Source organism: Aquila chrysaetos, chromosome 1, assembly GCF_900496995.4.
Source record: "Aquila chrysaetos chrysaetos chromosome 1, bAquChr1.4, whole genome shotgun sequence".
NCBI classification, from domain to species: Eukaryota; Metazoa; Chordata; class Aves; order Accipitriformes; family Accipitridae; genus Aquila; species Aquila chrysaetos.
Window position 1 is genome coordinate 80,342,051 of NC_044004.1, and position 72,089 is coordinate 80,414,139.

Consider the following 72,089-nt stretch of genomic DNA (forward strand, 5'->3'; position numbering starts at 1 on the left):
TGGTTGTTATCATTATCTTGACTACAGGACATGCTGAGACAGTAAAACATGGAGTGCTTAGGGCACTGCACTAATACAGAAAACTGAAGGGTCCTCTTGAGTATGGACTACCCTGAATGCAACAGAGACACACTGAACTAGTTTGCTTTATAATGTTTAATTAAATTCAAGATTTCAAGTCCTCAGAAGTACTTTTCTGACTTTATGAAAACTGAATTTAAGAAGGCTGTCCAAATGGGTGGCTGGCAAGATGAAATATTCAAGGTCTAATTTTACTAACATTGGATTCCTTTCTTTTTTTTTTTTTTTTTTCTTTTATTCCACAAAATGTTTCTAGGGAAAGGAGGGAGGAGAAAAAAGGAAGTGTTCTGGCATTATTTTTTTTTTTTTTTTTTTGAAGGAAATAATTTTCTGTAAAAATTTAATTGTAGTATTGAACATTATACAAGGACTTGGAATTACTAGAAGAGAAATTGTGCCCTTTCAGGAAATGCAAGGCCTTTTACTCAGCACTGTGTTTAGATACGTAGTGAGGATAGGTAATTAAATAGCGAATAGGTGCTCATTTACCAACCATAGAACATACAGGTCTCACCACAGCATACACATGAAAATACTCATGCATTCAGATTGCCTTTAGTACGTACCTCTTCACATTCCATAGTTATGACATCTTTATGTGATGTTGTGTCATAACAAATGGGAAGGCAACCTCACTTTTCTGCCCGTTCATCTTTCTTTTCTTCACTCAGATTATTAAACAGAAAGTGACAAACACAGCAATTTTGGTGTTGGAGGAAACTGCCATTTTTTTTCACTCCATCTTTCTTTTAGGGTTATTTCTCAAGCTCCATTTTCTTTATCCATGTGAAAAGAATGCAAAACATAAACCCTCTGAATCATATTTTCTAAGCCATTTTTGTCATCTTTGTTGTTCTCATCTGCTTCGTTTTCGATTTGTCTTTTTAAAATGTCATGTCCCAAACTGAATCCAATCAGTCCTGCTGTTGAAGCTTGAGCATTGCTGAACAGAGCAGAAGGATTATTGTAGTGGTTTGACACACGCTGTTACTGTTAATGTAATCAAGTGCAGCATTTGTCCTTTTTCAGTATAAGCATCTTATATTTGATTCTCAAGCGATTTACGATTTAACATATACTAACCGTATCTGTCTTTGTAGGAATGTTCTTTGGCCCACATTTCTCGTAAATATTTGCCTTTGGTTCAACATTTGCTACCATTGCAATTTTTTGGACTGTAAAAAAATGTATTTAAAAAAAATACATATAAAATGCATTAGTCAATGGAAAACTAAGGCAAAAAGGGTCTCTGTGGCAGGGAATATGCAGAGAATATGTTACAGAATAAGAAAAAGTTTTAAAAAATGGTAAATGAAATACACTCTGAATGGCTTCATTCAGGTGTGATTCAAAGGTCCCCACCAGAGAGAACTGTTTATCCAAAGTACCAGAAGCAGTTTGGAATTACAAGGTGGTTGTAAAAGTTGATGCAGAAAACTGAAGAGCAGAGGATCAGATAAGAGTCTCCAGGAACAAAGGCGCAACTGGGTTAGGTCATGTAGTGAGTAAGTTGTGAGATAGTTAAGTTTAGGTGAAAAGACCCTCCATAGAAATAAGCTTAGTAAGTGCTTTTGACTGAAAAGAGAGCTCTGCCTGGGAAAGCTATGGCCTGGAATGCAAGTAACTGGATGCTAAATCCTTCGGCATAACGGAGGTAAATGCTTATTCGTTCACTTGTATATCTACAGAATTAGTGAGTCTCAGTTCATCAATCAGATACCTGATGTAGATCAGTTACAGTCTTTTTTTATGGCAGGTCAGCACTCCAAAGATAATTTTTTCATTGTTGCTTAATGAATCTGCAGTAACTTGATTGTCATGGAGAATACAGATGGCCTTGAGTGCTGGCATTTTACTCATTCTGACATACTGCAATAAAAGGCAATGCTATTGCTATTAATTCAGGAAAAATAAACACAGTAATGGTGACATTTGAAACAGAAGGGACAGTAGACACTTAATGGTGGAGTGCAAAAATTTGCTACTAAGATGTCTTAGCTACAGATACCACCTCCTGAGTATTGAAATTGATTTTGAAATCAATAGTTGAAATAAATTGAAACTATTACTCTAAATCACTTTACTTGTTCACTACCAAATGGACATGTAGCCATGCACTCTGCTGCAGATGTCAGTAATGTGATAGATTGACACTGCAGAGGGAGGGAAAAGGCTAAATTAACTTATTTTGCATATTAAATGCTATATGCCTGCCTGATGGTTGTTTCTTTTTTTATGTCAGGAGAAGCATTCTTAGGAAACCCGCTTAAGACACTACTATAACTTACATTGTGTTAGTACCTAGCTAACCCAACAGGTCAGACTCCTGCTGTGGCGTACACTGTACATACAAGTACTCTCTTGGATTCAACCTATGTAAATAAATAATAGTCCACATGTTTTAGTTCCTGTTAAATCTTCCAGTCAGTGATCTTTTCACCTTTATAATATACCAGGTGTTTTGCCTTCTTAATACATAGGTTCTAAGGATGCAATAGCTGTTTTCTGTTTTCTCCTGTGACCAGGCTGACCAACTTTCACATCTTCCCAGAAAACAAAAAAGAGTACAGCTCTTCAAGTTCCCGTTGCCTTTCAGAGCAGACTATATACAATTTAGTAGTTCCTCTGCAGATTAGCAGAAAAAGAAGAAAAACTTTTCTGAGATCTTCTGAGTTCAAAGTGGGAGATCAAGAGAATGTGCTAGGCAGGGGAAGGTAATAAAACAACCAAAGCTCACAGATTTTAAAAATATCAGGAAATCAGAAATATGAGATAACCAGTTGACTGTTATTAATGAAAATTGCCTAGTATTTGCTTTAACATGGTTAATCTCAAAGACAGACATTATATGGAATATAATTAATGCATGGATGCACCCATACGTGCAGCCTTGGATAATGTTTCTTGATTTTGTTTGCTTTTATCTATCTAAACTACTTCTACCATCTCTGCAATATTTACTTGTAAATGCTAAAATTAATTATTCTCATACCTTAAAAAAATAGAAAAGAGAATTCTTCGCTCCCTGAAACAGTCCTACTTTTAGGCAACTGGGATTTGAGTCAGATTTTGTTTACTTGTTGGAATAGCTTCCTTGGCATCCTTTTACCACTTCCGTGGGTAAAGCGAATGGTGTTTGAGATACAGCTGTAAAATGCACTGAGCAGCCCCAGTTCCTGTTGTGTGCAAAATTCTTATGCTTGTTTTTCAGAATAATCCAGAATGTCAATTCTACAGTAGCTCCCCTGTGGGGACTCTAATTCTGCAATCAGGAATACTTTTGTATGGACTAAATGGGGCCATGTTGGGGGTTAGTGGAGAACAGCTATTACACTTGAAATTCACTCCTTAATTTATCTCATAGTGGCTTCCATGTGCAAACAAGCCCATATAATTTCTTATTCCTCATTTGTGCAAACTCCTTCTGCAAGAGAAGTCAAGAGAAGTTTGCTTGAGTAAGAACAGGTTAAAATCTCAGAATGTAGATGATTTCTCTGAGAGTTGTGGGCACTTAGCACCTTGCAGGATTGAGCCTATAGGCACTTACTTTTTCTTCACATTCAGACAAGTTTTCAGTTCCTGAAATGAGACTGAATACCATATAAAAATGAATACTCAGTATTTCTGTTGCTGTAATTCTATTAGAGAAAGTGGCTGGCATATGAGGAAAGCCAAATGTTACATTAACACATTAACTAGTCCTAGCACTATCAAGCTCCCTTACTTTTCATTATAAAAGTAGTGAAGTCAGCTTTTTATGGCAGTTATCAGCATTATGGAATGAGGGAGAAGACATCTACTAAATTCTCTATTGGACCATTTTCTTTAGGTGAAATTTAGCATAATGATTTCAGCAGAGGAAGGGAATGCTTGAGAGCAAAAACTCCTCATAGCAGTGTATTCAGCTCGATTTTAGTGGGGAAGAAAGTGCATGTGGACTAGGAAAATGGGCAAGCATAGGGGATTGTAGAGCTGTCTTTTGTTTTGTTGTACACTGACGTGTAGCACGGTGGAGTTTTGATCCCTGAGGGGGCCTTCACTGCAATGGTATGGACTAGAGTAAAAGCAGTGAAAGTACTGAATTATAAAAATGCTTATTTCATGACTAGCTGGTACCTCCATGGTGAAAAAGCCTACCCGTGGGGCTGGGACAGGTTTTTTTTTCTCTAGAATCTTTCTTTGAATCCTTTACCCTGAAGAAGACCAAAGGAGGGCAGACGGACCCCGACTCTTTACCCTTCTATCTACACTAAGCTTCTCATTTTACTACAGAGCATATTGAGGTGCCGTTCTTTAGGTTGGCATTGTATGTTGTGGTACATGGCATTTGCCAAGGTGTGCTGTCGATGCCTTTCTCCGAGTCAATGCTTCCATGTGCTAACAACCACGCAAAAGTAGTGCAGTTTGCCTCTTTTGAATTATTCGCAGAACCAGACAAAAGCAAGTTTGTCCGATAACCCTAATCAAAATATGTATTTCTGTCTCATCTTTTAAGCCTTTGCCCTGTGGAAAATCTGTCTGAGGAAAGGCTAACAGTGAATCAAAGCTCCTGCACCTCCCATGCTGCGAACAAGGGATTTGCATATGAAGGGGTCCATTTCATAAAAAGGTGCCAGCAGAACAGTCAAGCACTCTGCTATGGCAAGAGAAACCTGGGGAAATCATGTAAAGTCAGGTGAATTATTTTGACATATATGCAGAAAAAATTATCGGTGTAATTTACGAAAAATACAAGCGAATCTGTACTGTATGCCCAACCACTGGATCACACGTGGCAGTGTCTATGGTCAGTAATGAGTGGGTAAACACTGTTGTGGGTGAAGGAGTAATAAATTTCCATCGGAATTTATTACAATTTTACTGTATACAAAAGCTCAAATTAAGTTTTTTATTATTTTAGGTTTTGTATGCCCAATCAAAATTCTGCCTTGTGATTACGCTGAAAGATAAAATTTTACGATAAGGAAAAGTAAGAAATCTATGTAAATCTATCTATTTTGATAAGAATGCAAATATTCCAATTTTGGTTATGTTAACCATTTAAACCTCCAGTTTTTAATGGAAATCTATGTAAAGTTAAAAAAACCCAAACCCCTCAATGGTGGTTAGGTTAAAAATCATGCTGAACCTGGACATACTGTCCAGTTGCTGTACTATTGCTTCGTATTATTCAAGAATAAGAATAAAGTGACTTAGTTGCATTCTGCCACTGTGAATTTCTGTTTTAGTCAGGTACAGGCTAAATGTGCTTTAACTACCCAATGCAAGCTGGAAACTGAGACTAACCTGCATTTTGCTCTCAGAGGGAAAAGCTGATACTTTCACGTGTACTTTTTGAAATACATGTGTTGTTATCGGATGTATTTTAAGTTATACTTATATTAGACATTATTATAAGTCTTTACCTGCAGAATACTCCCTGCGCACATTTTAAAATGAGGATATCATGAAATACACTATAAAATATATACATTTTTTCTGTCAGTAAAACTTGAGTTGCGTATAGTGTCAATTTGGGTTACAAACTATGAGTTGAATTTTTTTTTTCAATTGTGATTTAAATAAATCTTTCACCATTAAATTCAGAGTACTTTGAGGAGGGGTTATAAAGAAATGGGAGAGAGTTATAAGATAGAAATTGATAAAAGACTTATTCGGTGTTTGGGAGTCCTGTGCAAGCGGCTAAAAAAGTCTTTGGAACAGAACCAATCTTTCTGTGAAAGCTTTATTGATTACACAAAGTCCATTTTAAACACTTTCATAGCACTGTGTTGCCTGAGGAAGCAAAATCTATTACACTTAGATTATGAACTTTTTGTTTATGAACTCAGCTTAGTGGACAGCTGGAAGAAACTAGCATTATTATTTCTTTTGTCTATAAAGTAGAGTTATTAAAAAGCCTGTATGTGTTTCCCATGTGTGTACTGCTGCTGTTTTCAAAAATGTATGTAGCATGAAGTGGTTTGCCGTGTGCTCCTGCTGGACCCAGTGCATGCTGCTGGCTCCTAGAATGGTTTTTCAGGTCCGCACCCTTGGAACAACAGGTGTACCACACACCTCTAGCGGATAAGATCTGGGCTGTAGTCCCTGATTAGTGTTTTTGTAATTACTCCTGTTGCTTCAGGCATTTTTTTCTAGCTGTAGGTAATTTATTTGTGTTAGAAGAATGACTGAAATATATCTACAGTTAAATAAGCTACCCAAACAACTATCACTCATCAGTGCAAATACTTGCTTTATACAAAGAATTTCCGCTTCTCTTTGACCTAAGGAAATGTCTAAGCGAGAAAGATGAGGGAGAAGAGAGTTTCTTTTCCTTTACTTAAGATGGGCGAATGTTAGGCTGCAGTTGAGGATAGTCAGAATGTGGAAGGTGCCCTCCCTTGCAAGGGAAGGCTGCAAGAAATCTCCTCCTCATGGGGAGAATAATAGATGCTGGTGCTGGGTGGGGGTTAGGAAAAGTGTAGGGAAGTGTCTGGTGAGGCTCAGAAAGAGCACAGTGTCTCAGCTTAAACCAGCAGTGGCTGTGAAACCTGGGGGCAGTGCAGGTCATCTCTGCACGTGGTGTTTGTGGTTGGAACCATTGGGACTGAACTAATTGTTGGAGACCAGAGAAGGTGAATTGCACGTGTACTATGTGTTCACATATTTCTGCTTGTCTCCAGCGATGGGCCTGACATCTCATTGAGGGTGAAATGATGTGACCTGCTTGTTCTAGCACTGGGTCTTTTTTCAATTTGTGCTCATATGATCAATCCAGCTGAAGTTGGTACCTGTAAGTTCTTTAATTCCCAGGAACTGTGCAGTTGATTAAATTGACTCAGAAAGAGCATCTTCAAACACTTTTTTTTTTCTCCCTTCCCCAAAAGGCTCAAAGCATGTAGAGAAAAGGGTGAAAATGATAAAAAGGCTTACTTACTTTCACCTAAATCTTTCCTTGGAGCTTACAATTCTTTTCACTCCGTCTGACCCTCATTTCTGCCTGTGAGAAACAGACTGTGCTGTGCACAGCGTGTTTTCTCTGTCCTCTTGTAATACCTTGCCAGCCTTACAAGTTATAATGACTCCTCGGAAATTGTTTTAGCAACAAAATAGAAAAGGATGTGAGAAAGATTTCTTGCCTGTAATATCAGAACTTAAGAGTATGGTCATTTGTACAATAGCGCTAGATAGTTACTTTTTTACCAGAGATTTAAGTCTCATACAAGTTGTGGACAAACACATAGAAAGACTGGGAAAGTGCCTCAAAGCACTCACAGTTTATTCTCTTTTATTCAGCTGCTTGTTTCAATGTGACTCTGAATGGTAACTTTAGCAGTAGAATTCTGGCATATTATCCGGCGTTCAAATAGATTAAAGTTCTTTCTTAGGAAGCTTGTGGTTTTTTGTTTTGGTTTTTTTCTGAAACAAGAAGTTTGTAGGAAAGATTTACCGGGGAGTTAATAACACAATGAAATGATAGAATAGTTATAAAATTAACAAACTCCCTACATTTAAGGTCTAGGCATACCAACTTTCATGAGATTCTTGTTAGTTGTGGACTTGCATTTTCTGTGACAGCCTTACAGAAGTACATTTAAAACAGAAAGCTTTTAAAACATTCCAAAAGTAGCATTAGGATTATTTACAAGCACTAGTCAAAATTAATCCAAAAGTTTGCTCTTAATATGAACAATAAGGGTTTGTAAAAATGTCTGCAAGTGTAGCAAACTGTATGATTGGATGAGTGATAACTGGTTTTACCTCAAAATGAGCTTTTTATCTAGATGAGCTTCTTAACAGCAGAAGCTCAGTGATGAATGTGCACTGGTATCATCTTAAAGCAGTAGCCACAATTAAACGTCCAGGAGAATTTCCAGAATCTCTGTAGTGGGCAATGTGGCAATCATTGGTTTTAGGGAAAGATTACTCCTGATTTCAATTAACCAGCATTTTGAATGATAAAAAAAATAGAATTCTGTCTCACCAAATGGACTGTTTGTGTTTGCTTTCTAGTATAAGTGTATTTGGGTGAAACTGTTAATTTTATTAAGTGCTATGGCACAGAACCTGCAGCTCACAAGAGTGGGCTGACTCGGGTGTTTTGAAGATATCTTTGCACCCTTCTGATTTTGGTTTGCTTCTAGCTGTGAAGTACCCCGCACTGTAATTCAGATAGCTACCTTTACACAAGCATTATTGGATCAGTGTGAGACGAGTAATAGGGGGAAGCACTCCAGATAGACCCTGGCTGCTGCTGTCTTTAGGACATGTGTCCGTAAGAGACAGCCCCTCTAGACTGACTACCTTCTTTCTGCAGGAGAGTAATTCTCAGATGTGTTTTACTACTTTGAAAGAAAGAACTGAAACATAACAGGTAATATTATTCTTGAGTCCCTTTTGGAATCTAGCCCAACTGCTAGACAGTGAAATAATTATCACAATGGGCTTTGCAGCTTAAATTTGGAAAAAGAAATGATGTGAACCAGCTCTCTTTCTGTGGATATCCCATTGTTCTCATAGTATGATAGAAGCTGAATAAAGGTCCCAAATTCACTTTTTAGGAGATCTTCTTCTAGGTTCCTCTCTCATGTGGGTTCTTTTTTCATTTTTCTCATAGACCACAGAAGCAGTATTCTACTTTTGATCTAACAGCCCCTGAATTTAATGGAAAAGTACTCTCTGACTTTGGGTTTTGATTTGCACCCCTTATATTAAGCTATTTTGGAAAGCATTCTCAGTAGTGCTAGCCAGTAATCTGGGAGCGGTACTATATAGGAATAAAGTCAGTTCAGTTTGGAAGTACCTAAACACTCATATATTCTGAGCATTGCCATTTCTATAACTTTCATTCTGAATAAGAAAACACTGCAATGCCACCTTTTTGGGAGCCAACTTTAAATTCTGCTTTTTCTGCTTTTTTCCATTAACTATATCAGCTTCCACTACCTCATGTCATTTTGCAAAGCAGTCTAAGCTCCAAGAAATCCGTGTTTCCTTTAAAGGTGTTTTACCTCAATTTAGAACTTGCCAAGTACTTTATATCTGCTGAAACACTGCTCTGTGAGTAAATATGGGCCTCTAAAATTAAATAAATATTTGTGATCTTTAAACAATTTACCTTAATTCGAGGTTTCTGGCTGACAATGACACCTGATGTATCTGTGTTGTCTAAAACCACACTACCTGAAAGGATGAATGGTATTGACAAGCTTTAAATTGTGCTGTTTGGTTTTACTGAATTTTAATTAAAATAGAGTTGGAGTTCCCTGAAGTAGTCACTGGGAAGGAAGATTATATTAGTAAAAAATTGTGTGGGTAATTTACAAATACACCTACCAGCCAGACATCTTAAGTGCAAACTGGACTCTTCAGGTTACTTTAGTCGAATTTAACTTAATTGACCTTCATCTATCTTTTTGCATAATGTTAATCTTCTTTTTAGGCTTTAACAGACTTTAACAACCAGACCAGAAAATACGTGTTTCTGCACATAGGTATATGAACAGTTGCTATGGGCTAGCTACAGCTTTGAAAATGACAGAAAATGATAATTGCTCAAATTCCTCTTCTGAGCCTTTCCTGCTTCTGTGCTTACAGAGAGACAGCATATAGTTTTGAAAAAGAAGCAGCCCACTTCCTTCCCAATGCTTGGGATGTAGGAAATGCGCAAAAAGGGTTTTTTCCCATCGTCGCCTACTTTCTGCTCCTTGTAACTCAGTTGACTCATTCACAGAACAGCAGGCACTAATCACATGTTCTTGCCCCAAAAGTATGGGAGCAGAATGTGGTATCTCCTACAACTGCTCTGTGCAGCAGAACTGATTCAACTTCATATTCTGTGCAGATGTGAGCCTCAAATTTTGGTGATCTAGGGTCCAGTGTCTTTATGATTTTCTATGTCTTCTCTATATCAATTTTTATCAAGAAATGCTCCAAAGTAATTACTTTTAGATAGTATGTTTTGGTTCTATTTGTAATATTAAAACTTCAGGTTAGAGTTTGGTTTAGTACCTCTAAGTAAGCAATGACATACATGCTGTGATTAAAAAAAACATATTCAAGAGATGAAGAGCAGTAACGTAAAAGAAAAAATGGTTCTTGGTTTCTGTCTGAAAGTTTATGTAACTTTTTGTCTGGGCAGACTTTTGATAGATTGTAACCATGTAACTGTGAAAATAAAACTTACTTTTATCTGCATGTATTATTAGCAATGTGGTGGTAAAAGCTTGCTTGCCCCCCTCACCTACCGTATCACCATGCTAAATTATTTTCAACACATAGCAGCCTAGATCTTCCAGCTGAGTATAAATTTTATGTAGCCATGCCAATTTATGCAAACTCTTAAAAAATAATTTCAAAATTAAGTACACGCCTCATTAGTCTGATTTGCAGGAAATGGAGAACTAACAATTATAAATAGAATGCTTTAAATACAGCTTAATTAATTCCATGTATGAATGTATTAGCTAAATATGGTTCTGCTATTATAAAAATAATGCTTTAGATAAGCTAAATGTTTCAGCTTCCCTTTTAAATCAGCATCTCTTTACCTCATCTCTGCTATCTTTGAAGCTGGCCTTCTCTCGGCGTCTTCATTCATAGTGTCATTTCCCTGCTACCGGGTGTAAGGCAGTCTTTTAAAAACTGAGCCCACGATTTTTAGTTGTAGACTTGGGGGCGCATAGTTTCTCAGTTTGGCTAGATCTGGTGTCTTTTGTTATATTGGGCTTATCTGAGAAACCAGTCTCGTAGGAGTCCCTCCTCACCCACAAGAAGTAACATCCATCCCCTGGTGACCCAGGGTGTGCTTCCTCGGAGGTTGGGTCACAGCTGCAGCTCTAAGACTGGAGACTGTAGTATGTAGGGGACAACGTAGTGTTTGTATACAAAATACATAGAATGATCAAAAATATGCACCAAGTTCCCATTTGGGCAGCTGGGTTCAAGGAACAGAAAACTCTGAGGTCATTGGTTTTATTACAGAAGTTGTTTCAACTTCGGTGTTTACTGTAGGGATTAATGAGGACACTGGTGTCTTTGAGACACCTCCATCTCGTATAGTTTATTAATGTTTCAAAAGGTCTTCCTTGGGATCACAGGTAGCGTCAGCTGTGTGAGAAAAATCTGGACTTTGTATGAAGTTTGTTGTTTTCTCTGCTCTGAGTCAGTAACGCGTTTCCTCGGAACCAACAGCTTGGTTTCCGGATTTCAGCTTTGATGATTCATTTAGAACATCAAACCCAAACCCCTTGAATTAAAACAGAATTGACATCCCTGTGCAAACCTTTGGACAAACTGATTACAGGTGCCATTGGTTGGCTCTTTCGGCACTGAAAAAAGTTCTCCTGTCACTTGCTGATCCCTGGATGTTCATGCTGACAGTAATCAGTTCGCCAGCTGGCCTCACTCACAGGTTGAGTCAATTGGTACTTGGTAGGGAGGTAGGTTTAGCTTCCTTCAGTGTTTCCTCAGTCTGAGGGCATAAACTTGTTCAAGTCCGGTCACAAAATTCTGCTTGTGTTGAATACTTACATAAGCATGTGAAAATGTTCTTTGTGAAACGACTATTGTTTCATAGAAGTATTTCATCATTTTGATGGAAGCATAAGGGTCATGCAAGAATTCCCTTGTTATATGAAAAAGGAAGTATATTTACATAAAGGATGGTTGACAGGTTGCCATCGAATTCTGTTGGGCCCCAGAAACAGACCAGATAAGGATGGCTGCTGGAGAAGGATCTGTGTCACAGCCAATTTTTGTTGAGATTTTTACATTTGATTTTGCTGAAATGACACAAAAGCTTTCATGAATGTTTTTATGCTGCAGTGTTTACATTCAGATCTAAATGTGTGTTTCCATTTGGGAAGACGTCTAGGTAGGATATTCTTTCATGCTGTGGGAGTGCCATTGAAGTCTGACCTCGGACCAGATTTTTTTTATTTCTGATTGCCCTGAATCCCATGAAGCAGGGACTTGAACATAAGCCTTCCACAGCTGAGGCAGTTAACTTGGTCTTCTGATCAGTGAGCATGAAAAAAAGCAGGTGTAGGAGCCTGCTACCCCTTCTACGTAGTTACCCCTTCCGATTAGCCATTTCATAATCCAAATAAAAATAGAAGTTACAAAATTTTTTCATAAATGTGACTGAATGTTTCTTTGGTATTCATTTTTCTGTGATGTTTCTTTTGTTTCTCTGTTGAATAAAATGAATGCCTCTAGTTGTTAAAAGCATTTTGTACTTTTTGTTCATGGTTAGTCCTCTTCTGTAGTCTTCGATTACTTTAAAAAAATGCTGCTGAGCCAAACCCCAGTTCTATCCTTTATCCAAAAATAAAAAGAGAAATTGTCAGAACAATACTTCAGAAGATTTTTTTTTTTTTTTTGTGCCGTGTTTGAATTGTAGTCATGCTTGACATTTTCTTTGGTGTCTTAGATGTATACATCAGAGAGAAAATACATTGTCAAAATTTCAAATACTTCTGAATAATCAGTGAATTCTGAGCCAAACTTCAATTATCCTCTTAAGTAGTAAAATATTACAGTATTAAATTATTATATTTGGTTAGTTTTCCCAAGTTTCTGCTAGCCCTACTGCATTTTTGTAATTTTTTCTGGGTTTGTTTTATATATGTTTTAAACTATATATATTGCATATGTTAAGTTATTATAAATAGAATAATAATTTTATATAATATATTAAATATAATTGTACTTAATTGTTTTATTTATAGTTTGACATACACACAGCTAGATGTGATCTTAAGTAATATTTTGAATTAATCAGTGGATAAATCACCACACTTGTTTGGAATACAGAGTAGGTCAGTATTGTTGGTATAGAGGGAAGGTTTTATATGGTAATTAATTCAAATAGTAATTAGTTTCTCAATGTGAAAAAAATAATGTTTGCAACATGGTGGTTTCCAAACTGCAAAAAGTGTAAAATGGTATTTAAGATGATCAGTTGCAAAATAGGTAATAGTTTAGACAAGCAAAGGTCCAGAAAACAGTCCTACATTTTAAGATGTGATATTTAAAATGCAACTGCTTTCTGCTGTTTTAATAAGTGTCTCACAGATTGCTCTTAATGCGATGTTTCTGTTAGCAAATAAGAGAAATGGTGAAATTGCTTCAGAATTTTTTTCTGGAGTTTATTTAAAGCTCAAAAAGATGATAAAATAATGTAGGATGTAAAATAAGAATACTTTCAAGGCTTTTTTCAAAGTAGATCATACTTTCTAGACTTACCTATTCTCAGTGGTCTCTGGTTTCTCTCCAGCTGGCCTGTTACCTTTCTTGAAGGAATGCCCCTGATGAGACAGAACTGCACAGAGTAATAGTACTTCTGGCAGATGACACACTTATGAAAAAATTCTTCATAGGCTGAAAAGTAGTTCCTTTATTTATCTGCTCATCTAAAGCAAATTTAATTGGAATGATTTGGCTCCAGATACATACCTTTTTTTCTGTTATTAACTCAAGGGTTAAACTGAAGAAAAAACCCCAAACCCACAAAAAAACCTGTAATTCATTAACATGACTGTTTCACAGGACTGCTTTGAAAACAACTGACTACGAGCACCAAAATTTACATGTGGCTAAGTAGGGTAAAATGTGTTTTATTTGTGTGTTTGGAGGACTTACTTTTTGGAGTTGTGCTATGGACATTGTGAAGGCAAAGCAGTTTGTAGTTTGCGCAGGAAACAGCAGTTTGCAGTGCATCTTTGACACGCTGACTCGTGTGAAAAACACAAGCTGCCTCTGTTCCCAGGTTTATCTTATGTTGATTAATTCAAGAGCATGTGTTCCTTCTCCCCTTGTTCTTCCAGTGATCACCCAATCTTGCTGGGCTAAAGGTTCGATAGGGATTTTCAACATGCACCTAAAAGGACATGTCATATCCTTACCAGGTAAGTTCCTGTAAGTGTAACAGAAATGAGGTCTTAAACGGTGTTCACAACTTTGCAGGCACACAAAAACCAACCCACTAAACTGAAACTTTATTCCTTATACAGGTTGCTCCTAATAAAATATACAGCGTAGGATTCGGTCAACAAAATTCCCCCCTGACCTCTGTAAGTACATCAAGTTTAGCACATGCATGTTACTACTGTTGCTTTGCTTTTAGTATCTGAGCTGGCTGCTATGCAGCCAAATCATTTATATTGTACTGGTGTAGATACTGGTTTTCAAAATCCCATCCATGTAATTATTCACTTTTTTGTGTGGTTGGTTTGGGGTTGGTTTGGGGTTTTTTAATCTGTTTTGTTACAGTGCAGTAGGAGAACTTTTCCTGGTTTTCGCTTGTCTCTGGATGATGTTTATGGATTTATTTATAACAATCTTTAAGGTTTATCTATTCAAAAATGTTCAGAAGTCTCAAATAAGTAGCTGGCATATTAGAAAATTGTAAAGATGTGTAGTATCAGGATATTCCTTGTATTTATATTCATTTTTTTAAATACGAAAGAAGAACTGCCAACATGATCTTCCTGGAAGGATATAGCTAAGTTTACACGTGTTCATACATGTGTGTATACACAAATACACAGACAATGAATTGCAACTTACACTGATATACTGAAACTTTAAATCAGTGTTCCGGAATCAAGAATATATTTTTGATGCCTCTGTGTAGATCTATCCAAATTGAGCCAATTTATAAATCATCAGATATACATCTCATGTGAAAGAGGTGGAGGATCTGAGGGGGGTGAAACACTGGCACCGGTTGCCCAGAGAGGTTGTAGATGCCCCAGCCCTGGAAACACTCAAGGTCGGGTTGGAGGGGGCTCTGAGCAACCGCATTTAGTGGAAGATGTCCCTGCTCATTGCAGAGGGGTTGGACTAGATGACCTTTAACGGTCCCTGCCAACGCAAACCATTCTGTGATTCTAATATCTAAAAGAAAATGGCAGAATTCTGAAGGGATTTCAACAGAAAAAAAAAAAGTTTAATGATGGTACGGAAATCAGGAACAAAGATTATGAGAGTTTTGATGGTTTTAGTGAAGGTGGCATCCTAGCAGTATTACTTAGTCTATGACACTTTAAAATAATTGAGAAATAAGATCTCTGCTAAGTTTGCGATGACAGCAAGTCATCTATGTGCAGAAGCCAAAGATAGAGAAAATTATTTGGAGACATCTGTGGTTCAGAAGTAGATCTGGAAGTCTTGATGTAGAGATGTCAGTTCAATTTAGGTTGGTAGCTGAGAGTACCCAAACATAAGGTGTGAAGAAGAAAAAAAGTGCTCCATCGAAGATTGAGCCTAATGAGATGCTTTATTGAAAGCTAGAGGGGCAATGAGACAGGTTCTGCAAAGGATGAGTTAAAAGAACAGTCAAGGCCATAGACAGAAAACAAGTAAAAGGTGGGGTGAGAAAAGTCAGGCTAGTAAAAGAAAGAATGAAAAGAAGTAGAAATAAGGTAGAAAAATGTTAAGGGTGACTGACAGGTCAGAGGGTATGAAAATCGAGTAATGGATCAGAGACTGGAAAGGAGAAGGTCATTGCAGGCTGTCAAGAGGAGTTTCTATTAACAGCTGGATTTTGGCTGGTGTTGAGGGAAAGAGACCTCAGGCAGTTTCTGTAAACAATGAGCTTAGAGGTGAGAGGGAGAAGAGTGATATTTAGTCCATGAAGCGGGGTTGAGGTTGGGGCATTAGTATTTCCATCCAAAAAGGCCAGCTAAATCATACAGTGTCAGCAAGGAGGCTCAGGTTTTAGGAGAAAAGCTAATTCTAGTGTACTGGTTCATCTTCTAATTGCATTTTAGCCCAAACATAATAAGGAGTTTATAGCAACGTTACAAAATATGGTTGGACGAGTATAGAGGTGGAGTGCATTCACCAGTTTGCTGTAGTGTTCATGAGACCTCCACGTTACCAACTTCACTCCAGTACAATACGGAAGGGAAGAGGATGCATAGAACTTGCTTATTTCAAAGGAAGAGTTTGAGGCTGAAATGGCTGAGTCCTGTAATCCATGGACATACGTTTTCTGTAAGTGTTACGAATATATAAAATACGTTTAATGACTAAAATACTTTGACTCTAAAGGAATGGCTAGGATAACATGCCAATATTACTGTATGAAATATGTTTGTATCTTTCAAATTAATTTCTGAGCTACTGTGAAAACAAATTTTTTTTGTTTAAAAACTCTCTGTAGCCAGTCTGATGTTTCTACTTAGTCATATATGCTAGCTGTTAAAATGGTACTAAAAGTAAAGTGTGTTGATGATTGATTTTGATGTTTTCATGTTATGCTATTGAAAGGTTCAATTTCCATTGGGGGTCTGAAAGTAAAATAGAAAAATTCCCACTGAAGTACTGTGTGACCTGGAGCTAAGAATGTAAATGCTCAGTTGTTCGGTTTATCCATACATACACGCAAGTTGAGCAGTATTTGGTGTAAGTAGTTAAGGAGCTGGCAAAGTAGTATCCTCAAAATTGATCATGATACAACTGTTGTCAAAACTCTGAAATTAATTTCTTCTGTGCTCTTGTTTCTTAGTGATAGATTTTTTTTTTTTTTTCTAGATACACAACTAGACTTATAGAGAACTGTCATTATTCTCCTTCATTATCTTGACTTTTCAGTTAAGGGAGTAGGTGGTAAGGACACTCTATCATATCTGCACAGTAATTTTCTTTTCATTAATCTCTCAGGTTTTCTTTATATAATTTAATAACATGTGATTAGAGAAGTAAAATGCCAGAGCTATATTTGTCCTTTTAGAAGATACTAGATATTAAAGGAAAGCCCTCCTGTTAAATGAATTTTTATAATGTAAGCTGGGCATGAATTCAAAAACACTATTACACTTGGAACATAAATGTGTTAGACTGAAATAACAAAACTAGAGTGGACAATCAATAAAATTCTGGGGGTGCACTTTTACTGCTTTGGCAAAATGAATTCCTTATAGTCATGGAAATTATCACAATATCACTAATGGAAGAATTTTTCTTGGAAACAGACCAGACTGTCTGTCTCATTCCAGCAAATTCAGGCATTATCCATTAGAGTTCAGTCAGTGTCATTCCTTTATCTGTTGCAAATTGCCATATACAGTTGTTGTGATGAAAGCATTAGATAACAACAGCAAACCCCCAAGAGACACCTCCAGAGCAAAACCTTCTCAGTTTATTCATGCCACTGAAGAACGGCACTACACTTTTGAACAGATGGGTAGGATTTAATGTTAAAGTACAATAAAAAAAATCCTTAATCAAAGAACTGTACATTAAAAGAATTAGAAGAGGGTTAATATTGGTCACTTAATACATAGTAACAGCTTTTTTATTGAATTACATTGAAACAAATTTGACCTTTCTGCAGACTTCAGCATGCTGTATGGCAGAAAAAAGTTGTAGTTGAGTACAGGTCAAGAACAAGAGAGGCAGAAGTTAAAGGAAGAACTGATGTAAATAGAGATCCAAGCATAATTTCCTGATCAGTCTAAGATTTGGGTGTGGTGAAGTTCTGTTTGGTATTTAATTTCAGAGAGCTCTTAGTTAAAAGGATTCTCCCATATCTTTTGATACTTCTATTTGCAAAAGGGGATGCTTAAACTGATGTGATTCCTTTTGAAACCAGTGGAGCTTCCTGATGCCAGAAGGGTCATTTGCTACATTTGCTATTGTATATTGTTGCATCATCAGGGTCTATATGGATCCAAATTTTTGGCAAGTCTATTTGAGAAATGACAAAGACATTGGAATATGTATTTAAGTCTCTTATATCTGAACAACTGGTTTGCGAAACCAAGAGGGCATATGTGGGTGTAGATTAAAGAGGTGCATTTCCACTAAATTCCTGACACCTAATCTGAGTTTCTGTAATGTTCCTGCTAAATCATGTCAAGCAAAAAACTTCCTGAAATTTTTTCTCTTATTTCAGCACTAATCTATACCGTTTCAGTCCTACTATTGAAATAAAATGGTACTCTATTTTTAGATCCTGCATCCAAACATCTCCTATTTCTTATTTTCAGGATTTGGATGCTCATGGCAAAACATTAGAAATAGCAGTCCTTCAAAATGAATTTATTCTCATTTTGTATTTTGTTTATGACTTTTATACTGCATTATGTAGGGAAAAAAAAAAGTCCTCTTCCCTTGTCTGTATTTCAAAACAGCTTTGACTTAGTGCATGCAGTAAAGTGCTAGCTATTTGGACTTGTCTGTGGGATATATGAACCCCCATTGCTTGTTTTTAATGCTTTTCAAGTGTATAGAGCATGCCTAACATCTGATTAATCTATGTCTGCATTAGTATTTTCATTAAAGCTATGTCATAGTTCAGCATGTTATCTCACAGATCTGTAAAAGTGTGGTCGCAGAAATGATATATTGATGATTTTGATGATTGTAGTATGTGCAGTTCAAAGAACTCTGGAAAAAAAAGTAATGTGCTAAGTTGTCTTAGATACTGCCTCCACTCAGAATTGATTCTTCATTGCCAAAAGCCATGCATGTTCCTCTTGAATGGTCTCACTTTCAACATTTGGAGGAATTGCAGTTTCTGTGAGGCAAGACATTAAGTCTCATAGTACTACAGCTTCCTTTTAGAACCTAGTCTTTTTAATTAGTGACCACAGTAGGAAAAAGGTACTTAAATCCAGGAGTTTGGGTAGGACAATTTTGGTTTGGGTTTTTGATGTGCGAGAGAAGTGCATTTTAAGATATCCCTTAATTGGGCTTATCTGAGTTAACTGTGGCCAGACATTTTCTTGAAATTTCCCTGGAGACTACGTATACAAAGCTTCTTGTAAAATTTAATTTTAATAGCTATATAATCCTAATAATATTGGTTAGGAGAAATGTTGTATAATGTCCCACAGAGATTCTTTCTGTAAATTGTTTAAGAATGATTGTAGACATACACACAGCTAATTAACTGTGCCTATTTGAACTGCAGGAAATAGATCAGGATGTATGTATCTGATTGTTTCCCATCCCTTTCCCTTGTTTTCAGAAATAATAGGCAAAATACTATTAGTGATGTCCACTGATCATAAATTGCTGTATTTTGCAGCTAAAAATGGAAATCTGGAGAACTAATTTCAATTGCTATATTTCGTGTATTATTCACTCTGTAGGGCTCTTTGCATCTGTACCTGATTCTGAGGACTGCATTTGTACTAAGTCTCATTGATAATGACTGTGCTAGCAGGGTTTCCATAGCACTCTTGTTTATTTCCCCCCATGTTGGCATCTGTGAGCTTTCAAATACATTAAAAAAAAACCCCAAAACCAAACAAAAACCGCAACAAAAAGAAACCCCCAAAAGCCAAACAGCAAACCCACAAAAAAAACCCAACAACAACCACCACCAACAAAAAAAATTAAGTTCAGAATCCATAATTCTATTAATTCCTCTCTTATGTTCATTATTTCACTATCTGATCTATGCAAAATCTCCTAGACTGGAATCAAGCTCTGAAGTCCTGTCTAGGTGCTAGCAACAAACTCTGTCTACTTTGCAGAATCTGACTTTTGGCTCTGTAGTCTTTGTTGAGTTGCAATTTGTACTAGAATGCTGTTGAGCTGCATGTGTTGCCAGTGGGGTTTTTTTTTATAATCACCTGCTTTATCTGGGATTAGGATGGTCAGAAATTGATTAATAACATACACAGTATATAATCTCTGAGTCTGTGTGAAGTAATCCCCACCAGCTACATTTTAGAGTGCGAGCTGGTATTGTTAGATTCTGTTTGAAATTAAGACCCTCCAACTAATCTGCAAGCCTACCCAAAATAGATGCCACTTCAGTTGAAATAAACTGTGTAAGTGTCCAGGGGCAACTGACATAGCTGTGCTACTCCAGAAATTACAAATGTTACATGCAGCTACTTAAAAACTGTGAAATGTGCTGATTCTGACTTTAAAAGGGTATAAAGTTAAGCACATTTCATGATAAACAAATACAAAGAACCTTGATGAAGAGAAACTACCATTTTAAATTTTGGCTGAAGCCAAGATTTAAGAAGCTACATAAGATTCAAGTGTTTCAAATAAATATGAGTTTCAAACCAACTAGTTTTGTTACGTGTGCCTGATTGACGCAGGTTGGTTTTCTTCCTCTGTAGCAGAAGAAGAGCTTGAAATGTCAGTAATGCATCTATTGCTTAAAATAGCTGCCTGAAAACAAAGTCAAGAGAGCACGAATTGCTTTACTTGACCTGCAGTAGAAGTGGCTTTTCTAACAGTGGGTTAGTTAGGGCATCTCTGCAGCCTTAGGAGCTGAACTTGCTAGTCTACATCTGTACTTCTAAAAAAAATTAATCCAGGCTATTTTGCACCCTGTCACGTGGTTTGCAACCATGCCATACCCAGAAGCCAAAAGGCAAGGTATCACACAAGTTCATGGAGCTGAACTCAACCTCTCAAACAAGATGGCTGCGTTGAGGCTGCCTACGGGGAACGGTCCCTGGACTGTGCTAATGCCTGACATTGCGCTCAGGAACTGTTTTGGCAAGCGCTAATTAGTAGGGGCCAAAATCAGGCTGTGGACATTGCCCCGGTGGAAGGGAAGAGGTGATTGTGTGCCAGGGTCTCTGCCCAAGCCCCTGCCCTGGCAGTGTTTAGTTTCCAGCACAGGCACAGCTATAGCGTTAAGAAGAAGGGAAAATGTTCCTCCTTGGATTGTAACTCTAAAGCTTTATTTTCCCTGGATCGTAATGATGTCTCTCACCATTAAATGAACTTCTTTTCATGCGTTTTCTCACTCTGGAGTTGTTGTTGGGTCAAAAAAAAAAAAAAAAAAGGTGCTTGTGATGTTTATTCTTTCTTCTGTGAAACAGAAAATAACACCACCCAGCTGCCTTCTAGCAGTTACGTTAAGCCATACAACCAAGCACTTTTCACAAGGGAAGGATAAATCTCGATGTTTATGTTTTGACAGACTTTTTAGCATGGTTTCCTAGGGAAACGAGACCTATGCAATCGGTCTGCAACGGCAGAAGAGATGGAGGAGAGGAAGGGAGGGCAGGGGAGATGGAGGAAGGGAAGGAGTCTGTCTGTCTGCGTGAACCCGTTGTTGTGCCACAGGCTATTCTTTCCCCCTCCGTCGGCTGATAGCTTTGGAAACTGTTAGCCGCTTTCAGGCAGGTTTGATAAAGGATGCAATGACTGTTGAGGAGAGGGAGAGTCATTGTTCCCATACAGAAATGCCCTAGCTAAAAGAGAAGTTGCACCTCCTGCCTTTTGGGATTAAACAAACACCACCACACACTTCTAAGAGAGATACCTTTTTATTCTTTAACAGTTGGAAAGATGTTAGCCAGACCTTCTTTGACACTGACTTAAGCAACCACCAGACTAAACTCCTAAGAAAGTAGACTCCATTAATTCATGTGTTAGCAGAACTGCTTCTTTTGCTCTTTTATATTTTTTCCGTAGGAACTTCAGCAAAACCTATATAAACGTGAAAAAAATCAGTTTTGCTGAAATAGCTTTCTCAAATGAAAAAACTTCAACTGTTACACTATACACAGACATGTACACATGTGCATACAGACGGGCAATTTTTTTCTGTGAAACATAGACACACACATACACACAACAGATTTTTTCTCTATGAAGAAACCTTCATACTTTAAAGTTACATAATAATCCCATTATTACATCTTGCTAGGGTTTTCTTTCTCCGTCTGGTAGATTGACATTTTACAAAGTGGTTAAAATAGCCTAGCCTTTAAAAACATTTTGAATTGTCTGGTCTTATAGACTTCAGATGAAGGTAGAATTATTTTTGTGATAGTCAATTGTTGTGCTGAGACACAGCTGAAATTCAATCCAAATGTCTGAAAGTCCAAGTCACTATAGACCATCTTGTTCGTTATAAACACATCACATTCAGAACAGCTTTTTCTTCTCATAAATCTACATGCTTTTATAAACAAAGGAAGAGAAAAATAACCAAGTTTAAAATGGATAGTGTTGGAAATATCCTGGCTTCTCCCCAGACTAGATCCAAATTCAGTCATGTAGATGGCACTTCTTGAAAATGGATAGCGTCCAGATGCAATACTATATACCACAGCTACTCTGCTGGATTTTTTTAAATGCTACACTGTTGTTTAAACTACAAAGATAATATCTAGGAATGGGAAAGGAAGGTAAACTTCCCAGCCTACGATTCTCTGTTCTATCCTTGCTAAGAAGAAAAATAGAATAATGTATGAATCTCATGTATCAGTAAATCTATTTTTTTCTAAGTAGTAGTCCAACAATATAGGTTATTTCTGTTAGAAAAAAAGTTAAATATTGGGGTTTTTTTTACCTTCCGCAGTTATCAGTCTAGTAGAAGTAGAAAATATTTTTGTAAAATGGCTTTGAATAAGTCATGAACCTCTGAAAGAATGAAAAATGACAAACATTAGTTACGTTAGTTGTGTAGATGACTGGATGGATGGATCTGCATACATATAAAATAAAAGTTCATAATGCAGAAGAGGTACTGCAAATACTTCTCTGACTCATTGATAGCACTGAAGCTATGTCTCAAATTGGACATAAAACCAAGAGCATTTTAAGTAGAAAAATAAAAATATTGAAACATTCACAAACATCTGTTAAATCTAGTTTGTGATACAAATTATGCCTTTTTGTTTGATCAAATTCTTACATGCTCTATGTCATTTCATTTTGCACCACTGTGAAAAGGGATGGTGGGAAAACACTAAAATGAGTGTATGAAATTTTGGAACAGCAGAATTATGTGGGGTTTAGGACCCACATGCATGTTGGCAAGTATTACGCAGTTGCATAGATCCCTTATACTAGATTTACCAATGAAGCGAAAAATAAGCAAGGTTAAAAAAGTCCCTGTGTTACAGACAAAAGGCATAGGTAACATCTTTCTTAAACTGAAATAGGAGAAAATCTCTTGAAGCAACTGAGTTCTCAGTGAAGATTTCCACTTTAAAAATCACGAGCTAAAATTACGAGGGACACTTGTGTGGGTTTTTTCCCAGTTGTCAATATGCAATTCCTTGTTTGTTTAAATGAATAAATGGACATGAATCACTCTGACATTTAGAATCTGTATTCAGAGCAGAATAGTGCTTAGTAAAGGAAGCCTGAGGCCACACATTACACAAAGGGAAGAAAACTAAATGCTGACTGGCGGCCCATTTATCTGAGCGTTGTCCACTCTGTGCGGAGAGTTAAGCAGAAGTCCTCTTAAGAGAGTTTGTCCTCAGGCAGTTAAATTTGTATTTAGAGCAGATGCACATGGGTAGCATGGTCTGCCTACGTTTTGCATTTCCCAGTGCTTTAGTGCTTATGTTTGCTTTGTGTTTTGTACCTAATTAATGCGCGCTAGAGGGAAAAGGGGTGGGAACTTGCTTGTGATATTTCATTGCAGTCTATTATTAATTCTGTACTTCAAGAGAATTAGACCTTACACATCACAAGAAGAAAAGGGACACAGGGCGCCTCTTGTCTTGCAAGAGACTTCTTTGCAAGGAGAGGTTTAGCTGAAGGATATAGTGCTAGTGCAAATTTAGTGGCAACGATAAAGACTCTGAGCCTTCTCCTGCTGGCACCTGCCATTTCAGAGCTCTGCGGTGTGGTGAGGGTGCACAGGGTGCTCCCTCGCGCCTGCTCGGTTGTGGGTGCTGCCACCACGCATGCTTGTGCAGAGCGCTGAGAGCGGGAGCCAAGGCTGCAGGGCGGTACGAGGGGGAGCATCCCAGTCCCCCTTTGGGGGTCTCTGCCAGGACTGTATGGCTTTTGCTGCTGAATGAAGCATGCAAAATCCTCATGCTTTTGAGCTCTTCCTTTGTGCTCCATGTGGTTTTGAACCTTCATAATACTTGAAGGAAAAAGTTACTTCAAGAAATCTTAACAGTCTCTGTGACTAACATGGTGAGTTTGCTGACCTTTGTCTGTATGGCAGAATTCACGGAATGATGGTTTTATGATGGAATTATGAGTAAAGCCATACTATACGATCAAATGGGAGTCATAGTTTTGATCCATCATCATCTAAATTCCTTCCAGAGCTGGAAATGATATTTTCACAGCGGTACATCCTTGCACCTAAGATAATAAATGCCTTCTAGTCTGATACGAGAAATGTGATGTATTCTTTCTGCTCTGTGTAGTACCAGTTGGGTAGATAGCAGAATGGGAACAGTATCTAGGATCTCTGCACTGTATAGGGTAGACAAGTCCTTAATTTATTGATATTGTTACTGATTTTCCTCAAGGATCTGAAATTCTCAAATATGTTGACAAACATAACAAGAAAATGATGATGCTGATACCTGTCATTTTCAGATGCAAGGCTTCCCAAATGCTGTAAGAATACAAGACCTGATTCTGTAATAACTACCTGGCACCGTGGCTGAGATGTTGGCAGATCATCCGTAAGTCACTGCTTCAGGCTTTTCTTGGTGCTGCCGGGTAACTCTGCTCCTTGTGAGGCTCAAACCTAAAACTTGGGGTATATATATCAATATGCAGAGATCACAATTATCTCTAGAATTCACGGACTTCAGAGCCTGTGCCATTTTGGGATGCAAAGTTATCTGGAGTACCTCATTCTACTGTTGTAGTGCATCAAGATAATCTCTTACATGGCTAGTGACATATACATAAATGTCACGGTCTAATCACACTTGTAGGCATCTAAGAATGACTCTAACATTACTTCAAAAGCACACCGATGATTTTTTTCATTTTCTACTGGTTTCCCTCTTCTTTCTTATGCATGTCACAGCATGATTTATAAGAAATGGTATGTCTACTAGTGATATGTAGTAACATGGCATTCAGCAAGAAGAGAGAAATTTCATCTTGTTAATATTCCAGATTTCATTTGGCTGGCTCAGTGAACCTTTACATATGTATTCATGAGACTGTGCCTGTAGATGAATGTGGAGGTGGAATTACCAACAAAACCAAATGCAGAATGTTAAAAATGATCCATAAAAGGTTTCAAATTCTTCATTTCTGTGACAAGAATTATAACTAGAACAGACAAGAATTATAACTAGACTGGAAAATGGCACCAGGTAAATTGTAATGACACTGACTTTAACAATGGAGAAGAAACGTAGAAATCCTAGTTGTTATTTTGAGAAATTCAAGGTCATCATATTTTAGTTGCTCTCAAATGTTGCAGCATGGAGAATTAAATAATTGTACCAGAACTACATATACATTAGTTAATTTTATGTGATTTTTTTTCATTAAGGTTCCAATTCTCATAATTAGAATTGCACTTTTAAAATATATTTTTTCTGTTAATTTCCTTTTTAAGACTATCAAGCAAAAAGTTTACATTGAACAACAAGAAATGATTTTCATTCTTTCTTGCTCTGTCTTCATTTGAATGACAAAAATCATCACCAAAGTAGAAAATAGTGCAGATGTAATTCATTCTTATGTCACAAATCATAAAAAGAAAAAGGTAAGGCAACAATTTATATTTTTGACATGCCTAAATTACTCTTGAGAATTACTACCTTTTTTTCTCTGTCAAATTCCTGTTTGAATCTCACAGTGGTTTAAAAGTAATTCATGTGCAAAACGTTGTAGCAGGCATACAAGATGGTATCTGGTTATTGCATTCAGAGAAATTTAAAGCTGCAAATTTTAGGACTTCAAATATGCCACATGGTATGGTCTGGCTGCAGGGTGCATCAAAAATTTTGAAGATACTGATTTTGTAAGTCCGGGTTTTCCAACACAAAAATGTTGCAGGATACATGGAATAAAATCCTGTTAAATATACAGCACTTAACACACAGAGGTGTAGGAGATCTTTTGCTATGTGCCAATTAGAAACAGGAAATTTATCAAACCACTACTGTAACGTGAGTTAAAGTAGCATAGAATACATATTTTAAACAACTTTATATTAAAATGTTTACAATCTTCACCTCAAACTGCAGAAAACATCTATTAGATTTATCTTGAACTATGTCATTGCGGTCAATTTCGCATCACTCAGTTTTACATGTTTTAACCACTAGCTGCGTACCATACCTAATTATTACAGCATGGCTATTGTATTTACATTAGGAAATGTTCCTGGGGGCATGTCCTTGTAGGGAAAAAAAAAAAAAAAAGTAATTTCAACACTATCTGGCACAGGTGTGTAGGCTTCATGTAGGTGAAAGTTATGCCAACAGTGATGAGGATGCTTTTTCTACTACTTGGTACAGGACAAGAAGTTAGAAGAGTTGCTGTGATGCTGGACAAGCCTACCCAGAAAAAAGTAGATGTGAGTACAGCCTGACTTGACATGCTACGTACAAGAGCAGAAATCCTGCAGCGTCCTAGGAGCTCTTACATAAGCCAGCAGGATCCTCCTACCATGAACATGCCAACACGTGCTACTTAGATCTACTTTCTACCGTAAGTGTACTGAAGTCAAAGTCTTCTCTTCTGATGCTTTGTCTTGAATCAAACGGTAGTAGAAGCTACTAGCTACGGTGGCAGCTGCAGCTAGTCCCAGGCATGGCTGGGGACGTTGTCTCTAACCTTGCCATCCATGGATAAGCCAGCATGCAAAGAGCAGGGCTCTGCAGGAGAAAGGGTCCTGCTGTTGTCATAATGGAGAAGATAGAGCAGATTATGTATGCATTGCTCAATAATTTAACCTTAGTGCTTCTCATACGGTCTGAAATATTCTTGTTTACTGACTTGGAAAACTCAGACTGCTAGAGCTATTTTATTTTTTTTAGTCTCATAGAGGAAGTTGTGATCTGGCTTGTCTTTTTCTCGCTGTTGAATTATGCTCTGCTGTTACAGTGCAGCATGCTAGGCAGGGCTTCTGTTGCCTGCCACTTTTGTTCAACAGGTGATTCTTTTGAACACTGGATTGCTTCACATGTGTGGTACATCAGCAATGACTGTTAATATGTCTTTTCTTAAAGTATATACTGGTTTCCTAACAGATGATGTTGTTGCAGCTGATTTAACGTGTAATATATAACATCTGAGGTCAAGTTTCTCAGAGTTCTTCAGCTTGTCACCAACTTGAAAATTGTTCATTTTCTTCCAGACTGAAAATATCTCCTCAATCTGTTGCGTAAATCCAGTGTAACGCGATATTAGCAAGCTAACACAACTAAGAGAAATGAACAAATAAAGGAGTGCTGTTATGTTTTGTTCAACTCTTCAGACTGGAATAATGTAAGATAATATCTAATGTCCAAAGAATGCCAAGTGCTAGCAGTCCTAGCTGTGAAATGTGAAGGAAATGTTGGGTTTCCACACTCACAAACCAGCTAAGAAATTGCTACAGTGGCATTAAGAAAAGGGATGAAATCCTGGCTTCATAAAGTTGTTCAGAATTACGCTTCTGAGTTCAGTGCAGGCAGAATTTCCCTATTTTGCCTTGTATCTCTTTAATCCTAGTTTCTCCATGAGTTCTATTTTTAGTGGAGCCTTTTTTTACATTTTCAGTTAAATGCAGAAGGTATGGATCCTAGCCATTTTTAGGTCAGTGAAATCCTAAAATTCTATCAGAGATAGCAGGGAGAGAGCAAGAATTCTGAAACCAGGCTTTGGTAGTTCATGTCATATCAGAAATGCCATCAGTAATCAGGGGGTGGAGAGCACTTGCTAAAATATATGGATTATGAAAAGGGACTATATCAGCAGTGAAAGTAGTCTTAATTCTGGAATTGCTTGCTATTTTTATGTTTCAGTGCTTCATCTCAAACCGTGATTCTGCCTTTATATGGTATAAAAGTGGTATGTGCTTGCATATATGTTGCTCACAGTGACTTTGTATTAAATATGTTTCATTGTCAGAAACAAAAGAGAAGAAAAGATGTTAGCAAATCTTTGGAAGCTTTGTCTGTAGTCTGAAAGCCAAAGCTATGCTTTTTCTGGCTTACGCCTCATCAGTCATGAAGATTTCGCAGTGAGAGCTCAGTTTATGCCAGTGCTGGTAAGCCAAAATTGAAACCAGCTCACTTTCTAGGACTCTATTAGCTTTGCAGTGCTAGCAGAACTTAAAATGAATAACCATTTATTTTAGTTACCAGGGAAATCAACCATGTCTATGAATTTACACAGGTAGTAGCTCAGTTAAATAAAAAGGTATTCCATTTGGAGTAGAATTGTGCTTTAATGTTGAATGACTGCTACTCTGGGGTTGTTGGCTCTTCTGTTTCTATACATACGTCCATACATTCATCACAGAGACAAGATGGACCATGGGGCTCCTTCACTTCCTATGATACAGCCTTTGGCAATGCATTGATCGTTGCTTAACTTGGAAATGCTTGCATAGTGGTACCTACCAGCAGTATTTACAAAGTTCCCGTTGCCAGAATGTTTCTTCTCATGCTTACTTAAATTACCTTATTTAAAACATCTGCTTTGCAGCCATGGGAAACACTAGATTAACAATTGTGGTTTTAATAAAAAATATCTTGAACTAATTCAGTTTCTTCAGTGTACATAGTCTGTTGTTCATGTTACAAGCAAACATATGAGGTTGTCTAAATTACACTCTGTAATATTTAGTCAAGGATATTAAGAAAGTAATATTAAATTAGAAATGTGCTGCTCCAGTATTAAACTATTCTTATTTCAGTGAGGTTTTTCAATGATTAGTGTAGGTGTCATCCATTTTCTCCCTGTCCTGTATGTATATTACCAGTTTGCATTTTAATACAACAGGCTAATGAATTCTATTCTGAAATAAATCCATGTTTTGTTCTTTTTGATACACATGCTTGAATTTTGGTATCTTCTCAAAAGTTCATCTTATGATCACAATATTCTTAGTCTATAAAGGCCTAATTTCAGCAACTGTAAAAGTCAGGTCAGGACCTGTGAAGAGATCCTAATTTCCAAAAGGTGGCTTTTTTCCCCACATTTACATTATAAATAGGCACCTCCCTTCCCCCAGTCTTAAAAGAGCAGTCCAAGAAGTATGAACTGTATGAATTTATACAGCTCTGTTAATCTACTGAAAGAATGAAAAGAAAATATAAAGAAATTTAAATGGGTAGTCCACACTCTTATTTTATTTGCAGTACAAAATACTGATTGCTATAGTAATAAATTAAATATCACAATACTGTTATATAGTTCAAAGTGAAAACTAGTCAGATAACTAAGTTAATTATTTTTCCAGGTTGAAAACCATATAGTTTAAATCCTTACTACTCATCTGCTGTATTAAAGTTAAGTCAGGTAAATTAGAGTAAGTGTGAATGTATTGAAGACGTATCTTGAGCTGGTAAAAATTTTAATAACTAACAGAGATACAATTTTTTACCAGAGATGTATCTGTTAACTCTTCTGGGAGTCAGATATCAGATTATTCTGCAATTCTGTTTTTGAAATTTGAGTACTGCTAGAGTGATACTCCATTGATATTTTAATGTACTAACTCTGTAGCTGCAGACGAATTTGTTTGATGTCAGGTCCCTTGTTCTTCTGGCAAATACAGGGTATGCTTTTAAAACTAGCAAAGGGGCAGAGTTTTAAAAAATAAACAGAAGAGGCAGCGTGAGGGAAGGCAGATTGCTTGGTGGCAAACAGGTTCAAAGACAGGCAGCCAGTCCCTCTGGCTGTGCTGGAGGGGCCTCCAGTCTCCTGTGCCAGCTAGCATCTCCCTAGTGTGAAAGTTGGAAGCAGGAGGAGGGAAACGTCTTACTTCTGCTTATCTGAATAGTGTTACATTCCTCTGAGCTTGTCCCCGCAGGGGATGGAAAAGGGGCAACAGTGTCTAGGATCCTTACTGCTCTTGGCCACTCGCTGGCTGAGGCTGGAAAGGAAAAGCAAAGCAGGGGGCTTTGCGCAACCCTGGCAGAAGGGGCACATTCCCCATGGGGTGGACGAGCGTGTCAGCCTGCTCTGAGAAATTATTGGGTTGGCAACATGTAAACTGTTAAGAACTCCGGACAATATTGAACACCCGTGCTTAACCCCACAAATGTGTTTGGAATGATGTTCCAGATCCAAACCTTCTGGACTTCACTCAAACAATGGCTAAATAATCCTTTAGATTAGGTTAAAGTCCATCTGAAATTTCTAGCCTGAGGGGTTCCCGATATTAGCTCCTTGGGTAAAGCAGAACTTTGCTTCCGTTCAGCACGCTGATGAGTTTTGTCTAGGTCCATCACAGGGAAGCAAGGCTTGGATCCAACCCATTCTTACTTGGCATGCACACGTACCTAACATACCGCACTTTTTAAGGCAGCGACAGCACCATCAATTGACAATGCCTTTCATTTTACAGATGGGGAACCTGAGGAAGAGATGCTACAAGACACAAAGACGCAAGAATTCAGGCAAGATCCACAAGGGAAAGGTAATTGAAAAATGTTGTAGTGAGATCTGTCAAAATACTCGGTAGTGTTTAATTCCAGACCTCTCAAAATGTCTTTGCCGCTACGGAGACGCTGGAGTAAAAGTTTCACAAGATATATTTTGGTGCTCAGCACACTGGGTCCGTCAGTACCTGTCTCGTGCTCAAGTACAGTCCACGTTCACGGTTAGAGACTTCAGCTCTGTGTTATTCACTGCAGGGCCTAGTGACATAGACCATCTGAGAGCATCGCTAGTTTTTCTGTTGCACTGTATGGGGAACCACCGTGCCAATTCAGTTCTTCAGATTCTGTTTAGCGGAAGGGTGCTTGAAAGCAAGCTGTTACACAGACCTGTGATATCCTCATGTCTTGCTGGAGTGAATCCCCTTCCTTTGTTTTGACCTCGTCCTTGAAAAAGGAATGGTTTTTCCTCAGGCCATCTGGTTTAGGGAGGTGGAAGGAGAACAAGTCCTCAAGAACCAGTGTCAGAGTGTACGCGTACAAGCGTAGGTCGTTTAGAGCTACTGTGTCAGCAGGCTGTCTGGGTAAAATTACAGTCCGTTTTTATGCAAGTGAATGTTCATTATTGCCTGTATTGCACTTGTTTTCACATAAATAACAAGAACAAATTCACTGTGGCATTACAGTGACATAAGAGGAGGTTCCAGCGTTATTGTAAAATAGCAGTCATGTTGCGGTCATCTTAAATTGATACCTCTGTCCAGGTACATTAGGATCCCTTTTGGAGCTGCACTGCTGCTGTACGTAGTGTTACTATACTTGCTGAATCTGTCTGTATCTACCTAAACTAATAAACAAGAGCCAGTGTGTTCTTGTATGTGCTGTTACACAGAGAAAGTGTCAGTAGTTTAAGTATTCACATATCACAGCTATTGGTAATTGTATGAAAATCCAACTCAGTGACATACAGTGCCAAAACAGATATTAAATCAAACTTATATCTGAAGAGTACACATTTCTCACAATAAAATATATATTTTTATGTTTTATGGCATAACATTTACTGCCTGAATTTGGATTATCTATTATACCGTTATACATATAACAGCAGGGCTCAAAATATTTTTATGTCTGAATAAGTTAATTTTCTTCATAATAAACATTAAAGATGCACTGCTGTATTTAATTCTGGAGAAAATGAAGGGCAAAGACGTAGAGAAGTGGTTACAATAGGTTTAAAACTGCTCCTGCTATGCAGAATTGAACACTAAACAAATGAAGTTTTATGGAAAATCAGTTAATATTCAGTGATTCAAAATTTGGCTTTGTCAAGGACACATGAGCCAGACTCATTAGTTGCAAAATGTTCATCACTCAAAAATATTCTACAGTATTTTTATTTAAGTATCGCATGAAAAAAAAATATGGCAGCTTGTAAACCATATATACACAAAACATCCAAGCTTGCTATTCAGGCTTATGAAGTGGAATCCTCCAGTCACAAGGACTGAACGTTACACCGTATTGAATATGCAGAACGTCATCCCAAATGTAGACTCTGGTTTCAAATGAGCTATGTAGCCTCGGTTAGAAATTTACAGTCTTGGGAAAGGCAGAAGTGCAGCACTCTCCTGGAGGAGGCAGAGGGGAACGGGACTCGGGAGGGTTCCTTGTTTGATACAGCTCACTGATTTCCACTTCAAACTTGCTTAGCTTACAAGTACAAATATGGTTTTCTTTCTTTGTTTTCTTTCCTTTTTTTCTTCTTTTTTTTGGCAGCCTGCTCTGCACATTCACCCCAGGCTCTTGACAGTCAACCTGGGTTCTTTCCATTTCATGTCTCATTGCTGGTAATAGAGTCTCTGCAGGCTTTATTATGCCTCCAACACATCTCTGTGTGGTTGTCTTCAGATTATGCCATCAGTGACACCTGTGCAACCCCATTAATCTTCAGTGGTGTGGTTACAGTATTGTGAAAGGCATAATGAAAAGACGGTTGTAGTTTCTTTGTGTACAGGAGAGCAAAACTTGAGTCCTCAGAGCATTTCCTGCTGACAATGTGGGCTGCCTGACTTAACATATGAAGTGGGAAACAAGTGAGCCAGTTTCAGCTTGTGAAATCAGATTTGGGGAGAAAACAGTGCAAACATTTACTTCAAAACTAAGAAATGTTAAATAGAAATCTATAACCTGGTGTTGTCACTACATAGAAATCCATGCCAGTATTAATTACCTGGTAAGTCCTGAGACCATTAGTGAATTTCTGTGTGTGAAGCGTTTTGTGTTTCCTTTATTTATTTATTTACTTATGAAAATCCAGACCACCGCGTGGGCATTTTCCGTAGCTGCCTCAGATTAGGAGCAACTCTAGGGCTACTCTTGAGTTACGCTTGGGTCAGTTCATCTTGCCCAGCCTAAAGTTCAGTACAGTGTAAAGAGGTACGGAGGCTCTTTCCTGTCTGCTCCAACGAGATCCTCTTCACAGCCGGAGCCCTGGGCAGGTAGGTTCTGTATCCGACCGGCCTTTTCTCAGACAACAGAAGGCAAGTTTTGAGACTGACTGCCACTCTCAGTGGCTGAGAACTAACTTCTCTGGGGAACAAAAAAAAAAAAAGCCGTTTGTTTCAAGTCGAGCTTCAAGGGAATGAAAATAAAAAGAATTGGATCAAAGGACAATAAATGCTGAAGAGACTTCTCTGAAAATGACAGTACCGTGCCAGTTCTTGAATGCCTCTCTGCAGTTAAATAAAGCAACAAACAAAATTGCTCCGTAATGTCTTCTGCCTTGTGCATGCCTTGAGTCTCTTTCCGAATTAATTCTTTGCTGACCCACTCAGGCTCCAGGAGCTCAAACGATGCGGCTCTACGTGAGAGCAGAACCCAGAACTGGCTGCGAGCTGACAGTTTGGTGTCTTTGGGGCTGTGTTCAGCTCCAATGTCATGAGTTCTGGCAACAACATAGCAGCCTTGGTGAGCAAGCTGCTAGAGCACAAGCTGTTTTCCTAACCTGACAAGTAAAGTGTTTGCCGATGCAGATGGAAAGAAGATGATTTGAAGCTTGCCTAGTCTGCTGATGATTTTTCTCTGTTCAGAAATGCAAAGATTATTGAATAGTATAACAGAGAAGCTGAAACACTGTGCAGGGGACATATTGCCCTCTTTTTTCCCCTATTACATTAGATGGGAAAAAACCAGCAGGGCTGGAAGAAGAAATTGAGAAATGAGAGAAGACAGGAGCTCCCTTGCAGGCTTTTGTCACACAGACTTCCTAAAATTGTCCTCGTTTCTGGAAGGGACAAATGGATTGTAAACACTGGAGGCTGAGTGCTCACAGAGACCCAGGAGCTAATTTATACTCACAGCTTCTGCTTTGCTGAGTATGCCTCCAACGGAGACTCTCCAAGCAACAGCTATTCTTAAGTGAATTATCTTCTCTGGTTTTCCTACATGGAAATCTAGCCACAGGGAAAGGTAACCCTTCCAAGCCAGTCGTACCCCAAACAGTCCCAAAACTCCGAGAATCTCTTTTTGTATGGAGCTGCTGCTGAACTGCATCTGCTCCTCAGAAGGTGTCGTGACAGCTGCATCAATCCCTCCTGTTGAAAAGGCAACAGCTAAATATATGCTTCCTTGAGATACATACATCAGCTTGAGATCAAAAAAGACCTTTGAAATAGGGATGATAAACCACAGGTATGTCTTCAATATACTGCAGATTGCTTTCTGCAGCGTGCTACTCCTCGTGTTATAAGCGATTTTTCTAGGATAGGGAAAACTCCTTCTTTATGCCTCCGTTGCTTCTGCCTCTTTTTTGCATCCCCGTAGAGTTGGCCATGGCAACCTGTCCCTAGTTTTTCAGTCAGGTCAGATTTGTTATCACTAATTTGCTGAGTGATAGTCTGTTTATAATTTCTTGGAAGATTTCACAATGTGTCATGCAAGAGGCAAAATTAGTTTCCGTAACTGCTTTTGTTTCAGATTTGCATGTTTTCCAGTTTCTGAATATTTCTTCTTTTTTTTTGCCATTGAGTTACTTTCAGTGAATAACTCCACACATATTTGCATTGAATCACTGCAAATGCATCTATTCTTTTAAATATTTGACAGTGTAAAATTTCATAAAGCTATTATCTAGCTAATTTAGAAATTTCCAAACAATGAATAATTCTTCAACCTTGAGACACTTGAAGAAATAGCTTGGGATTTTCAAAATTATTTTTAATTTCTTGTAAAAATCAGTGATGTTTTTAATGTACTCATCCAGAATAGAGGAAGGCAAATAAAACTTTGACAGTTTTTCCTCTTCTTCCACCCAATATAGTAGTAGGTGTATATGTGTATTTTATATCTAGCTTTCTCCATCTGTTTATCTATGAATATCAGTGTCCTTATCTATGTTCAGTTTATTTAAAAATGCAAAAGGAATGGAATTATTATATATGTTCTTTGGAAATAAGTTACCATGTATTTTGCCTGGATACCAGCATAATACTTCTGATCCTTTGAAAATAACGATTATGTATTGATAGCATTCTATTGAACCTTTTTTAAAGCAAAGAATACACATTTTTCAATAGTATTTGCTAGTGTTTCCATTTTTACTCTTACTTTTAAAGCAGAATTTCAGCAACTGTCCCTGTTATTGCTAGGCTGATCCTGGTCCTAACGAAATGCCTGTGCTATGAAGCAATTCAGTAGGACCATGCTCAGTAGAGGGAGGTGAAAGATAAAAGTAAATTTTCTGTGCAGAATCTTTTTTTCTTTCTTTCTTTTTTCTCCCTTCTTTTCAAAAGCCATCCCAGGTAACCTTCTCATCATTTTCTAATGTTTTCTTGATGTGATCCAACTGAGTATTGCTGAGAGTACTGAAAATTTGGCTAGAAGCAGAAGCTGGTAGGAACCCATTACTTCACTAGACACAATCCACAACCTTCCAGGTGCTTATGTCTATTTAAGACATACATAGATATTAACTGTCATGTCTATATTCTACTGGTGTTCCTTCTGTAAGTGGGAAATGTGCTGGGAGGAAACAAAATGCTTGTTTTCAGTCCTTAAATATGTCACCTATTGTTTATTTTTCATGTTTCTACAAATATGTTTGTCATGTACCTAGTTTATGTAATAATTTATAATATAGTAGAATTAAGGAATATATAAATGCTATTTTAAAATAAGACTTCCCCCCCCCACACACTGGTAAATTAGATGGTATCACATGTTGACGTTAATTTGCATTTACAGATTCATAGTTTTCATAGCCATCTTTCTGAAAACAGAATTCAGAAATAGCAGTAGAAATGAGACAAATGAACATTTCTATGACTATATGTATTTTGAAATTAATATAGCAAAGCTTAGAGCATTAACCCTACTCCCAAAGCACACCTTCAGAGTGGAAAGTAAGTGAAATAAGCGTGGCAGTAATTCAGGTTACTTGAGTGACCTGGTAGGTTTTGGCTGTCTGATCAAATATGCGACTCCACGAAAATAATAGTCACTTTTGTTTATGGTTTAAAAGCAAAGTGGAAGCTTGTTAAGATTAGTTGCAGAAGTCTGAACTTGAGTAGTCTTGAATGATAGGCTCAAAGAAATGATAAATCCTTTGGAATCTAGAGTTATTCATTAGCTGGCAGAATGGAAGATGGAAGCATATCATAAGTATCAGGGAGAACTGAGGGGAAGAACAAATTTTAAAACCTAGTTCAGGCATATTTCAGAACAAGTTTAGAGGCTTAATTTATAGAAGATCAGATCTACAAATTGCGTAAAGCTTGACTGTGACAAAGAATTTATTACAAAAAGGTTTTCATGAAAACCTGCCTCCACCAGTATTGTATCAATTTTGTCTTTATTTTGAGGATCAGGATATCATGAGCTGATTTAATGTCAGTTCAGTTAAGATCACAACTTGCCTTTCTATTCTGTAAATGCAGTCATCCTCCCAAGACTCCACTCTTTCAATGAAACCACAAATCCAGAATAGTGTGGAAGTCCAATTCAGCTAACAATGTCCATTAAAGCCATTGAACAAAGGGTAAGAAAAATGTCTGGCATTGTGGAAAATAGCTAGCGTCTGCCTAAATAGATGTTTCTTTCTTTGCACTTTATTTAATAATTTGCTATGGTGGTTTTGGTTTTGCCTTTTAGGATGACAGACAGTGGTATTTCAGACTGAGACTCTGTCACTGTGTTTCTGATGGGAAAATTAGCACTTTTTTTTTTTTCTGCAGATGATGATGTGCTGTTAGTGGCAAAGCATTATCTGTTCTGTCAACTAGCTTACTATGGACTGTGTTCTCTGATAAATGGAAGCTGGTTGGACTCTTTCCAAAAGCACTGTTGAGTTAGAAGTGAGGTTTGATATAAGACCACAAGTCACTAAGAGATAAACTATTGTATATGTAATTAGGTTGATCAGTATTTCTAGGTCCTAGCATAGGTTAAATCATCTGTTAAGTGAACATTCTACAGTACTCTATCCAACAATGTCTAGACGTATGTATGACGCCACAAAACACAGCACAGTGGTTATGAAACTAGTTTAAGCCTCCTGAGTAAGTGGTTATTAACCTGACAAATTACTGTTTTTCTCCCAATCATAGATATAAGCCCAGTTCTAATTATTTTTTTATTTTTAATAAGATTCTTACATGGATGGTATTTGCTGCAAAAGACTTTATTATAATATATGACCATTCATGCATGCATATAAAATTTGAATTAATAGAAGCCATAGAGATGAGTCAGCATTGTAGATTTATGTCTGTTTTAATGTAATGAGAAGGATCCTCTGAGAAGACAGAAAAAAAATGATTTATATTCCCATCATTTAAGAAGTGAAGCCCCTCTCAGCAGCACCTGAATACCTTTAAGGATATACAGGAGGACTTTTCATAAATTACCTAATGCATTTAAAATAAAGGTTATTCAGAGTAATTATGTAGAACAGTCCAATATAGTAGGGTGGTTTGCTGGCTTTGGATGGGATAGAGTTAATTTTCTTCCTAGTAGCTGGTATAGTGTTGTGTTTTGGATTTAGGGTGAGAATAATGTTGATAACACTGATGTTTTAGTTGTTTCTGAGCAGTGCTTATACTAAGTCAAGGACTTTCCAGCTTCTCATGCTGCCCTGCAAGCGAGAAGGCTGGGGGTGCACAAGAAGTTGGGAGGGTACACAGCTGGGACAGCTGACCCAAACTGGCCAAAGGGATATTCCATACTGTACGACATCATGCTCAGTATATAAAGCTGGGGGAAGAAGGAGGAGGCAGGGGGACGTTTGGAGTGATGGCGTTTGTCTTCCCAAGTAACAGTTATGTGTGATGGAGCCCTGCTTTCCTGGGGATGGTTGAACATGAGAGCTGCCGATGGGAAGTGGTAAATGAATTCCTTGCTTCGCTTTGCTTGCGTGCACGGCTTTTGCTTTACCAATTAAACTGTCTTTATCTCAGTCTGTGAGTTTTCTCACTTTTGCTCTTCTGCTTCCCACCGAGGGGGGAGCAAGTGAGTGAGCGGCTGTGTGGTGCTTCGTTGCCAGCTGGGGTTAAACCATGACAGGCGGGAAATTACTTGAGTCCATTAATTTCATTTGTGTTTTGTCAGAGAAAAATCAATTAGAGGTATACATCAGGGGATTGCACTTTCTCCAGAAAAGGTAGAGAATGTGTAAGACCTCGTATGTGTGTGTAAGTTCCCCCAGATCACTGTTTGGTTAGGGGACTCCACGTGAACTGAGCTAACCCCAGCAGCTATCACAGGACCACCGCCACAATAATCGGTAGGGCTTATCTGACTCCACTAAGATACTGTGCAAGTTCCTTACAGACTTCAGTGCCTTTACATGCACAACAAATCAGAGGCAGGGAAATGTTAAGAACCCCTTTATAAAGGAGGAGCTGAGACACAGAAAGACTAATGTACAGTGTGACTTGCATGGACTTTTAGGGTAGGATTCGTGCGGCCTTCTGCCAACTGAACTGGTACGTTCTGTACAAAGCCCTGTTTTGTTTTACACAGAAACAAAGTAAGGGAGATAGAAAGGTCCTTCATTTTTTTTCTTCCTTAGCTTCATCATGTAATACTCGCATGGTCTGGGGAGTCCAAAGTTTCTGTCCTTTCCCAATGCAAGTTTCCAAAACTTGAATCTTGTGCACAGCTAACAGCATGCCAGAAGAGTGCCCTAGCTGTATTACTACAGATTAGCCTGGGCTGTAAAAAAACCCTACTTCACCCTGTGAATCTGTGCCATTCAAATAGATCATTAAAGATTTCCTGAGCCAGAGGAAGAATAACAGTATAACTTGCACAGTACCCTACATGGGACAGAAGAGATATGGGGTCAGTTCCTTTCCCAAGGACAATTAAGATATGTTCTTTAGATTAAGCATGCACTGAATGAAATATGTAGACAACTGAACCCACAGCATGCTTTTCCTTGTGAATGCTAGATTCAAAAGCAGCCATATAAAAGGGGAGCACCGTGACTTTATTTGCTAGATTCCTCTCATGTTTTTCAAAAAAATAAAGATGTTGGATGTGCCTGTGTTTGCCTGGAAGCCCTATCCAGGGTCATCCTTAATGTGTATTCTGGACACAAAAAACAGGTGGAGAAATGCCTTTGTTTTTGAAGACTGAGGAGCATTTGCACAGACGCAAAATCAGACATGTAGGAGTCTATGGGGTTATAAATAGCTGAGTCTGGGCATTTTGAGGATTGTAATTTTGGTTCTGGGTGCCTAAATGTCAGCTACAAATCAGTTTATGCATGTAAAACTTACTGTGGATTTCATCCTAAATGGACTAGCAGTAAAAATCACACAAAAAGTCTGTGGAAAAACAGAGGTTATACTTACTAGGAGATCTACAGTTTTTATTAAGGGAACAAGCAAAATGTGTCACTCCCTTCTACCTCTTTCTCACCACTCCCAACCCTTTCAGATCCATCTACAAATTCTTCTGGAATAATCTTCTCTGTAACTGCATCTCTGAAAATCTAGGTAAATAAAAAACTGTTCATAGATCTTCAGATTATGTAATAACAAAACCAAAAAGGAAAATAGAGTCAAAAAATGCCTGTTATGTGTTGCATGCCCTGGATTGTGCCATAAGGACATGTGGGAGGATTTGATAGCATGTTGCCTATTGGAACAGTGTTGCAAGAGGTAGATGGAACCGAGCTTTGTGAAGCTTCTTTCATACACCTGTTTGGGAATTCTTCCTGGAATGACCCCAAAGAGGTGCCAGATTTTGTTTTAGAGCTAGTTGGAGTGGCCCAACAGACATGTGTTGCCCTTGCATGTGCCATTACTTAATGCAGGAAAAAGTCATGCAACATTTTAAAAACAGGAATCAGAGCTCACTGTGAGACTTCATAGGAGGAGGAGGTGATAATCATTTTAAAACCAATTTAATTTACCTGTAGTTGCACTCTCATACCCACATACTCTCAGGCACCAACATAGGTGTGCCCCAGTGGTCTCTCCTGCATTCACGCACCAAGATGTACGTATCCAGGCAGCCTGGCCAAGATTCTTTGCAGTGCTGCAGAGGATGGGGACACCGGCTCGTACTGAAGTCCTCATCACATCTCCTGGACTGCTGCTCGGATTGCTGGTTGGCTCTTTTGGAGCCATAGAAGAGCTGGCAGCAATCAGTGTCTCTGCTCTGTACCACCTCTGGGAATCTTCAGGATTTACTCATTGTCCTTTTTCTCTGAATCTCTGTGTTGGGAGAAGCTGCATATAGGTACGCTGGAATTTTGATAACCTGCTACTGTAGGAGTCATCAATACATGCCATAACTCAGGCCTTTCTTTTGCCCTGCCTGTTGATGGTTCCACACTCAAGACATTCATATTCATTCTCCACTCATATCAGCTCCAACATTTCTATTACAGCTGAATATCTGTGGACAGTCAAGGGGGTCTAGTCCTTTTGTTTGCTTCATTGCCCACACTTACGTATCACTGTATATGTACCCAGAGTGGTTTGGTTTTTTTTTTTTCCTGGTTCAAGTTGGGTTGAAATGCCAAAATCATGGAAGTGTTTGTAAGCTAATAATTGAGAAAGTTTTTGGTGTTACGTCAACTGTGAAATTTCATTTTGATGCTGACCTTTCTGAAAATACTATTCAAAAAATACCGTTATTGATTTACATCTCTAAGCAAAAAGTAATATCAAGCCAAAATTTGGAACCTGTCATTTAGAAAATGTCAACATGGGATGTTGTGACAACTGTGAAACTTCTTTTCTGTTTAAATGAAAAAACTATCAAAATCAGCCCTTTCCTTCTGAACAGCTTCTTGGTTTCAGCAAATCAGCAACAGTACAAGTTCAAGCAAAAAGCACCCAGGAAGCTGTGAAAGTGATGCCCGCTGCCTTTTGCGGTACCTAGCCCTGAATTCTGGCGCATCCTGAAGTGAAGTCTCTGTGTTTGCAGAAGGGAAGAGCACAGAACGCTGGCACACTTCCAGGTTTCCTTTGTATTGCACTGCGTTGTGTTCTACACAAGCTGCACGTGTGTTGGAAAAGCTGCTTCTTCCTTTTTTTTCCATGCAGAATTGTGTGTGGTAGGTATGTGGTCCTATCTGCCACACTATGTCAGCAGGAATCTCTTTCTCTATGATGTGTGAACTTCTTAGCATAGGTAAATGGGTAAATCAAGAACCCTGCAATCTTATTACATGTATCATTCAGTCTGTAATTTTTACAAGGATCAATAGAACAGCTTAGCTGTGTCACTGAAGCAGGTTTTGACAGCCAGCTCTAAACAAATAATCAGTTTTGGTTAAATTTAGGTCTGTCTACCTAGAAGATTGAGAGCAGGATTGCGTTCTTTTTTTTCCTCTTCCAAGCTAACCAAACATTTTTCCATCTGAATTAGTGCAGTGCTCAGCCTGACATACCGAGTTAGAGGATATGGTAGGTTTGGCTTGTCATCATGACGCTTGCTTTAAGTAATGACAGGATAAACCTATATCTCCATAGATCTGCAAAACGCCATGTTAGACAACATGCGTGATAGCTGTAGTTGTGTTGTTTATCTAGCTGTTGTTGGCTTAGTGTTCACCATGTGTAAGTGAGAATGGCTTAGCTTCCAGGATTGCTTTATTAAGCATCTTTACTATATAAGCATCTTTTTCCCAATTTCCAAATAAACTGTGGTGGTGGGGAACCAAAATGTCATATCTTGAAAGAAGGATGTGAAAGGATGCTGCTTTTCCCTTTGTTTTAACTTTATTTTCTGCTTACCATCCCTTGCCTTTGAAATTAGAGAAAGAGAAACCATCTAACATGTCACCAAAATAATATAGTAAACAAGCATTCTATCTGTCCAATAAGAGCTTGAAATGTATTACTAAACTAACTCAAAACATCAGTGACTTCCTCACCAAAAAATGTGGGTAATGTCACCGCATAGTGTAATCTGGAGGAAGCCAAACAAGATACCACATGCATCTGTGGGTAACAGACCCATGTCTCCAGTTCAGGACTGAACAGAGACTGTCAGCAATCAGTTCCACAGGTACTACATACAAACAAAACCTCCATAGTTTAAATTTTTCGTTGAATTGACTGACTAAAGGCCTCGAGAGTGATATATGGAATTTGTAGTTGACGCCCATGCAAATCACGCAGTTAAACTGATTTTTGCCTTTCAAAATTATCACTGTCAAAATTGACTATGTCATTGCCCCATTCCCTTTTCAAATAGATGATAATTTTTTTTCCCTTCCCATTCCCTTTTCAAATAGATGATAAATTCTGTACATAATGATCTTAAAAATGAAGCAAAACAGAAATTCAAACATGTTTTCTTGGCAATGGCTTTAAGTGAACCTAAACTATCCTAACTGGAAAAGCTGTTTATGTTTTCTTTTGTTTGGAACATATGGCATGGCATCTTCAGAGAACTGCAAATCATAGACTTCAAGTCATGTGAGGTCCCACTGTCTATGCCCACCCAGATGCAGTTGCCAGTTACTGTTTCACATTGCATCTACTATCAATAACGAGTATCTCTGAAACGCTGCAGCATAACATTAATTATAGCTGTATGTTCACTGAAGTACAAAGGAATGCCCCTCTCCTAAGCAGTTTTTCCCTAGAAAGTCCAAAGATACCCTGGTTATAGATGGCTGTATAAAACTCCTAGCCAGAAATAATGTCAAGACTTGACAGAGCTTCAGCTCAGAAAATTGTTGTAGTTTCATTTACTTTATTAGAGCCATATCAGTTTACATCAAATGTGGAACTTACGTAATTGTATTCTTATTATATTTCTTTCTTACTTTGTCTATTTCTTGTTTATTTCTTGCAGTATTTTTTATGCGTTCAAATAAATTTGTAGAAGGATAACAGACAAACTAAAAAAATAATGCTGTTCTCTGGCCTGCCATTGAAAAACCCCATTAAGACTATAATTGATTTCAGAATACATATTTTGTCATCTTAATTCCATTTTCCCAGAGTCTGTAATGGAAAAGTAACTTTCCTGAATGAGGAAACAGGCTTGAGATAATAATATGATAAGAAGAAAGAGCATCCAGATACCCCAATGGAAAATGCCTTCTGTTCTACTTCTGAAGCTACAGAGAGAAACTCAGTAAAAAGTAATTGTCTTTCTCAGTCTAAAGAGTATGTATCATCTGCAGAAATTAGTTCCATTTTTTTTCCTAATCCATGCAGTTCTTTTGCTTGTTTATCTAGAGAAACATTTTATGTGTCCCGCCAAGAGAATCAAAATAGTTCACACCACACAGAGGGGTAGGGTTTTTTTGGGGACGGGCAGTCTGCAGCGTTCAGACCCCCCCACCCAAGTTCTTGCAAGACAGTGAAGAAATACACTTCTTATCCTAGATCTTCAAACAAAAAATTGCTTGATGGGGAGTGGGCGTTTGATCAGCTTCTTAAGGATTTAGAGAAGGGATTCCCACTTTGTGAGAGCTGGTTAACGTCCAGTCTAGATGGTTAATTTAAGACCGTGTGTTCACCAGATGATACACTGCAACTGCGTAGGAGGTGTTTAAAATATTGGTAGCACAAAAGATTGCTCCTTGTTAGAACCATTTTGTTCCATCCAGAGCAATGAGGAAGCTTCTCTGCTTGGCCGCAGGCAACAGTACAGCATTTGGATAGCAACGTAAACCTGCCAGAGAATCAAACACTGTGCTTTGCAATCCTTAGCATGGTTAATTTTCTGTTGACTCATTGTTGACTAAAATGGTCTTCCACACCAAAACTTAATTTAGTTGGGAGCCAGAATAACAGCTATTTCAGATAAGCATCTCTTGTCAAGACCGTTCTAGAGTTTGGGGTTTCATTGCTGTTCCAGGGGCAATCACAGAAAACCATGCCAGTTGTTAGAAGTTCTGGCAGGTCATACTGAAATCCTCAAAGGCAAATAAGCAATTGGCAGTTGTCACTTTATGGTTTTTGTCTCAGGGATTTTCTCAGTTATGTCTCTTTGCTAGTGGTTAGTTGGATAACCCAACACCATTTTTACTGTGACGTCCATGTGAATGTTTGAATTGATTTCTGTCAGTTTAGCATGTTCCACTTACTAATTTTGCAAGGTAATATTTCCGGTTAAGTTTTTTGACCATCTAGTAGACAATTTCCAATTCTTCAGCCTCTTCTTGTGAAATAATATGTTGTCTTTGCAGTACGCTAACCTGTATCTTGCTTAGACTTAATGAAGCCTGCAAAGTACTTCTACCAGTTTTCTAATCTAGTATTATCCCCATAAGACTCTGTGTTGTCCTGCTATAGACACACTTACTGGACAGTGATTTAGATGAGTTCTTATCAAAATATTAAATGAGTGATGAAATCAACAAATGTTTTTACTCTGTTTTCTTCTTCCATTTAATCAGTGGCATGTACCATGCTAATAAATAGGTGGTGACATAGCAGACAGCTAATATCACCACACCTTAAAGCTGCATTTTAATTTTCCTTACAAGTCTGTCTGCCATTTTAGCAGCAGAATTTTTATCTTCATTACAAAGAAAAAAACTTAAGAGTATTTTAAAAGTTTCATTTATGTGTTCTTGAGGAAAGGAGAATCAAAGAAAAACTGTTTAGGAATTACTGAAGCATCTGATTAATTGCAGGCCTTTTTCTCACTTAGTGGCGCATTAATCTTGAATTGCAACTTCACTCTTCCTGGTGACTGAAAGCTATCCATTATTCAGGGGACATTTCCAGCTGTCTGTGTTGGTAGCAGCAAATGACACTCATAGGTCTCTGCTAAGAAGCTGCCTAAATCTGAAAGCAAACAGCGCAGCAGCACTATGACAGAGCCAGAACATCCTTTGGGGATGTCTAATCCATCACTTGACTGTGAGAGGAATACAATATTTTCCCAAATTTGTCTCCAGCAAAATGAATTTGTGTGTAAAATCCCACTGGGAGAAATTCTGTTATAACTCACAATACTGGTAGAACTCGACTTTACAGTTACTGCTGATTTACCCTGTTGTAAATAGGATGGGAACATGACTTAGTGTCTTGATATAGCAGAGCCTAACATTATCTGTATTATCTTCAGCCGTAGATTAAATGGTGATCATCTAAAAGAAATTCCCTTCGTCTTCCTCTTTCCCCAGTAATCTAATTTATATTAAACTAACGGTGCTTTTTTTCTATCTAACTATCCTGCAGCGGGCACAGAATTATAAGCACATGATGCATGCCTAAGTCTTTATAAGGTTCACTTTGTAGAAAGGGGAGCTAGGTTTGTCTCACTTTCTTTTTAATTAGTGCTTTTCCGTACTCTCAAGACTTACATCGATATGATTTGCATGAGTCAACTGTCTTTGCCTGAGCCACATATATATACAGAAAGAGAGCAAGAAGCCTGAAGGTACAAAAGAGGGGAGGGGATGGAAATAACCCCCCACGCCCCCAGTATGGGGCAGATGCTATGCAACACAGTTGGTGTTTCCCCATCTGTGTGTGCCCAGTTGTAATTGTTGGGGCAGGGAGAGAAGCTGCATTGCAAACTATGTGGAGTAAGAGAGCTGTGAGTCATTCCTGCCGCTTCAGTCTTTTTAACGGGCTCCAGGCAGAGTTGGATTAAGCCAGGCAGGGTGCAGTTGCTATAGCACAGAGTCAGAGACAAAGTATTACTTTTTTAGTCCAGGCTGGAGAAGAGAAGGACATTGCCCTGGTGGGAGTTGCTGGGGAAGGGCCAGAAAGCTGCGGTGCAGCTGGGGGTCCCATTTTGGAAAATGTTGCAAGGTGGCCCTGCAGCTGCTCGGGCATCCACTGATTACGAGGACAAGAGCTCAACCCTTGGGACCATGAATCCAGGCAGAGATAGGCTTAGGAAGTGGTAAATGCTGTGCAGACACCTGACGGGTCCTCGGTAGCACGCCTGGGGCTGGTGAAGCTCCGTACCTGCTGGAGCACAGAGGAGGGGACATGAAGTTGGGTGCCAGTCTCTGGAGCACTTTCCCTCTCCCTTTCTGGGCTGCCCCACACGGTGCCTGGCACAAGTATGGAGGGATGCAGGCAGCGGGGAGTCACCCTGCCAGGCAAGGAACAGGTCCTGGCACTGCTAGGAGCACTGGGAAGAGAGCCCGGCGGGGCAAGCAGATGAGGATCCTGAGGATTTGCTTGAGGCAGGAAACCTCTGTGACTGTTGAGCTGCCTCAGTGTGGTCTACAGTGGAAAGGTCTAAGCACAGCCCCTGGGAAGGCTGTGGCAGAGGCATGTCTTAAGTAAATTAATAATTCCTGACAAATCTTCCTAAGTTTAGACGTGGGTTTTGGTCTTGACCACTGGCAGCGCCGAGTTTTTTGGTCCTTATTTTGTTACAAAGCATTTGGACAGGGGGCTGGCCAAATGATGCAGCTGGAACTTTGTGTTCCTCCGTTCCTCCCTGAAGTGTCTTGGAGGTTGTGTCCAGACAGCATGAAGCCTGGCTATGTGTGCAGCCTGCCTTCCTCTCTTAGATAGGAATAGAGAGTTGGTGCTATTGGTGCTATAGTGGTAATGAAAGCTCATTTGCCTTTATTGCTCTGCCATTCTTCAGCGATATTGTATTTCTTCCCCATAACTTCTGAATGGAAAACACGGTCGCTGGCCTCCCCTTACCCTTGCCAGCTTTTCATTCTCAGTGCCCATTACTGCCTGATCCGAACTCTATCTACTGCAGATAGAAAGACTCCTGTTGTCTGCAGTGTGTGGAATGGGGCCGTTTATCAAAAATCAGCTGGTCTTGGTATCTTAATGGAAATGAACATTACTTATGGCATCTTCCTTTTGGCTATTTTGTATTCTCAGCCCATATTCTTTGATTTCAGTATGCAAGCAAAATTATAATTTCATTTTAATATAATTGAGAAGTAAATACAGTTGGTTCTTTTTCCTTCTTTTCAGGCATTGCCTTTGGAAGTTGGGAAACTTCTTTGATCGTATGTGGTATTTACAGGAAACTATAATGGATAAATGATTTGCAACATCACAACTGAGTTTACAGATTAACTGTTCCATGCACAGTTAACATATAGCTTACTGAAAATTGTCATGTATGTACAATGTATACAATTCACTTTAACAGTCATTGGTTATTTATTGCAATGGTTTCATATGTTGTGAGACGTTGCATCCAAACATGTTTTTTTTTTTTTTCCCCAGCTTACACACAGCTAAAAGGCAAGACATAAAAGTTTAAAATCATGAACTGTGGACTCTGAGGTCAGGTTTCCTAGACATTTTTGAAGAGTGGTTGGTGTCTTGACTTTATTCTGTATGGTAAGTATTGCTGTTTCTGCTTAATGTTTGTTCGGTGAACATAAGCAAGAAATGGGAGTTTCTAAGACAGTCCTCAGAATGGTATGTGGAGACATCGAGCTTTTGCTTTCTCATCTGCTTGAGGAAAAAACAGAAAAGCAGTTGACGTACCTAGAACTGAAGCTGTTGTCCTGCTGTTAGTGGAGAGGCGGTATTCACAGCTGGGGCAGGATATAATTGCAATCCCAGAACAAGTCAATTTCAGTAAAACATGGAGATTGCAGTGGGCAAAGTTGATGTTCCAAGTCTTTTTGAAAAAGGAAGGGGAAAACATGCACTGATTATTTATGAAAATATTGTAAAATATGTAACTACAGGTGCACAACATGGAAACATTTTGGACAGGTACTGCTTGGGTCGCAGTGTTCTTATGATTGATTTTCATAAGGCCAATGAGAACGATCTGCTCAATGCCCAGTTAAAAAGATTTTCATTGCATCTGTATAACAGCTCAGGTCTTAAGGATTGTTGTGTTAACCACGATTCTCTTTTACTTCATATAAACAAAGCTTCTGACACGGCAATGACACCACTGGCTGGTAAAGACTGGGCGATATTCCAATTCAATCATTCCACACATGAATAAATCCTGTTAGCTTGAAAAAAATCATTAAGTCAGCTCCCAGAAGGAACTTCTCAAAGTATTTTCTATGCTACCATTTGTTTGGCAGCAATTAAAACTTCTGGCTTCACAAGCTAATCTTTGTAGATGCCAACTCCTTTCTGTCACAGAAAAGGTTCACCTGGTTCTTGGATAGGTACGTTCCGGTTGATACAGGTAACATCTGTGTTGGGACAAAGGGAACAAGAATGAATGCCAGGGATGTGCAGGTAAGAGGGCAACTGTGTGAACATGTGTAATTTTAATTACCAGGGTTTTCCAGGGCAATTACTTTTTACTGCATTCATTGTGGTGTCCAACAACAATACACTTTGTCATTGTGTTTATGAACTCCTGATTATAAATGCAGCGAATGTGTACTGAGATAAAGGGAAAAGATCAAGTCTTCAAATGAAGATATGTCTCTTTATACTAATTAAAACCTGACCTAGGTTTACCTAGCTAAATCTGAACTTGAAAACAAGTATTTCTTTGTGATCATGGACATAATTAAGGACGTGGACCTGTTGGAGCGCATCCAGATGATGAGAGGGCTGGAGCACCTCTCTTACGAAGACAGGCTGAGAGAGCTGGGGTTGTTCAGCCTGGAGAAGAGAAGGCTCCGGGGACACCTTAGAGCAGCCTGCCAGAACCCAAAGGGGGCTTACAGGAAAGCCAGAGAGGGACTTCTTACAAGGACATGTAGTGATAGGACAAGGGGTAACGGCTTAAAACTGATAGAGGGTATATTTAGATTAGGTGAAAGGAAGAAATTCTTCACTGTGAGGGTGGTGAGGCACTGGGACAGGTTGCCCAGAGAGGTTGTGGATGCCCCATCCCTGGAAGTGTTCAAGGTCAGGTTGGATGGGGCTTTGAGCAACCTGGTCTAGTGGAAGGTGTCCCTGCCCATAGCAGGGGGTTGGAACTAGGTGATCTTTAAGGTCCCTTCCAACACAAGCCATTCCATGATTCTATTTTGTTCCATATATACTAGTAAATTATTGAAAAATGTAGTGTTAAATATAATTCTTTATCCTTATTAGCAGCAGCATAAATTAATTATTTGGACCTGCTTCCAGTGAAATCAACTGAAATTTTGTTTCTGATTTCATTGAGACCAGGATTGAAACAATCTGTATTGATGTGGGAAATGAAGGTAGCCAAATTTTTTAATGTGATTGAACATGTGTAATAAAACATAATACCATCATTCATCTAATAGGCATGATAAAAAAATAGTTTTCATACAGCCTACAAGTAATACAAATGAATTAAAGTAGATTAATTGCAAAATATTTTAAAAGCCATGCTGATAACTTAAAAATAACTGCTATGCCAACTTTTAATAAGATAATGACAGCTTCATTAGCTTTAAAAATGTGCATAATTTACAGGAAAGTTGTATTAGCATTGAGGTGACATTTTCTATTTTATTCAGATTAAAACTGTGTAAATAGGCCATTTGAAATGCTCACATTGTATATTAAAATTAACTGTTCAGGAATTAATTCTTCAACTTGTCATGAGAGTTATCCTTATTCACACAAGAAGTCCCATTGACTAATGGCATCTCTCAGGCATAATCAGATGACAATGGGACAAGTATAAGAATTACTCATGTGAAAAATACCAACTCCATCATTCTTTGTTAAAATATTTGCTGGTAATGGTTCTTTTCATGCAACTAGCTATTTCAATGTTCAGTGTTGTACAGCGGACAGAGGGAAATTCTTTCGTGATCTCTGTGGAGGATCAGTTTCTTCCCTGACACATGACAGGAATTAAACAAAATGCTATAGAGACAGCATGAAGGTGTGGTGGTGGTAGGGGAAGGACACAGTTATTTTTTACGTAGATAAATCAACGTAATCCTTTTAAAAGCATGCATCAGGTGTATTTGTGAGTCCAGACTAGCAAAAGGCCTTCTCCTACCTTATAGCCACATTGGTTTTTTTAAAGCATATGCTCTTGGGCAAGTGGCTAATTTTAAGGAAAATATCAGTTGATTGTTGCCATGCAACACCACAGATAGGTTCCAGCCTTGTCCGTTAAGGTCGAGTTTCCTTTTGGGGGTTCTTTGGAGACATTCCTTGATATTTTTCTTGGGGGTATAGGACTGTTTACAATAATTTTTAAGATCTCAACCAGGTTAGATAATACGTGCAAGGTTCTACACTTGGATTGGGGCAATCCCCAATATCATTACAGAATGGGCTATGAGAGCAGCCCTGCAGAGAAAGACTTGGGCATACTGGTGGATGAAAAATTGGACATGAGACAGCAATATGCCCTTGCAGTCCAGAAAGCCAGTTGTATCCTGAGCTGCATCAAAAGAAGCGTGGCCAGCAGGTTGAGGGGGGTGATTCTGCCCCTCTACTCCTCTCTTGTGAGACCCCGCCTGGAGTAGTGCATTCAGTTCTGGGGTCCCCAGTACAAGAAAGACATGGACCTGTTGGAGCAGGTCCAGAGGAGGGCCACGACAATGATCAGAGGTCTTGAACACCTCTCCTGTGATGAAAGGCTGAGAGATTTGGGGTTCTTTAGCCTGGAGAAGAGAAGGTCCTTGGGTATACCTTATTGTGGCTTTTCAACATACAAAGGGGGCTTATACATAAGAAAGATGGAGAAAGACTTTTTACCAGGGCCTTTAGTGACAGGACAAGGGGCAACGGTTTTAAACTGGAAGATGATAGATTTTGTTTGGATATAACGAAGAAATTTGTTATGGTGAGGGTGATGAGACACTGGCACAGGTTACCCAGAGAAGTTGTGGACACCCCATCACTGGAAACATTCAAGGTAAGGTTGGATGGGGCTTTGAACAACCTAATATAGTGAAAGATGTCTCTGCCTATTACAGGGGTGTTGGACTAGATGATCTTTGAAGATCCCTTCCAAACCATTCTCTGATTCTATGATTCTCTGTATTATCTTCTACATGAATTGTTGTGAGTAGACTTGTCAGCTTTGAAATAATTTTGTAAAGCATTTTCTGCAGATCCTTTTTTTTTTCCCCCAATCCAGCTTAAAGTACTAAAACCATCAGAACTCTTATTAAGAGTGAATTGTGAGGAAATTCCCTCTAAGACAGTGGACTGCGTGTATAGGGCTTCTGGGTGAATATCCAGAACTGGCTGAATCCAGTGCTACTGCACTGCCCCTCCCACGCTAGCAGAGTTCCCGGTAAAACATTCCTGGTGAAACCAGGTGATGTTGTCAGGTACACCAAAGGCTGACTCCATAGGCACTGAGCATAAGGATCACTCCCCGCAACTGCCCCAGGCGGTGGAAAGATTGTAATTTACTTAAGTAAATTAGGGATTTCACCCTGCACTTTTATTCTTACGAAATTGTCTTAAACAGTTAATATTTATCTTTGTTGAGGAGAGGGAAACGTAGCAAACATGCCCATGCTGAAGTGAAGAAAATTAATTCAGTGATGAGGGCAAAACATGATTAACAATATGAAACTTTAATATACATTTTTTCTGTTTGCTTTCCGATAATAACATCCTTTCTGAACAGTATGTGTTTGTATGTGCTTTTTTTGGCCTCGACTCAGGACAACAGTGGAAACTCAAGAGTAGATGTCTGTCTAAATGGTTGGCCTAAAATTCAGCTTTATGGTGTAAGTGCTGTCATGATGTTAGTTCTGGAAAAATGCAGGTCATCAGTACCTGAGATAACTAAGCAATTGGCCAATTTAGTAATTTGTAACCTATTTTCATTGCAGATCCCTAAAAACATCTAGTTTGCTTGCAGAGTTCTGTGTAGCAAGTTTTACTCTCGTGACAAATATGCTCGCTTTCTATAAGCAAAATCTTTCATGGGACTCCAAAAATCAAAGCATGGACATCAGAGAGTCTGTGGACCACAGACTGAAAAATACTGGTTCAGCTGATGTGTTACGCAGTTAATTTCAGTACAACTCATATTCCTAAATCAGTGGCAACATTTTGATAAACTTATTGATGACCTAAATATGGGTACACAGCCCTAGCTTTTATTACATATTTCTAATGTTTTCTGTTTTTTCTAGCCATCATTTCTTGCATCATTTCTTGTGGCTCTTTGAACTCTCTTCATCGTGCGTAGTATCCTACCTGTGTCATTGTTTTCTATGACTTATTAAAAGATACATATATTTGAAATGAAAATTCTCTTGAGCATTTAAATATCATCATCGAGTAGTATATTGAAAAAGATTCCCTGGGATTTACAAGAAGCACTCGTTAAAATATGTCAGCTACTCATCCTGTAATTTATAAACAGATAATCCTCATCAAGAAGAGAGATGGAAATGTTTCCTAAAGCAATCTTGTTGCCTTTGTAATAGATCAGATTTGTGCAATATGGTACATAATTCAAAAGAATTTTTGAAGAGTAAAGCCACAGATCCTCTTAAAGGACTGTTTCTTCTCCGTAAGTCTGGATTGAAGACTACTATCTCCTCTCCTACTATACTGATATCCAGAACACGTTAATTTTATTTTCTTTTTAAGAGCAGCTTGCTGACTAATCCTATTTGCTCAGTCTTCGTAGCTGATCATGGAAAAAATTGTTTTGTTTTTATTATTTGCTTTTTGTCAAAAGGACTTTACTTAGTACTCCCCAGCCTTTTCTTTTGTTTGCAATAAGCTTTAAAAACAAAATAAAGTATTGGCAGCTGTTACGACCTCTGACTGCTGGATCCAGAAGCTCACATCAAGAGATTTAAAAAGCATTATTCAGAAATTAGAATATTCTAGCATAGTTGTGTAGCCTTCTTTGTATATTCAGCTGCTTAAATAGCACAATCTTTCATTCACCATAAAAGAATAATCAACATTTGGGTTGAGTTATTCCATTGAAGGGCAGTAGTTTGAAAGAAGCCAGCACGTTTTCAGCAGCTGAAGTCACAAGACTTTCAGAGAATTCTTAAGGAGTTAATGCATTCCTTCAAAACACGGTTTTGACAATTATCCCTTCGAGCAGGAAAAGAGGGGTGGTTGTAATAAAATGAAAATGGCATTGTGGGTCTATGTGAAGAAATATCAAAGTCATAACACAGACCCTCGTAAGCAGGCCAAAACTTTTTATTAATACATGAATTTTTTTAAAACAGGACGGAATATCTCTGCCGAGAGATGGAATCACTTTTGTCACCTAAATTAATTTGCCCCTGTGTCTTGTAAATCATTTCATGCCACAAATAATTGATCAGAGACTGAAGCAGAAATGAACAATTCAGGCTGTGATTTAAAGGGAATTAATTCTTAATTAAGTTGGCTTACTTTGGATTTTCATCTTTAGGGAGAATAGGCTGCTAAGCATTCACAATACCGTCACTTAGTTTAATATTAGGGAAAGTCTTCATAAGAGATTAAGGCACTCTTCACATTAAGGAGATCAGAATGAAGTACCTGAATTTAAGTCTAAGAACCAGAACTCATATCAGTATATACAGGTCTGGTGTCATCTACTAAGTGAGCTTCAGATTATCCCAGGAAGTGAACAAAATGGCAAATTCAGAATCCTGTGCTTGCGAAGGAAGCGGGCAGTTAATCCAGAAGTCTTTGCATGATCATCTTCCCTCTGGTGTATTTCTCTGATACAGCTTCTATCAAGAATTTCCAGTAAGAATAATACAGTCCCTTCTTTGTCATGTAATTGTAGTATCTTATGGGTGCTTATGTATAAGAATACTGAATCTTATTTCCGAGTATTTCCAGAATTGTATATATTGTTTCAAAAGTCCTGCTTCCTCACATCTTCTGGTCCTTCTCTCCTATGTTAATTGTTATTTATACTGTCCTTTTCCTATGTTATTTGTTTGCGAATGGATATGTGTTTTCACATTGCTTTAATGTAGTTTGGAAACTACATTAGTCTAGCCAATCAGTATGAGAGGAAGCTTCATTATTTATTTCCAGAGACTGAATCATTAATAATAGTCATTCTGTATAAAAAAAGTAGGTGCTGAAAAAATACATTTAGGTAGTAAACATACATTCCAAAAACTATTTGAATCATGCAAGTCAAAATATTTTGTCTGAGTTACTTAGATTGTGACAGACCATTATGAAGAAGCTATTTTAAGATTTTTCAGAGACCTAAATGTTTAGATGGCTTCCACATAGGTTCTTCAAAAATGTGTAGGTGTTTAACTTCCACTGTTTGGAAGTCTGGCTCTTAATTTCTCATTGGTACAAAAACTGAGTTTTGCTTGCATTTTATTAAAAGCAAGTTAACTTTTAAATTGAGGTGATTGTAAGCTAAAAGCAATGTTTTCAATTTTAAAAATGGGGGGATGGCGGTGGCGGTGTCCTGAAAAGCAATTTAAAAAGTTGTGGTTTGCCAGTGCTTATTCTTCATAAACGAAAAGGATATCATAGTAATTCATCAAGGAGCACTGTGTTTTAGCGTGCTGAACTGTAGGCTCCTCTCTTTTGTGATTCTGAAGTGACAGGACAAATTTATTAGCGATTTTAAAAGTGCCTTAGGCACTGATTAGAAACAGCTTAAAATGGGGTAGAAAGAGAAAGGGAGATGTATGTTATGGCAACATTTGTCGTTGGCTTCCTGTATCCATGCCATCGATGCATTTGAAGTCCTTTGCAGGATTCTTTTAAAGGGTTTGGGGTAGGACTACTAGATGTAGGATACATTGCGTAGAAAATGGCATTAAACAATTAGGTGGGAAACACAAATGTAGAAATATCAGTGGAGAGACTAGATATCAATACCTCACAACACGTGTCTTGGTGACAACTCACGTGTACTTTGGCATGAAAATGCATTTGCTAGGAACTGAGTAAGGAAGGCAAAATTGATTGCATGGCTAAGGATGTAGAAGGCATCCTTGGTAATAGTAATGTTTCAAATTAATTCAAAGTAGGTAATATAAGATGGTAAACTGCTGGATAGCAGCAGCTCAGTTTCAGTGGAAAGAATTGACAATGCAATTAATTTCAAAGGATAATAAATCTGACGTGAATCTGACCTTTTATAAGGCCTAACTTCTGGGGTTTGTGTGAATTCTTACAGTGTATTGTATAATCTTTCCTACTACATGAGCTGTGACTTAGAAGAAACCAGACCAGAAGTATACAGACAACTAGTTTGGCAGGTGCGTGCAAATGTTGCAAACAATGTTTATTTGGGACATGCAGTTGTTCTGCATTTGGGACATTTGTGTTTGGCTCACTCAGATTGAGCCCATGTGATTTTTCTGTAATACTAAACTTTTAATTAGGTTTAAGCAGAAGTGTGCCAGTGCATCCTTATTTAAGTGGTATGAGGATTTACCAATCCTGAAGACTTACTGCTCCGATGTGTAATAACTAGCAGTTAGAATTAGTGATGGGTTGAAGTTAAAAGAGTGGGTAATGATCTTGCTAATTTCTGGCTACTGACGGATCTTTCTGTGACTGCTGAACCTAATAAGGCTGTGTAATTGAAGTAGAATAGCAAGCCTTAAATAAACAAAAAACTGAGGCTCTTAAGGAGTTGTATTATCTCCCTATTCCTATCAAGAACTAGGAAATGGTGAGGTGGATCCAAGAGACACCTTGCTTCATCCATCTGAATGGCATTTCCAGCTGATTTATATGTTTCAGACTTCCTTATCTTGGCAAAGGTGACAAGAAACAGTAAATTATGCAGCATGAGCTGAGAGCCTGTTGGGGACTTGGCACATTTTGGATCAGACTGCTCACTGAACATCCAACCATCGAATAACTCCAAACAGTTTTTTTCGTCACATTTATTTTAGATTTGGAGCTAATAACATTTTATTGATATATTCTCTTATGAGGTCTCTTTCAAAAACTGAGTCTCTGTTTCTACCTCTGCAACACTGTAAAATCAATTGCCTTTGTATGTCTGTTGGTAAGATTATTGGGATGCTGTTCCTTCTCCAGTATATTTCAAAATTACTCACTGTTTCTACCTGACAAGTTGATGCATTTTAGTATGTTACTTGATTAATTGCTTGAAGTGTTTGCAGAAGTCAGGAAATGAAGCATCGTGGTCAGTGCTCATGATTTTATTGTAACGGTTGTGAAGTCATGTAATTAGACGAATTTCTGGTTTTAGCCCTTGCCGCTATGGAGAAAAGGCAGGAAATGTGATTCAGAAGACTGACAGGAATGGAAGGCATCAGGAAGACTCAAAATACACACACCCCTCATGATTTTAAGACAGTCTTACCATTTCTTAGGGTCTAGCTTGTAATTTGTCAGTCTGAGGGGAGGCACTGTTGCTGGAGATACAAAGCCAAGTCTGACACAGGAGGTGGTTTGATTCTTCACGTGCATTAGGGTTAGTGTTACAAATTACATTTATGTAACGGAGTGCTAGTGTATTAAATGATACAGTGAAAGTAGCAGTTGTAAAACTTTTGGAAAACAAACCACTCGTGGCTATTTTTTTAAAGATTAGTTGGTAATGAGGCAGAAAAAAGAAAAGGAGAAAGTGGAGAAAGTTAAGAGGGGGAAAAAAAAAGGAAGGCAGAGAAGACCCTGCCCTTGAAAATAAGCAAGCGAGCTATGTTATCTTTTTGTTCTATTCTTTTTGCAATGCGTGCATGTTGTCCTCTTGACTGACAAAGTTCTTGTGTTTCCCTTGGAGTGTATCTGTTCATTAGTGTCTCCAGACAGAGGTAGTTTAGCTTTTAATTAAAATACAATTTTCAGGTTTTTTAGTGTGTTAATGAGACAGCAAAAATGAATTCATTGAAAGAGGAACAGATATCTAGGCCTTACAGCAGTGAAAGTTAGAGCCTCATTAGTAGCTAATTATGCAGAACATAGTATATAAATAGAGCTGTTATGGCATTAAAAAAAGCCTCAGTGCATTACCTAATGACATAAAATGTTTACAGTCTGTTCTGAGTATGGTATAATGTCTTACTGAAGTAATTAATGGCGTATTTAACAGTGACACAACTAGAATCACAATTGCTTTGCAGGTACAAGTTGAGGGCAAGGGAATGTATAAAAGTCTTTGAGGAACAGATTATTTGTCCGCTAATAAATATGAGAGTATCAGAAGACACAGGAGGAACACATGATTTATGCATTAGGTGGGATAATGTCTCTTTCTGACAAGGACAGAGTACACTGGACTTTCTTTTCAGGTTTTCCAAAAGTGAGCAGTGAGATGCCAGAAGTCCAAACTGACGCTTCCAAAAAGGGCTGGATCCCTGAGAGAACCAAGGCCCACCATCTGATAACTAAGAAGGTGGAAAGTATTTTGGAAATCTTGCTTTCTGTTATAAAAATGGCAAGCAAGACCAATGATATGCAGAAGGCGAAAAAGGAAGGTCTTGTTTGACTATAAGGGCCCACATAATCAGACAGACATCCTCAAAATAATACTTTAATAGCAAGTTAAGTAATGTTTTTAATAAACTAAAGCATAAACATGATTTTTTTGCTCTGCCTAACAAGAACTGCAGAGGCAGCTTAACAACTAATTATTACTATTAATAATAATAAACAGCATTATGCTTCCATAAGGTGATGCTTCATCCTAAGAGTAAAGCAGTAAATGGCAATAACTAACCATAGCTGCTTAGATGCAGTATGGTGAAAAAACAGTCTCAGTACCACAGCAGCGGTAGTAGAGGAATGGCTAAAGGAGAATACTACATTTGGGGAAACATAGTGACTACGGGGCCTGTCTAGCACATCAGAGGTAATTTGGACAGCAGTAGAAAAAATATTGTGAAAAGCTGGAGAGGGTGAGAACGGAGATGAGGAGATGTTTATGCAAATAAGAAAGGCCTGTAAAATGATCTGCGCATTAGTCATGATGATTCCAATTACTGTTGTATTGACTAGAACTACAGAGCCACAGAATCAATTAGATGTTTAAAAATACAAAAAGCTATTTCCTTGCTCAATTTGTTGAGCAGTCAGCAAGTTTAGAATTTGTTCTGGGAAATTATTTTAGTATGATGACCAAGTTAGAGACTGATTAATGTTTAGCTGAGGGTAGGTGAATTGAAGTGATTTTGCTGTGAATTCGATGCTTTATTTTTTTAGCTGTGAGGCTTAGTGAAACAACATAGAATGATGGAAAACATCATTCTTCAGCGCTTCTGTGTTAGCACCATTGCATGTGTTAATGACATTGTCAGCTCTAGTGGGAGGAAGAGTTAATGACCTGCAAGTTTGTGTTATGGCAGGTAGGAAAAGAAGATACTTCTTAATTGTGGTGGGGTTTTTTTCAGTTCATTAGTGAAAATAATTTTGTATTCATAAGGAGGTCTAGGTAGGCCAGAGCAGAAGGCCTGAGAAATGTGTTACATGTATAATGGGGACAGTTAAATAAATGTCAGTGCCAGCATTGCTAGGAACCCACCAATTTGCCTGGTTCCTAACTGACAAAGACATTTGTGTGTGCACGCGCACCTGCATTGATCATTTCCGTTGATCAGAGTCCGAATTTTTTTTATTACTGTGGTCAGCATGAAGGCCAAGTTCCGGTTGTGATGACGCTCTCCCTAAATAATGAAGAGAGTTAGTACAAATTTGCCGAAGAATCTTGACTTTTATAATCAATCATATATTACACACAAGGATGGTCAATTATATACACGACATTATATGCCCATAAAAATCTGTAGCACACTTGCATATCAGGTTTCCTGTGTTGGGAACACTAAAAGATGCACTTTGCAAAACACTTTGATACTTTTTTGAAGGACTTGCTTCTTGCTATATGGCTATGCTGAGAAGTTATTTTGGCTGGCTGTGGATCTAGAGCAGACTAGCTAACCTTTTGTGACTACTCGTGGTCACACTATTGCCTCCGGTAAGATAGCACAGTCTATCTTTGTATATAAATAAACTGCTTTTCATGTACTGTAGAGAAAGGGAATGGCTGTAGCATGGTGAACAGTGCATGCGCTAGAAGTCTATAACTTGTAACTTGTTTGTGTAGCCACGATCATAGGGTGTTTCAGATGTGCTTAGAGTGTGGCAGTAAATATATTACGTATTTGCTTGCCAAAAGCGATCTGGTTGCCTTTAGGTTGATGTCTGGATGCACCATCTTTGGCTGACCAAACCAGTAAATAGCAGTTGATTCAGATTCCCTGTAAAATCCTCAGATTTGCTGTGTTAAAAAATTTGAAATTTCTACATGGGTATTCTTCAAGAGAAAACCATAAGCCTTGTCACCCTTGTCACCAGCTCAGTTCAGAGTCACCAGCATATGGCAATCCACAGTTTGGCTGCCGACTCTGAAATTCAGTAGTTCGTTGGTATTTTCAGCTAAGCATTTTCAAATACGTTGTGTTAAGGGGTGCTGCATTATTATGCAGACGCCTGCCTGTCTCTGCTTAGCACAGGAGGAAAGCAGCAAGGCTGCTGCCAAAGCTACTTTCCTGTTCTGCTTTGCCCGTCTCAGAAAGGCGAGTGTGCACTGGTCTGCGGGTCATCCATCCTGAATCCAGCTTTTTATTTAACACCTGCCATCATCTTCAGGCCAGTCGATAAGTCTCTTTGGCAGATGCTGTGCACCAGGCAGGCGGACCCTGCTCAATTTGCTGTTCAGGGGGTAGGAGTTTGAGCTGCTTAGACGTCGGTCCAGAGCCATCTCCCATCTTCTGCATCTTCCGTCTCCTGTCTCTACAACATGCTGCATTCTTACCCATCCTCTGCTATTCAGACCTGGCCAAAATGCAGTATTTGCGTTTTGCAAGGTGCTTCTGTTGTTGTCGTTGTTTGCTTGAATTAGAGAGAACTGAAATTTGCAGAAATTACTTCCATAAAACTGAGATGGAGGTGGGGAAGGGATTCAGAAATAGCCACAGCTGAAGAGCTGAAAAAGTATGCGCAGAAATCCTGGCTTTAATGGCTCTTTTTAAACTATGGCTACAGGAAGCAAGGATCCACATCCATGGAGACATCCTGCATGAACATTTTTCTGGATTTTTCAAAATGTTTATATTTCATATTAATAATCAGGAGGGCAAGCAGGTGACTCAGAAACTTTCCAGATGGAAAAATATTCCTAACAAGTGTTACAGATGGGTTCTTAATTTTTAGAACCATGGGATCATATTTGTACTGTATAAACATGATTTGAAAGGTGTTCTTAGAAAAGGAGCTATTAAATTAGGGGAATAGGAAATACAGAGGAAATTAATGGGTAAGGGCTTTGTATGATTTTTAGGTTACTAACTGGCTGTGTAGCACAATATGCGGGAAAGAAGAATTAAAATGTCCTGTCTGTTTTGTGGAGAAAGCAGATGAGGGATGGTACATTTAATGTTCTTAAAATAGAATATAAAGTAAAAGTGTGCCCAGCGGAGAATTTTTCAACAAAGAATAGAGAACACTGTATGGATAGATACAAGTCAAGTGGAAATAAAGAAACTAGGAGTAGTGGGTACAAGGGGCCCAGGGGTCCCTCTGTTACTAGGATATCTCTGCACAGAACTTCTTAGATAATAAAATACAACTTTAAAGCTAACCAACACAAGCCTTCACGTTAGATCTCATCAGAGGGACACGTGAAAACAGATGTTCTTTGGCTAAATTAGTCCTTAGAATGTTAATTAGTTCCTTCTCTTTTTACTTTTTTAAATATCTTGTGCTTCATTTGTTTTCTTTATCTTACGGATTTTCACTACTGGATCCACTGTTTTCACATTACACTTTTTTTTTTCACTTGCAGCCAGCAATTAGATTTTAATAGAGCCCAGGCACGTGGTCCGTGAAGCAGGCGTATTCAGAGTAATGAATATTGCCGATAGTTTAAAGGGAGAGATAGTAATGGGAAATCACATGGTTTGGGACAGACTGACCCTGTAAGACAAGATGCGCACAGGAAAAATATTCAGCAAGTGTCAAAAGATGAAGTAACATCCTCCACATGATGGCAGCACATACCGATGTTGGGCATCTTCGGGAAATCCCAGGTTCTCCCAAAAGGTTTGGGAACTGGTGCCTCTAGTATGTTAGAGCCAGGCTCATTAAAAAAGACTTTGCTCGCCATCTGGTACACACGTTTCTGTCCTCCTTTCTCAAGGAGGTGATGCTTATGAGACCGTGCTCTGGCTAGTTTGTTTGTACCAGAGACCCTTTCTCTCCCTCCTTCCCTTTAAGTTACCAGACAATTTTAACCACGTCAGGAGAAGACAGCTATCCTGTGCGTGTCGTGAACATCAGTGACTAAGAAGTGGAGGCAAAGCCAGAATAACAGTCTCGCTCAGAGGAACCACAGTACAATTCAAAGCCCATCTAATTCCAAGGGGCACTTGCCAGCCCCATCAGCCAGCGCTTCTCTGCTGCCCCTAGTCCCTCAAACCATTAAAGGATGTGGAAGGCTGCTGGAGGTAACTGGAGGTGGGAAAGAGCCATGGAGGTTTCTCTCTCACTATGGGGAGATGCAGGGAGTGTATGGAGATGGAGAATTAGGGAATACCGCGGTGGCAGATAAACATCACTGGGGAAACAGGGCAGGGGAAACTTGTGCTTTTGGGGAGTATTATGTATGGGGTTCGTTATCTGGATAGCTGTGCTACATCAAATGTTAGTCTAAATGATCAAATGATGCTTTTTGCTCTTAAAATTTGTGTGCTTTCATCCACACCAAACAGACTGTTCTTTTGAAATCCATTTTCTGGTTTGCTGTATGTATGACAAACTCTGCATTACCGTCTGTATGGCTGCGCTGTACCGCAGGGAGACAGAGGAGCAGGGCTACGTAAGTAAGAAGCGGCAATCTCCGAATTTGTTCCTTGTTTCTGTCTGTCTTCATTAGGGGTTCTGGCTGCCTGGACGTGAGACAGGGCTTCAGGATTAGAGTGGGCTGGAAAACTTTGCTGAATCATATATGCCAGGAACCACTGAGGATACAAATAGCAATATTTTCTTGAAAGTATTCAGTTTTGTTCACTTCTAATTGAAAATCTGCTCCTCGTGAGATTTTTGAAACCTGTCTGCTTTCTTGTTTACTTACCCACACGGTCTCTGGCTTTCCTCTGAGCCAAACCCCTTTGAATTTGGGAGCCAGAGGTACAATCCTGAGCGACACCGAAAGAGCTGAAGTCCTTCTCATTAACGTCCCACAATGTACTGTGTGCGGTCTGTGTAGGGTGTCTTAATATTTTGAACTGACTTGTGATAGTTTCAGTGTTTTAACTAGTCGCAATGAAACAATAATAGTAATAATAATGTAATAATTAGCAATAAAACATGCCATTAAATAATTAATGGCAATGAAACACATAGAAATTATGTCTAGTTCAGTCAGTGTGTTGCAAGGGCTTCCGCAGTCCCTCATTCCACCTGAAATAGGATTTCCTTGTCAGCTCTACAGTGTTATGACATAAAAAGCCAGCAGAAGTAAGTGGTGGCATCTTTTTTTTTTATTTTTTCCCTACCAGTTAAGTGTCCTCACAGTTCCTAATCGTGTAGGGGTTGAAAGGAACATTTTATGATTATATTTCCTAGTCCTAGCTTGCCTTACAGAATAGGAGAATGCCTCTGAAGCCATTAGATTTGTATTACCAAATATGTACAGTTAAACTATTTTACAGCTATTTAAATTTGGTGCTTTAGAAACCCTTTAATTTCAATTTCTGCTGAGGTTTTAATATCTTTCTGCTTTCATTATAAAATAAATAATCTGTGTAATATTATGGTTATTAATGTAAATTACTTCATGTATTGGATCAATGATGGAATCAGCTAGTGGAAAAAAGCTCTGGTATATTAATCTTGATTATAGAATTTATGGATCAGAATGGTTTGAGAGATTGCAATGTAGTGGGGCAAATCTTGTCTTTATTTTTATAGCTACTTTTTAATTGAAAATCCTACCCAAGTTGTAATTCAAAGACTTATTTTTTTCTATTTCTTTATTAATTCATATATTTATTAAGAAAAATATGCTTCTGTTGTATGGCTATGAAAAGTACTGAATTAATTCCAGATCAATCTTTAGCAAAGATGAAAAAATGAGGATTCTGGAAGAATGGTATGCAGTTTAGCTTGGTGTGTTGCTTTTAAATGGTTCCTGATGAAGGAACCAAAGTGGATATTCTTGCAAAAACAGGTACAGGCCATGATCTTTCATGGTATATCTCCTATTTATGTATTTTTTTAGTATCACATGTAAATGATTCAAAAAATAGTCACATAGATTGACAAGACATGTTAACTTGCATAAAGTACCTCAGTATTCTTAGTATTAGGGATTATTTCTATCTTTTTATTCAGTCTTCATATATGAAACTTTCAGCTTGCTAAAAAATAAGCATTTCTTATGGGATAACGCAAAGAAGCTGTTGTGAAGCCTTCCATATATGTGGAAAATTGCCTAAAAATGATGCTGTAAACCAATGTTTTCAGTTTTCTCTGCCACCTCAGAGACTGTGCTTTTCTCTTGGCCTCACTTTAATTTCAGTGATAATCGAAATCTGTTCCACTTGTGAGTCATGTAGAACAACCGGCTGTAATAAGAAGAATTTCCAAAGACTTTCTTCTGAATTGGCGGGGATGTTTCAGAAGGTGAAAACATAAAGTAGAAGTTAGCTGGCTGGCTGGTGCTTGCAAAAAATGGTGATGTCTTAATTGTGTTAGGAGAACAGAGGGGGTTGGCGTGCAAAAGCACCGCTCGAAGAGCTGTATGCCAGCTCTATGCTAAACAGCCAGTGTTTTCTGCTGAATGCCGTAGCAGTGCTGCTTTTTTAGGTGAGCGTTGTATTCTGAGCACAGAGTTGAGTTCAGAAGGATCAATTGTTTCTCCGGGAGGTGAACTAGAGTCATTTGCCTTTCAGTGAGGCTGCTGCTTCCATCCCCGTCGAGTTCACAGCAAACGCTGTGGTTCAGGCTGGTTCGGAAACATCTGGCCTCTGCCCCGCGAAGAAAAGCTCAGCTGGTTAAAAGTAACTTTCTGCAGTGCAAATAAGCGTGGCGAAGCCTGCCAGAAACCAGGGCAGCCCTGCCAGCTGGGTAGCTGCTTTCTTCCTCCCCTGTGCCAGCAGTGCCTCCTCTGCCATCAAGGGAGGTGGGGGGCAGAGAACTGGCCTCCCCAGCTCTGCCAAAGCCAGACCAATGTCCATTCCCTCTATGAAATGCATGAGAAACGCATTCAATCCAGCTCAGGACAGTCATCCATGTCTAACATTTCAGAAGAAAGGAAAAAAAAAAAATAATCCTCTAGTCCCTGATCTGTTAGGCAAAATACTGCAGAGTGCGAGGAAAAAAGGCTGGAATTTCCTTCCCACCCCAGCAAATAATGAGTTAGCGCCTTGACACATAAAGATTGAGGTTGCTTGTAACTGTCTGTCTTGCCCACTGGAGCACTAGCTGGTATTTTCATTCCCTAAATGTCTGCTGCTTTTGGAAGTGTTGCTAAGCGTTGCTAATAATTGCCTGAAGACACAAAACACTGTGGAAAATAAACATTCTGTTAAATTTGCACTACTTCATTTGAAATGTCCCTGTCCTCTCCCAGTTGGTTCTTCCTATGCCAGTCTCTTGCAGGTCTGTCCTAATCAATTTATTCCCTATCTCTGTATCTTTTCTGTTTTGGTAACTATACGCCCATAGCCTACTGTAGTGTAACTGAAGTACATAAAGCTCAGACAGACATAGAAAATAAAATTATGGTCCTGATGTATGGACAAAACTGGATTCGGTTATGATCATAAGCAGCCACAATTGATTTATAACTTCTTTTTTGTTATTGATACGAACAGACATGCTCTTAGCTCATGACCAAAGCTCTGAGCAAGTGATCTTTAGCCATTGAAGATTAGGTTGGTTTTAATGTCTGTTGTATGTGTAGGAAAAGTTTACCCTATTTTTCTCTTCCATTATGAATTCTTTTGGTGCAGCTACCATTATATGAAATCTATTGGTGTCTTTTCCAGGTGGTTTTCTTCCTAGGTGGTTTGTTGTTTTTTTTAAAATCAAATCTTTTTTTCTTAAATTTTGCAGAGCCCTAAGGTTTTTACTAGCCTGAGTAATGTCTCTAGAGCATTTATTGAGTCATGACTGAGAATGTCTTTCAAATTATTCATGAATAGATCAAACAATCACTGTACTAAATCTCATGAACAATGATAACATTACTTTCAACAGATCTTAAATCTGTATGTTCCACCCCCCACCCGCACCCCCACCCTTTTATTTTTCTTCTTGTTTTGTTGTTAGATCTATTAAAATATTCCAGTCTCTTCATGGTGGCTCAGGGCCACCAGCAGAGCCATGACAGTTGCATATCTCACCTGCATTCGGAGATCGGTTTCTATATAGATCTAAGTGAGTCACTTCAGACAAATGAGCATTTTTTACAGACTTGGCTTTGACAGTAATGCAGAGCTGAATTGCTCTTTTGAGGTGAGGGTTATCGCAGAGAAGTCAGATGTGTCACAGCTTCCTGCACTAAGAGGAAGGTGATCTGTAGCACCAGTATATATGTAGTCCATTTTCTGCACTTTCTGGCTAGAATATAGTTAGGATTGCCAGCATCCTCTTCATCTCCACTGTCCCTGGGTGAATTGCACAAAAAAATAGTACAGTGGGAGGCTAATATAAAAACAAGCGCCCGTGTTGTCGTCCCAGTTAGACATGAGTAAATCCCATTAACTCAGCGGAGAGTTCTTTTGCTTCAGTGAGAGTATTTGGTTGATATTTTTAAAAATGAATCCCAATTAGACACTTGTAGCTGCGTTTTCAGATCCTCATCCAAGGAGCAGAATGATATTTGTTAGACCCTTAGTTAAACACGGCAATTATGATTATTTAGATAAAGTTGATGAAATAAGTTAGAAACAGCTAAAAGACAGCCCAGGACTTTAAAAAGAAAAAGCAGTGACAGCTTAAACCCATGTATCAATACAAAGGTAAGCATGTTGACTTTGGGAATTATAGGACGTCTTTTGGAAGAGCTTTCAAAACTACAGAACAATAAGCACTAGCAACACATCACCTTTTGGAAAATCTTTTGGAAATTTGATCCTTCCTAATTCTCGTCAAAAATTTGTTCCTCTAAATTTCCTTGTTAATATTAAAAGAAAAAAAATTAGTTTTTTAAATCTCAGAATACTCTTATTCCTGTCACTTTCCCCTTCCTCTGTGAAATAAAATGTAACAGCAGGTGAAGCAAAGAGCATCTATCATGAGGTTTTTACTATGTCCTACTATTTGTGAGGAAGAAAGGATAAAAGTTAAAGTGAATGACAGTGTGGTGGTTTGGCTGGGAAAGCCAAGTGTTCTTCTGGTCCTACCTAGGTAGAAGTCATAGAGGGTTCTAACTGAAATGTGCAATGACCTCTCTGGCTGGTAGAAATTTTGGTGCCATTCATGCTGACTTTGCTGCTGATTTGCAGGCACTGAGGAGGAAGATGAAGGCAATGGCCAGAATTTGATATAGCGAGTCTCTCAGTTTTAATATTGTTTATATTGAAGCATGGTTATAACGTTATTTATTTCAGAGCAATACTGCAGTTTGCACACAAAATTCATGTATGTGATGAGATGCTCCAAAATCTGTGTGTTGGACCAATATAGGGTGTTTTTCCTTCACAGTCGCAGTTTTCTGGGAATCGCAATAATGTATGACCTTAAGTGAAGATCATGCTTCTTTATTAAAGGCAATAAATAGTGAGAGTTAGTCAGGAAAGATTACAGAACATGTGAAAAAATAAACAATCTCAGAGTGATCAATGTTTCAAAACAGCTGATAAACTTTCATGCCTTTCCCTTCAGTGCAATAGGATCATGTCTGTTGATTGCAGTGCAGATTTTTGCCAGGTCCTTGTTTATATTATTTTTCTTTTTCCTACAATTCATAAAAAACAGTTTATTTTGGGAAAGGGCACATATTGAAGGTGGGCCTTAGCTGTCACTGTGGTGTGAAAACCATCAGTGAGATATTCTAGTAAAGAATCTAGCATTTGTTTGAATTTAATTGAGGCAGTAAGTGGAAATATATTTTTACCTGTAGCTGCAGAGAATCCTGAAACCTGGTTGTTCTGTTTATCATGTACCTTGGTGATGATCCTGATAAAATAGAATAGCATCTCTGAGAGAGTTTTCTTACCCTACTTCATCAGTAGAATGAAATTTATACAGAAGAGATAAAAAATACAGGACAGCTTGAAAGATTTAACCTATTCTTTTTACATAGGTACAAGAATATGAAGAGAATCCTCTTATTTTGATCGTGAACGCTAACATTTTTATATAAGTGCTAAAGATATCAAGGGAATAATAAAGAATTCATGCTATTTTAGTTATTGAGAACTACTTTCTAGAACACAAGTGGATCAATTGTTCTCCTTTTACCAATTAAAAAAAGAATAAGTCCCTTGACTTTAATGACTGTGTAACAGTAAAATCATAATGTGGATGAAAGTGGGCTCAGCTTCCAGATGCTGGAAAGTATGTTAAAGCACCTATCAAATGAATGCAAAGAATGTTTTGCACATCTTAGTAACAGGGATTGCTCACCTGGCGAGAACTGGGATTGTAATATAGCCTACTCTAATTCTTGTAGTGAATAATTAGTATTTGTGTTTGACACACATTAATAAAATCCTTCCCATTCAAACTTGTGTTACTAATGGCCACATTACTCAAGTTAAATATTTCAACAATCTGTGCAAAAATGCTTAATACTGTGAAAGTACTCTCTTTTTTTTTTTCTCAAGTCAAACCAGGTTATTAGGTGGTTACCAGAAGCTAAGCTTTTTGGGATATCATTTTATAGTTCACAAATACCCACCTGTAGTGATTTGATCAAAATAAAAGTTTGATTTTATAAGCACCTCGAAGAACAATAAATTTGACTTGTGCCATCTTGCCTAATTCCAAAATGCTGGGCTCACTGAGTGGTGCTAGATAGGTAGCACTTGTATGAAATAATTCCGGGGATTATGTGTTCTCCTTCATTGGCTGGCCTTGTGAATGGAAGAACCAGTTGAAAACAAGAAATGCTTTGGAAGTGACTGCAAAATGCAGATTGCACTTGCATTTCATTTCCTTTCTTTTTCGTTGACACCATTGTCAGTAATGCTTCTCAAAACTTTTTAGTGCTTATTTAAATTTTTAGTGCTCTGCTGATGTAATAGGTTTGTTATAAACATTTCATCCAGATTTACAATACCAGAAGGATGTGACCTGTCCTTAGTATGTAGTTCATATTCATTTCCTTCTCTCATTGCTTTGGAATCCTCTGCAGCTGATTTTGAGAGAAAGTCACCTTCCAACAAAATCTTTTGATATTGAAATGTCTGCTTCTGCCTGTTCTGGTAAACATTACTGCATTAAGATTTTCTGTTACCAGTGTCTTGATGTGGAAGTAGGTACTGTACAAACTCAAACAGGCAATCCGACCTGTTCATACAAGGGATATAACGTGTCAGGAGATTGATATTGTCATAGCTGCCGAATGACGGTATACATATGTTGATTTCTAATTTAGGTAGGTTGGGGTTACAATAATTTAGCTAAAGAAGGAAAGACGGGGATGATAAGAAGATCGTTGAAGGAAGTGAATAAAGGAGTTAGGAAAAACTCCGTTGGGTCTTCACAAAAAGCAACCGTGGCAATTGTTTCTTAAAAAAAAACACACGCAAAAAAAAACCTCGAAAAAACACCAAACAGATGACAATGCTTTATGTTAAATAGTCTTAAATAAAACATACAGCCTTTCTGTCACAGACTGAAATCCAAGAATTTCACAGCCAGGCAACGTTTTTTTCTTCTGCCTCTTGGGTCTTTTCATGGTTCTATGAATCTTAAATCGTTTTCTTCACACTGGTATCACTTCAACAAGATAGCCAGTGACTCTCATGCAGGCCAGCCATACCTATGGTCTGAATGCTTTCCTGAGAGCTGGACTTCCCAGGTCTTCCTGAACACCGATCGGGTCAGTGTTTGACTAGCTTTTTCTCTTATTCTTTGCAGGGAGACCTGTGGAGCTTGTGCGCTGTGTTGTTCAGTTGAGCTGGATTTTCAGGGTCAGCACTCCAGTCCAGACATCTGACCTGAAAGCTATGTCACATTTGGCATCCGGCAAGTCTGCAGGAGAAGGTACTTAAGACTATAAACTCCTCTGATTTGAACTTTGTGAGCTCAGGACTGTTATTATTTATATAAATAAATTACATTGTTGTTGTTGTTGTTGTTGCTTGTATACAGAGCTTCCTGAAAACAAGGCACCACTGTCACCAGCATGAGATCATCGTCACGATAAGCTTCTAATAAACAAGTCCACTTCGGTTCTTGGAAAGAAATGTCATAAACTTTACTTTCAGAGCTCCAGATATGCTTCCCAAATGGGCTTGGTACTTAAACCTCAGAGTATGACAGAGTTTTAGAAAATGCTCCTTGATTTTAGTATATTTTTTTGGCTGATAGTATCATATGTGCACATGATTCTTTTCATAATCAGAGACTTTATTACTATTTTTAAATCCTGCAGTACTTTTTCCTATTACTGTCATCTGAAATAATGGTATCATTTTCATGGCTCTAGTGACAACATAGCAAATGTTTTTATGGCTTTCCAGTCCTTATTTGACCTTTGCAAATGAGCATTTGGGAACAATGCATCTATCTGACCGTGGCATGCTTTTGAGCATTAGCGCAAACTCAGAAGATTAAAAAAGGACATCTGAGTCTGGTATTAGAATTGGAGGGGAAGGCTGGGCTTATCCAGAGTGTTTGTAGGTGTATGTTAATCTCACAGCTGGACAGAGTTTCTTGCCAATTATTTTTTAGTTGGGAACAGTTCGTTCATTTGTATGGACGTTTCCTTGTTTTCTTAATGTGTGGCATTATATCCATTTCAGTGGAAATCCCTGCAGAAAATGAATATTTTGAAAACAAGAAAGTGTTTTGTGGGGAACGATGACATTTTCTTCTGCATAGGTATGATCCTTTGTGTATCAGAGCTCTTCCTTGTTGATGTTTTATAACAGCAGCACTTTGCTTAATGATTCAGGACACAAATAAAAATAATACTTCAAAGATAACACTATGTCCCATTCCAACAGGCAAGCAGTGGTCTAATTTTGTACTACTACCAACAAGTTGTTAAGTAATGTAAAAAAGAAATTAAAATTCCCTAAAAGGGTTTGACATGAAGATTTCACAATTCACAATTCTGAAATCAAATTTGTTCTCCTGAAATTCCACTTAGCTTCTGAAAGTATCTGTTTGGGTTACCTTGGAGCAGAAACAATGTCAAATTCTGAAATTTCAGATGAAGTCAAGTTCTGACTTGGAACCACCACCACTTACAGCTTTCTGTGGCAAAACTGCCGTGTCAGTAAGCGTTGAGCACAAATTGCAGAAAACCAGGCATTGGCATAGTTCTGCTCATGACTGCTACTGTTACATATTTCAGGATCATGGTATTTCAGCTGACATGGGGCATGCGGTGGCTCCACGCTCTTCTGTGGTCTGCCCCTTTCATATTCAGTTGTACTGGCTTGGGTGAAAGTCTGACCTATCCAAGTCAGCACGGAAGAATACCCTCATTTAAAACCTACATGGCATAGCCAAGGGTTTATCCTTAATGTTATCACAGTAACTAGCTCTATGTAAATATAGGTTTCTCATTTATTACCATCTTAAGTAGGACTACACGAGTGTATTCTAGATTTTCTTTTTCCAAATTTTGCTTGAAAAGCATGCCCTGTGAGATCTGTATGTGTTGTTAGCGTGCAATCTTTGCCATAATTGTTCAGATGCAGAAGGAAAAATAATTAGTTTTAAATTACTTCCTATTAGGAAATGGCTATGCTATTCCTAGCACAGGGAGAAGCCACCTGTCCTGCTTTGGGATTACGGGGTGAGCCACGTCGTGTATCCCAGCGCGTTCATGTCTGAAACTTGTGTGAGCAAATGACAGTTTGAGGGCTCTGGGCGGTTTCAGGCACAGAGCGTTGGACAAGAGCTAAAGTTGCTTCCTCCCGATGGGACTCCCTGGGGAACGCTAGCACTCGTGCGGGGCCTCTTCCATGGCGGGGCGAGTCGGCTCCCTGGTATAACTGGGCTGCCTATAACCTGGTATAACCTGCTGAGTTACTGAGAGAGTTAGAAACTATGTCTACAGAGTGAGCTGGGCCTATATTTACGTGTTGGTGAAGTCTTATTGCTGCTGCCCTCACGGGTGCTCCCCTGACGAGCCCACGGCCGTCTCCCATGTGCTGTATTCCCCGAACGTCATCCTGCCGCTCAGAAGAACTAGAGGAAAGCATTCAGGTTGGGGAACTTCTCTTTGTCATTGTTCTGAACGCAGTAAATGTTTCAAATATATCCCCTTACGCTAGCAATAAATAACAGTGTCTCATGTATGATACAAGGTACCGGGGAGTAATAGCAAATCTAATAGATCTCTGTATCTATGTCGGAGAGTTTCCATTTTCAAAATGGAAATGACAGAACTTTATGTGATAAGCTACAGCGATATTCCTTAATCTGTAAGGAAGATAAAATTCCAGGAAACTTGCTTTTCAAGAGTAGCAAAATATTTTTATGAGCTTTTTTTTTTTTTTTTTTGAAAGTAAAGAATTCTTAGTGGCATTATTTAACGTGGTACTAAGGGGAAGCTTGCAATTACTTGAGGACTCTCAGGTGAGATGACGACATCCGCTGGACCCCACAGAAACACAGGTGGAATTGTTTACAGCCCAGAATGGAGGATAATGCAGAATTTAAAGTGGAAGGGCAAGAAGAGAATAAATAAGATGTCATCTACTTTTAGTGAAAAGAAATACGGCTAGAAGCAAAGCTAACTGTAAAGAATAGAAAATATATTTAAGTAATAGTAAATAATAAACTTCTCAGAGTTTCTTAATTTTGTAAATATCCATTATGCTTTCCATCTTCAGCAGAGAAAGATCTGAAAAACAAAGTACATGATCCCCTGAATGACAGTACTGCTAAACCATAATGACAGCCCAGCTTGTAGAAGCAAGAAAGGAAGGGAGCAGAACTGCAACCTTTTTTGTTTTCTCTGATGGAGATTAATCATGCCACCTGAAATATCAAAGATTAAAGCAATAACTTGTAGAAAGGATTTATACAGTGCTCATCAAGTGTAATAATGTAAACCAAACGAGCTAATCTATTACAGCACTGTAATTATTCCTACTAGTAACCCCATACAAGGGGAAGGCTTGCCACACGCTGCAGCCTGCAACTGTTCGACTCTTGGAAAAAACTCTTACTCCAAACCAGCAGCTTCCATCTCCTGTACAGGGAGTCGTGACAACCAGACGACAGACTTTGTGACATACATAGAAGAGACTTCAGATGCTTTACGAGCCATTGAAAAATGATTAAATGTGCTGTCCGCTAAATGGGAGCAGCATCAGGATTCTAGCCAAAGAGTAATAGGATT

General features: G+C 38.5%; 1 long non-coding RNA gene and 1 pseudogene across 1 annotated transcript; both read left to right on the forward strand.

The window, feature by feature from the left end:
* The first annotated feature begins 24,360 nt into the window (after positions 1–24,360).
* Positions 24,361–30,360, forward strand: LOC121233517. The gene is made up of 3 exons (XR_005933145.1): positions 24,361–24,446; positions 26,250–26,442; positions 30,293–30,360. It is a non-coding gene; the product is annotated as an uncharacterized LOC121233517 (long non-coding RNA).
* A 15,475-nt stretch (positions 30,361–45,835) lies between these two features.
* On the forward strand, positions 45,836–57,041 carry LOC115344037 (annotated as a pseudogene).
* The last annotated feature ends 15,048 nt before the right edge of the window (positions 57,042–72,089 follow it).